General features: G+C 50.1%; 5 protein-coding genes across 5 annotated transcripts; 2 read left to right on the top strand and 3 right to left on the bottom strand.

Moving 5' to 3' along the window:
- Positions 1–5,220: 5,220 nt before the first annotated feature.
- Positions 5,221–15,132, top strand: LOC137824826 (uncharacterized). Its single transcript, XM_068630503.1, has 2 exons — positions 5,221–5,437; positions 14,819–15,132. Exons 1-2 carry the CDS (start codon positions 5,221–5,223, stop codon positions 15,130–15,132), a joined length of 531 nt encoding a protein of 176 aa, XP_068486604.1.
- Positions 15,133–49,541: 34,409 nt separating this feature from the next.
- LOC137824825 (uncharacterized) lies at positions 49,542–50,044 on the bottom strand. The gene is made up of 2 exons (XM_068630502.1): positions 49,724–50,044; positions 49,542–49,682 (listed from the first exon to the last, which is right to left on the bottom strand). Exons 1-2 carry the CDS (start codon positions 50,042–50,044, stop codon positions 49,542–49,544), a joined length of 462 nt encoding a protein of 153 aa, XP_068486603.1.
- A 1,285-nt stretch (positions 50,045–51,329) lies between these two features.
- On the bottom strand, positions 51,330–53,171 carry LOC137824824 (uncharacterized). Its single transcript, XM_068630501.1, has one exon. The coding sequence runs from the start codon at positions 53,169–53,171 to the stop codon at positions 51,330–51,332; it is 1,842 nt and encodes a 613-aa protein (XP_068486602.1).
- Positions 53,172–62,826: 9,655 nt separating this feature from the next.
- Positions 62,827–64,422, bottom strand: LOC137824823 (uncharacterized). Its single transcript, XM_068630500.1, has one exon. The coding sequence runs from the start codon at positions 64,420–64,422 to the stop codon at positions 62,827–62,829; it is 1,596 nt and encodes a 531-aa protein (XP_068486601.1).
- Positions 64,423–65,705: 1,283 nt separating this feature from the next.
- On the top strand, positions 65,706–66,899 carry LOC137824821 (uncharacterized). The gene is made up of 2 exons (XM_068630499.1): positions 65,706–66,236; positions 66,492–66,899. The coding sequence occupies exons 1-2, from the start codon at positions 65,706–65,708 to the stop codon at positions 66,897–66,899; spliced, it is 939 nt and encodes a 312-aa protein (XP_068486600.1).
- The last annotated feature ends 3,278 nt before the right edge of the window (positions 66,900–70,177 follow it).

Raw genomic sequence — 70,177 nt, 5'->3', positions numbered from 1 at the left:
GAGGTCAGTAGATCGGGAGGTCTTCTTGGGGAAAGTTGAAAAGGAGAGAGATGACACCATGGCCAAACTCGCCGAGGCCAAAGAGGAAAATGAGAAGATCGCCGCAAAGCTGGCCCAGGCGCAGGCGGAATCCAAGAGGGTTGCTGAAGACCTCCTTCAAGCTCGTGAAACAACTGAAGAACTCAAGAAGCGAGCTGAAGAATTAGAGCAGCAGACCGAGGGGCTCAAGAAGCAAACCGAAGAACTCGAGCTGAGCTCTGCCCAAATCCTTGCTGCTGGGTTTGACGCCGCCCTGGAGCAATTTGCGTGCCAATACCCTGATTTGGATCTCTCCATGGTGTCGCTGAACAATGAAGTGGTGGATGGGAAGATCGTTCCTTCTGAAGACTAGCAGCTTGCTGCTTCCCTCCATCACTTACTCATCTGTCTCTCTCTTACACAACTTACTTGTAATAATCTTTCCCCTTTTCTGTACATGTATTTTGAACTGATGCCACTATGTTATGACATTTCCTGCTTCTTTACATAATCTCTCTGTTAACTTTATTTTCCCTGTATAAATCTCTTAGACGAAATTGACTTAGCAACTCCGCGAGCGCAATTGTATACTAACTGCTTCGAACCATCGACTTTCGAGCGATAACATTCTAACAACTTGTAACCTTAAGGTAATGAACCTCAGCGCGAAATCACTTTCCAAATAACGAGCTTCAACCCAACTAACTGCTTAAGACATAGCTTACCTGATCTGCATTATCAAAACGGGCCTTGGCTTCTAGCCATCGCTTGAATTTCTCCTGGTCGCCAAAGAGTCTTGGCGATACCAGCTTCCTCTTACCTTCACAACTTGGCCATTGTTCCCTTATCCGGGGGTAGAGGTGCCTTTCGGATCCTTCTCTACCTTCCCTGACCTTTAGAACAGTAAGCCGGATAGCTAAGTGTTCTCTTCGAACCTACCTTAGGTATCCTTTAAACTTCTTCCACCCTCCACACCGTACCTGAACTCGCTCGAGACGAGAAGGATTTTATCTTGCCTGAACTCGCTCAGCGGCGAGAAGGTCTTTAACTCGCCTGAACTCGCTTAGCGGCGAGAAGGTCTTTAACTCGTGCCTTTACATTGCCCCAGGAGCTACATCTTCTCTCCCCTGGAAACACTGAGGACTTTTCACTGGTGCCTCTACATTGCCCCAGAGGTTACATCTTCTCTCCCCTGGAGGCACTGAGGACTTTTTGCTGGTGCCTCTACATTGCCCCAGAGGCTACATCTTCTCTCCTCTGGAAGCACTGAGGACTTTTTACTCTAACTCGCCTGCGCTTGCTCGACGGCGAGGAGGTCTTTATCTCTTTCTCGCCTTAGGACGCACGAGGGCGTTGAGGTCTTTAACTGGTGCCTCCGATCGCCTAAAGACGATGAGGACTTTAAACTTTAACTGATGCCGCCAATCGCCGAAAAACGATGGGGACTTAGAAACTTTTTTAGAAAGCATGCGACATAACTTCACAACTCGCCTTAAATCAAAACTCGCTGATCCTGCCTGTTGACCAGAACGTTGGAACTTGCCTCGTCAAACTTGGATCGACTTGTGCACCGCTTCAACCTCCGTCCTTCGTCACGATCCACCTCAAGAACTTGCAAAAGAACAGAGCGGCGCCGCTGCGACCGATCGCACTCCAACGCCCAAGTCAGTGACTGAAACACCAAATACTTCAAGAGCAAACACTCAAGAACTCTCAAGGAACCGTGCAATGTTCTCTCTCACAGTATGCTCAAGAACTCGCAAGCGTAAAGAATACAATCTGAACGTGCGTACCTCAGAAGTTCGTTGGGAAACCCTTTTATACCTGGTCACTTTCTCTCTCCTGGCAGTTACGCACCTGGACACGTGGCTCGCATCCAGTCGTACACGTGCCATCATCTGGAGCCTCCTTGACTTGGGCGCTGCTTCTAACTCTCCTTTGGCTAAGTTACTTATGCATGGTGCTGCCCAGTGCATAGCTAACTTGGGAGCGCGATCTCTACTAGAACTGGCGAGTTAGGGTGCCTTCGTACACCTTCCCTGTGGTCTCGCCGGCCGCCTTCATAATCTGCACCACCTTCATCTTCGGCGATGTGCTTGCTCCGGCGATCTCCAATCACTTGGTCGCCTGAGTTTACATCTGGCGACTTCATCTTTAACCCGGTGATCGCCGGTTCTGGTATGCTGGAGATCGGAGCACGCCAACTTAATAACTGGCGACTACACGAGTCCCCCGACTTCCTTCCCTTCTGCCAACTTGGCGTCTCGTCAACACGCCTATAGTGTAGCTCGATGCCACGTCATCACTTCCGACTACCAGGGCGGTACACAAGCCCCCCAGTCTTAAGCGAAGACTTGTCCAGCGAAAAGACTAAAAGAGTCACGTCAATACCGATTTACGTGGCACTGGCGCAGAATTTCAAGCGTTTGTACTTTCTGCTTCTCTGACGCTCCACCAAACACTCTTCCCATCGTTCGACACGTGGCTTCATCAACGGTTACCTTCAGTTAACGTTTGCGCTTCCCAAACCCATTTCGAAAAACCCTTAAACCCATTTCGCTCCACTGTTCCATCACTTTCTTCGTATTCTCAGACGCTCCAACTCTCTTCTGCAAAAAAGCTCTCAACGTTCCTCAACTTCCCGAATCACCAACTTCCTTCATCACTCTTCCGATCATAAAAAGGTACTTCCTTTCCTTCTTCTGCTGGTTTTTCCTGCATTTTAACCGATTCGCATCATCCTTTAACTGTCTGGTGCATACGTTGTGGGTTGTTTTCTCCATTTCCCCTTTCTCGTAACTTAGGGCTCCGTCAGCGTCACAACGAACCTACGTTCGTTCGTTTTTCACCCTTCTCTCATGATCGAGTCAGCCTCTGCGAACCCTGATCATTTTTCCTTTTCTTTTTCCTCTGCAGCTTCCGCAATGACTCGCTCAAAGATCACCCCAAATCCTCCTCCTTCATCACGAAACCCCTCCTCACAAGCACACGACCCACCGCGAGCACGTGGTGCTTCGTCTTCTCAGGCTGAGAGGCTTGCACCCTCTCGCCCCAACTTGGCTCAGGCCACTCCCCCTGTCGCCGGAGGAGCCTCTGTTCCCTCCCAGACTTCAAAAAACTGTACCCATGGGCCACCTCGACTTTGTTGAGGGAAACATCTTCTGTAAACTCTGTTGGGGCAGTTCTGCGATTGAAGAAAGGGGACGAGCCTCACCAATCATTCCATAAGGAGCACGACGAAAAGATGACGGTGCTACCCTGCCCTCCCGACATGCCGGTGTGCGTTGATGATAAGGGGAACACCGGCGGGTTGTTTTGCCTCATATACACCACCCTGTTCAAGAAGGTGAAACTTAGGTTTCCCTTCACCAGTTTTGAAAGGGAGCTTCTCACCGAGCTCGATATCGCCGCCGCCCAGCTCCATCCCAACAGCTGGGCGTTCGTACGGGCTTTCCAAATAATGTGCAACCACTTGGGGCTGCCAGCGTCAGTGGACGTTTTCTTATTCCTTTTTGAAGCCAAGCACCCAGGAGATCGCCTGTGGGTAAGCTTGAACGGGATTGCTGGGAGGTCGATCCTCTCTATCTTCCAGCAATCCTACAAAGACTGGAAGGGCAAGTTCGTCCAGGTGCGCCCCAATGACAAGGACGCTTCTTTGCTCGACGGTTTCCCCTTGTATTGGGTAAACAAGGGGAAAAAGAGTCCAAGAGTAGCTTCAGGAGGCCAAGAAGTCCTGATAGCATGGGTGCCTTGGACAGAGACGTCTACTTCTTCTGGAAGAGTGTGGCAGATGCCAACATCACCTTCCTCACCACCACGGTCATTTGCTTCGAGTTCTTCAAAGATCAACTCGAAATTCGCATAGGTTAGAACTTACCTCAATGTCTAAGTTTTATTTTCGATATCACATCTGTTAACTGTTTCTGGGCGTCTTGTGCGTTGTGCGCAAGACTTTGGTTTTATTTTCTGCACCTTTCATCTGCTTTGCTGCATACTGCCTTATGCATTTATTTTCTCTTTGAGCTAATCCATGCGTTTTTGCTTTATGCAGACCATATGTTGGGCCAGGGCAAGCTCGCTGAACTGAGGGCGCTCGCCCGAACCCACGGGTTGGCATCGGGTTCTCAAACCGTGCCAAGCTCTGTGGTGGAGATCGCCGCTGCTCAGGGCAGATCGCCACCCAAAGACCCAACTCCTCCCGATGTCCAACCCGCCAACCAACGTAAAAAGCTTGTCCTCAGGAAACCCAAGAGGAAAGCCCCCCAAGTAGTCCACGAGGAGGAAGAGGAAGACGACGAGGCAACTGAAGATGGCCTCGTCACGAAGAGGAAGAGGGTGGCACCTTCTTCACCACCTGCTCCACCCCCTCTTCCAACATCAACACCGCCGTCCACGCCTGCTCCACCTCCAACATTGCCTCCTCCGCCAGCTCCCGCCTCTCCAGTCCAAGCAATCCCTTTGGCATCTGCGCCACCTGCGGTTGAGGCCCCCGAGCCAAACTTCATGGAGGACCCCCCGAGCGCCTCCACGCCTTATGTATCAGCTGGAGGGGGTCCTCCTTCAAATGCCTCAACCGCAAACGTTGCTCCAATCGGGGATGAGGTTGCCCACAACTCTCCGATTCTGATTACTGAATCCCCGACGTCGCCACCACGCCAAGAAGCACCTGCTGAGCAACCAATTCAAGAAGGTGGCGGCGAAAACCAACAACGAGCCCACCCGGTGCCTCCACAAACAAACCTCTCTCTTGAGGTCACGAGGATGTGGGAGCCTTTCTCAGCGAAACTAAAGATGATGGCGGAGGATTTCCCCGCCATTATATCTAGAGCTGTGGAGAGCTCCACCAGGAAGCTCCAGGATGACCTCTTCACCCTTCGAACTGAGAATAGCACTATAAGGGTTGAGGCGGAGAAGTTATCCTTCAATCTGACACTCGCGGAGATTGAACACTCCCGAGTAGAAGATGCAATGAGCACCGAGCTCCGGGTGGCGCGCAAGGAGGCCACCGATCTCCGCCATAAGGTACAGCTCTTGGCTCAAGAGAAGATCGAGCTAGAGAGCAAGCTGGTGCCTTATCGCGTCAATGTGGCTGACCTGGAGGCCTTGATAAAAACTGACGCCGCCAAGGTGAAAAAACTGGAACAAAGGTCAGCCGATCGGGAGGTCTTCCTGGGCCAGGTGGAGAAGGAGAGGGACGACACCATGGCTAAGCTTGCTGAAGCCAACCAAGAAAAGGGGAAGATTGCTGCTGAACTGGGCCAGGTGCAGGCAGAATCCAAGAAGGTTGCTGAAGACCTTCTTCAAGCTCAGGAAACCATCGCAAAACTCAAGAAGCAAGCTGAGGAGCTAGAGCAGCAGAACGAGGGGCTGAAGAAACAAGCTGAAGAACTCAAGAAACAGATTGAAGAACTTAATCTGAGTTCTGCCCAAATTCTTGCTGCTGGATTCGAGGCCGCACGGGAACAGTTTGCCTGCTTGTTCCCCGATCTGGATCTTAGCATGGTGTCCCTTAACAACGAGATGGTGGATGGGAAGGTTGTCCCTGCTGCAGACTGATCAATTTCCTCCATCCACTACCTTTATGTTTTCTCCTTGCATACAATTGTAATAAACTTTATATTTTCCTGTACACGTGCCTTGAACTGACGTTTACTTTAATGACAAAATCTTTGTATTTCCTCTTGCAACTTCTTTGGCTGTTTTAACTTTCCTTGCGCGATTTGCTTCAAGAAATTAACTTAGCGATTTCGTAGGCACGATCTTATACTTAACTGCTTCGAACCACTTCGATTTCGAATAACAACCACTTTAACAACTTGTAATCTCAAGGCAATGAACCTTAGCGTAAAATCACTCTTCAAACAACGAACTTTAACTCAACTAATGGCTTAAGACATTGCTTTACCCGATCTGCTTCATCAAAACGGGTCTTTAACTTTCTCGCCACTGTTTGATCTTTTCCTGGTCGCCAAAGACTCTTGGCGATATCACCTTCTTTCTGGCTTCACAACTTGGCCATTGTTCCTTCATCTGGGGGTAGAGGCGCCTTTCGGATCCTTCTCCACCTCCTTGAGCTTCAGAACAAGAGACCGGGTGGCTAGGCGTTCTCTTCGAACCTACCTTAGCCATCCTCCAAACTTCTTCCACCCTTTACACCATACCTGAACTCGTTCGAGACGAGAAGGATTTTATCTTGCCTGAACTCGCTCATCAGCGAGAAGGTCTTTAACTCGCCTGAACTCGCTCATAGGCGAGAAGGTCTTTAACTTGCCTCTACGTTGCCCCGGGGGTTACATCTCCTCTACCCTCGGAAACACTGAGGACTTTTTGCTGGTGCCTCTACATTGCCCCAGGGGTTACATCTTCTCGCCCCTAGAAACACTGAGGACTTTTCACTGGTGCCTCTACATTGCCCCAGGGGTTACATCTTCTCGCCCCCAGAAACACCGAGGACTTTTCACTCTTCCTCGCCTGCACTCGCTCGACGGCGAGGAGGTCTTTATCTCGCTTCAGAACGCGCGTGGGCGTTGAGGTCTTTTAACTGGCGCCTCCGATCGCCGAAAGACGATGAGGACTTAAACTTTAACTGGTGCCTCCGATCGCCGAAAGACGATGAGGACTTAAAACCTTTTAGAAAGCATGCAATATATCTTTACTTGCCTTAAATCACATATAAGTGACAAGGTCTTTCTTCAAAACTTTCTGAAAACAACAATCATGCAATCTAAAACAACTTTGAGCTTCGAAAACTCTTCTTTATTGGGTGGCCTCGTTAAAAACCCTCCTTGGGGAAAAAAGAGTGCCCCCTTCAAACTGTTTTAACAGAGACATTGTAATATAATTTCGTGTTTGTCTTTACTTACAAAGCTTCTTAACTGTAATACAACTTGAGGTGCGTGGCGTTCCAAGTGCGAGGAATCCCCCCTCCTTCCAATGTCTCTAAGCGGTAGGCGCCGTTCCCGAGCGCCTCGGTTATTCTGAACGGTCCCGTCCACTTGGGCGACAGCTTATTCTCCATCTCGTACTGGTGGGCTTTCCTCATCACCAGGTTGCCTTCTCTGAACTGTGTCGGCATCACCTTCGAGTTATATCTTTGTTCAATCCTTCTCTTCACCGCCTCAGCTTTTAACCTCGCTTCTTCCCTGACTTCATCCAGTAGATCCAGGTTCAACCTTCTCTCCTCGTTCGAGTCTTCCTCTACGAAGTTCTGGAATCTCGGCGAGCTCTCCTGGATCTCCACTGGAATCATTGCGTCACATCCATAGACCAAGCTGAACGGGGTCTCATGGGTTCCTGACTGCTCGGTGGTGTGGTACGCCCAGACTATACGGGGTACCTCCTCAGCCCAGCTTCCTTTGGCTTTCTCTAACCTTCTCTTCAAACCTCTTAGCAACACCCGATTAGCTTCTACTTGGCCATTTGTCTGAGGGTGCTCGACGGATGCAAACACTTGTTGAATTCCCACCCCTTCACACAGCTTCTTCAACAGGTGACTTGCAAACTGAGTCCCATTGTCCGACACCAGGCGCTTGGGCACCCCAAACCGGCACACAATGTTCTTCCACACGAAACCTTCGATCTTGTGCGCGGTGATCTGGGCCACTGGTTCTGCTTCGATCCACTTGGTGAAATACTCAATCGCCACCACCAAGTACTTCATCTGCCTGATCGCCAGCGGGAACGGTCCCAGGATGTCGATTCCCCAAGTATGGAACGGCCAAGGGATGTAAATCGATTTCAACTCCTCGGGAGGCGCCTTGTGCCAATCGGCGTGCTGTTGGCACTGTTTGCAACACTGTGCATATCTCTTGCAATCTTCCCTCATCGTTGGCCAGTAGTAACCTGCACGGAGAGTCCTTGCGGCAAGAGCTCGACCCCCGACGTGGCTTCCGCATATCCCTTCGTGGAGCTCTGCCATAATTCTCGTGCATTTCTCGCCATGCACACATTCCAGGAGTGGGTGAGTGAACCCAAACCTGTATAGATCGCCATCAATCAATGTGTACTTGCTAGAATTTTTCTTTACCTTTCTAGCCTCTGTCGGGTCCAGCGGGAGAAGGCCATCTGCCAGGCACCGCTTGTACTGTGTTATCCAGGTGTCTGGCTCGTGGGTAGCGCAGACCTGCGTCATGTTCACCCTCTCTCCCCGACACGCTCTAATTCTCGGCGATCTCAACGTTTCTTGCGTCAAAGACCTGTGACTTCTTGCCGCTTTTTCCATCGACCTGCTTATCTGAAGAACTAGGTGATCTGCCACAAATGCTCTCGGCGTCTTCAGAGTTTCTTGAATCACCGTCCTCTGCCTACCCCCCTTTGCCTGAACTGGCGAGCTTGGCTAGCAAGTCAGCTCGGGCATTCTGCTCTCTGGGCACATGCACCACTTCAAAGGAGGCAAAGGAACTCTTCAATTCCTGCACATACTCCAGGTAAGCCGCCATTTGTGGATCTTTGGCCTGGAACTCGCCTGTTACTTGCCCCGTGACTAGCAGCGAGTCACTCTTAGCCATCAACACCCTCGCTCCCATCTCTTTTGCCAGCAAGATCCCGGCGATCAGCGCCTCATATTCTGCTTGATTGTTGTTGGCTTTGAAGGCAAACCTCAAAGATTGTTCGATCAGCACGCCGTTGGGTCCCTCCAAGATGACTCCAGCATTGCTACCCTGCTGGTTCGACGATCCATCCACCGAGAGTACCCAACGGAAATCGTCCCCTTCAACTCGTGTCGCCTCAGATGAGAGCTCGACCACGAAATCTGCAAAGATTTGCCCCTTAATCGGGCCTCGGGGCTCATACTTAATGTCAAACTCCGACAGTTCCACCGCCCACTTCACCATCCTCCCAGCAACGTCGGGCTTCTTCAGCACCTTCTGGATGGGCAAGTCAGTCATCACCAGTATCGTGAAGCTATGAAAATAGTGGCGCAACCTCCTCGCCGAAACACTACCGCCAGTGCAGCCTTCTCCAGGGCCTGATATCTCGTTTCTGGGCCCTGCAACACCTTACTAACAAAATAAATAGGCTTTTGAGCCTGATCTTGGTCCTGGGCGAGCACCGCACTTACCGTCCTCTCAGTTACAGCAAAATACAACCTGAGAGGGGTTCCCACCAGCGGTTTGCACAGAACCGGCGAGCTCGCCAAATACTCCTTGAGCTTGACGAAGGCTTCCTCACACTCCTTCGTCCAGGCAAACTTATTATTGCGCCTTAAGCACTGGAAGTAGGGATGTCCCTTCTCTCCGCTAGCTGACACGAAGCGAGACAGGGCGGCCATCCGACCTGTTAGTTGTTGTACTTCCTTCACGGTAGCTGGGCTCCTCATCGCCAAGATGGCGGCACACTTATCCGGGTTGGCCTCTATGCCTCTTTCAGTCAAGAGGAAACCCAAAAACTTTCCAGCCTCCACGCCAAAGATGCATTTCTCTGGATTCAGCTTCAACTTGAACTTGGCGATCGTGGTGAACAATTCCTCCAAGTCTGCAACGTGTTTGCTTTTTTTCTGGCGAGGTCACGACCATGTCATCGACGTACGCTTGCACGTTCCTTCCCAACATCGGTGCAAGTACTCGATCCATCAACCTCTGGTACGTGGCCCCCGCGTTCTTCAGCCCAAATGGCATCACCTTGTAGCAGTAGCACGATCTCTCGGTCATGAAGGCAGTCTTCTATTCATCCATGGGATGCATCTTGATCTGATTATACCCCGAGAAGGCATCCAGGAAGCTCAACAACTTACACCCTGTAGCACTATCCACCAGGGCGTCTATGCTTGGTAAAGGATATGAATCCTTTGGGCAAGCCTTGTTTAGATCAGTGAAATCGACGCACATGCGCCATTTCCCATTACTCTTCTTCACCAGCACGACATTTGCCAGCCATTCAGGGTACTGAACTTCCCTGATGTGGCCTGCAGCGAGGAGTTTCTGTGTTTCATCCCTAATCGCCTGCCTCCTCTCTTCGTTGAACTTTCTTCTTCTTTGTCGCACTGGTCTCACCAAGTTGTCCATCGCCAGATGATGGCACAAGAAGTCGGGATCGATCCCGGGCATGTCCGAAGCGGACCATGCAAAGGCATCCAGATGCCGTTCTATCACCTTAGCAATCTGGTCCTGGAGCTCCACCTCCAAAGATCTTCCCAGCTTGAAGATCTTTCCCCCGATCTCTCTCTCGAGCCACTGCTCGACTGGTTTTGGTCTAGTCTCTCTGGCGATCACCGCCCTGGTGATTCCCAGTTCTCTCGCTTCCTCAAGGCGATTCCTTGCCTCTTCTTCCTCCAGACCAGCGTTCCCCTCCCCCAGCTCAGCATCCACCATCTCCACGTCTCTTCCGGCGGTCTCCTTTATCACCGTCGGCCTGGGCTGCACACCGGGAGGCGGGGTGGTTGTTACGTAACTCACCGATCTTTTGTTTTTCAGTCTATTCTCATAGCACTTCTTCGCTTCTTTCTGATCGGATTTGATGGTGATCACCACCCCCTGCATAGATGGCAACTTCACCTTCATGTGCCGGGTCGACGGTATAGCGCCTGATCCGATCGGTCATCGGTAGTCGATGACGTCAGCAGCAGAGAACCACGTGGACCACTCGAAGGGTGACACGTGGACCGGGTGGCAGAGAGGTCGGGGGGACGATCGCCAAGAGAGGTGATCGGTGGTCAGTAACCAAGTTACCACCGACAGATCAGGCGGCAGAGAGGTCGGGGGACAGATCACCCAGAATGGTGATCGGTGGTCAGAAGCCAAGTGGCCACCAGCAGACCAGTTCCCAGACTCGCGCCTGGAGGCAGAGCGCGATAAGCAAATAAACACTGATTAGTCATCGGGTGTATTGTCATCGGGGTCTCGTGTTACACGCAGTTAAACTGGGACTGAGGTTCCCAGCGAGAGCGTTACGCATGGACCTCGCATGAGCACACCTCAGGGAATCATGCACGAGAGTGGCCTGAGGGAATTAGTAAGCCAATCAGTGATTGGTGATTCCCTCAACCCATTACGTGCGTGGCATCGTGAAGGGTAAGTCGCCTACGCAGAGAGCAACGTTTGGTGAGTGTGCCTAGACCAGCCGCACCCGACGTTTTCCTAGGAGTATGCGACTTGCCCAGATAAGAGAAACATCCTAAGTTACTCCGCAAGGGCGTAACTTAGGCACACAAGGAGAAGCGCTAGAGCCCTTCCAGTGAGTGACACGTGTGTGGTTAGATGTGAGTTGCAGGCCTCCACGTGTCATCATCTGAGAGGGGTGCGGTCCAGACAAAAGAGCACTCCGTACCACTGAAGGTACAGACAGGCGCAGCCAAGCGCAGAGACGCGCAAACATGCGCAGACTCTCACGCTCCCCACTGCTGATTCTGAAGGTACGCTTTCTCTGAAAAGCATAACAGGGTTCTGACACATCCCAAAAAAGCATAACAGAATTCTGTTATGCCCAGAAGCAGAAAAAGAAAGATAAAAGAGAGAATCAGGGGAGGGTGAAAGGGAAGAGAGACGAAAAACAGAGTGCAAGTTTTTCTCACACACGCATTACTAGTTTCCAGTTTCTGGTGGTTCTGTTGGACTAACATGATCGTCGGAGTGCAAACGGCCGCTAGAGGCGCCGTCTGTGTGTTTTGCAGGTCACGTTTGGAACAGCAAGAGAAGGTCCTGAGGGTGGTTCTACAGAAGACGCAGTCGCGTAGACAGGGTAGAGAGTGCTACAAAGCGATTCCTCCCCGTTCGAGTTGCCGGCAGGATCAGCGCCTATCCTGTTGAGCGTAGGTCTTCCCAACAGGATGTTGTATGCTGAAGGGGCGTTTACAACAAGGTATTTGATTTTCTCCGTTCTCGAACCCGCCTCATCTGTAAACGTAGTCCTCAATTCTATGTACCCCCTGACCTCCACCTAGTCACCAGCGAAACCATACAAACACCCTCCATAGGGCCTCAACTGGTCAAGGGGCAGCTCTAACTGCGTGAAAGTCGGCCAGAACATCACGTCTGCCGAGCTTCCTTGGTCCACTAGCACCCTGTGGACCTTTCTTCCTGCTGTGATCAATGAGATTACTATGGGATCTATGTCATGAGGCACAACGTCCCGAAGATCCTGCTTGCTGAATGTAATATCCACATCCGGCGAGTGGTCTTCAAACATATCCACCGTCATCACAGACCTCGCGTACCTCTTCCTCTGTGATGCGGTGCATCCACCCCCTGAGAAACCCCCTTCAATGGTGTGGATTTCCCCGTGCGTAGGCAGCTCGTGCTGCTGAGCTTCTCCACCTGCTGGTTGGGAGCTCGACGCGCCCCCCGTCCTTCTATCCAGCAAATAGTCATTTAGGAACCCGCTCTTAACCAGATCGTCGAGCTGGTATCCTAAAGCCAAGCACGAATCCACTGTATGGCCAAAGCCCTGGTGAAACTCACACCAGGCGTCTGGCTTTGGTCCCAGCACCTTGTCGCCCACCTTCTCTGGCGCTTTCAACCTAGCGGATATGTTGGGAATGGCGATCAGGTCTGCCAATCCCATGACAAACTTGTGCTTAGGCGGGCGATTGTATTCCCGGCGTGCAGGTTGCTGGCGACCTTGGCCCCTGCCCTTGTTCTTCCTTGGATCATAAGGATGGCGAGTCCTCTGATCCCTTCTGGCCGCCGCTGTCTCCAGAACCCTCTGTGGCTGGATCCTGGTCTGGGCGCGTGGCCTAGCGGGAGCCACGCTTCCCCTCTTCTCGGCGACTTCGCTCTCGTCGGCAATGTGGGCCACCGCAAGTCGCCTAACCTCAGCAAACGTGGCAGGATGAGCCCTGATCAGTGCCTCGCAGAATGGTCCCGGCAGCACGCCCTTCTTAAATGCATAGACCAGCATTTCTTCATCTTTAGCCGGCGATCTGACCATCTGCGCCCCAAAGCGATTCAAGTAGTCCCTGAGGGACTCTCCCTGATATTGCCTTATATCAAACAAATCATAAGACACCCTGGGCGGTGCCTTATTCACGATGTACTGCTCGACGAAAATCTTTGAAAACTGTTGGAAGTTGGTTATGTGACCGTTAGGCAGGCTCACGAACCATTCCAATGCCGTTCCCTGGAGTGTGCTCACGAACATCTTGCAGTATACGGCGTCTGATCTTTCTGACAGCATCATCTGCGTATGGAACGTGGTGAGATGAGCTTCAGGATCCTCCACGCCGGTGAAAACAGCCTTAACAGGTACCACACTCGCAGGAATAGGCGTGTCAGTAATCGCCTGAGCGAAAGGCATAGGAAAAACACGAGGCGGCGTTGATGGCGCGACCTCTTCAGCAATAGGACGCCCTTGCTGCTCCTGAAGAGCTTGACGCAGCTCTTCAGTCACTTTGCTAAGCTCATCATTCCTGGCCCGAGAGGCGGCCAGGTCCTCATGCATCCTCGCTTGTTCTATGCGCGAGGCTTCCACAGTTGCCTGCAACGAGCGCATAATCTCTACCATCTGCACCATGGTCATGGCGGCAGCGCCTTCAGCAGCAACGGGCGCAACTGGACTTGAACGGTTGCTTCTCATTTTTCTCATGAAAACTCAGCAAATCACAGAGAGTAATGAACAGCACTTCCTTCAGCGACGATCGACTCAGCGATCAGCCGGTCCAAACTGCGCGAAACTCTGCAAGAAAACTCAAGAACACAGCGAACCTCCACAGAAACCTGCAACTCCACCAGAAACCACCGCTTCTCCCACGGATAACGAAACGAGCCAAAGAACTCAAACTTCACCGGACAAATCTCGCGCAAACAGCAGAAAACTTCACTTCACCGAAAAACAATCCAAACGAACGGTGGAAAACGCGAAATCACCGAACAAATCTCAAATGAACCGCGAACAACGGTTGCACCAGCACACAACCACGCAGAAAACTACGAAAACCACCAAGAACTCACGCTGTGGATGGGAACAGGTTTTACACGGCCTCACGGTGGGCGCCTGATGATCCTGCCTGTTGACCAGAACGTTGGAACTTGCCTCGTCAAACTTGGATCGACTTGTGCACCGCTTCAACCTCCGTCCTTCGTCACGATCCACCTCAAGAACCTGCAAAAGAACAGAGCGGCGCCGCTGCGGCCGATCGCACTCCAACGCCCAAGTCAGTGATTGAACCACCAAATACTTTAAGAGCAAACACTCAAGAACTCTCAAGGAACCGTGCAATGTTCTCTCTCACAGTATGCTCAAGAACTCGCAAGCGTAAAGAATACAATCTGAACGTGCGTACCTCAGAAGTTCGTTGGGAAACCCTTTTATACCTGGTCACTTTCTCTCTCCTGGCAGTTATGCACCTGGACACGTGGCTCGCATCCAGTCGTACACGTGCCATCATCTGGAGCCTCCTTGACTTGGGCGTTGCTTCTGACTCTCCTTTGGCTAAGTTACTTATGCATGGTGCTGCCCAGTGCATAGCTAACTTGGGAGCGCGATCTCTACTAGAACTGGCGAGTTAGGGTGCCTTCGTACACCTTCCTGTGGTCTCGCCGGCCGCCTTCATAATCTGCACCACCTTCATCTTCGGCGATGTGCTTGCTCCGGCGATCTCCAATCACTTGGTCACCTGAGTTTACATCTGGCGACTTCATCTTTAACCCGGTGATCGCGGTTCTGGTATGCTGGAGATCGGAGCACGCCAACTTAATAACTGGCGACTACACGAGTCCCCCGACTTCCTTCCCTTCTGCCAACCTGGCGTCTCGTCAACACGCCTATACTGTAGCTCGATGCCACGTCATCACTTCCGACTACCAAGGCGGTACACTCGCCTTAAATCACATATAAGCGACAAGAACTTAGTGAAAGGTTGAGCAAGATCGGGATAAGGCCTCCCAGGAACTTAGTGAAACTGCTGCTGAGCTTGCTCGAGTTCGCAAGGAGAACAGCGGGCTTAAGGAGAAGGCCGAGGAGCTCGAGCTTGAAGTCACCCAGGTTCGTGAAGAGAACAGTGGGTTCAAGACGAAGATCGACGAGCTTCAGCTTGAGGCTGCCCAGGTTCTAACTTCCGGCTTTGGCGCTGCTTTGGAGCAGTTTGCTTGCAAATATCCGGACCTCGATCTTTCTGAGTTCTCAGTGTACAACAAGGTGGTGGACGGCAAGATCGTGCCCCCGATTGACTTATCTCCTTGAAAACTCTTATGCTTTACCTTGTTCTGTAATAATTTTCATTTTGTTCGAACTGTTCGATGCTCATGTGCACATATATGCATATATATATATATATAATCTTCTAATTTATCTGCTGCGCAATCAACTGGTTTAACTAACATAACTGGCGAAACTTACTCAACTGCATGAACTCAACAATACTTGAACTTAACCCTTCACATACCGCTTCTAACTCGAGTAAATTGCTAACCTCATAACAAACTTAGCGAGCTGTTAACTCAAAGTAAATTTGAGAACCTATCAACTCTTCGGCAATGGCATTCAATAAAACTTGTGAACTTAAGGTAACAAACCTTAACATAAAATCACTTACTAGGCAGCAGGTTTTAACTCAAACTAGTATTAAAATACAGTTTACCTGATCTGCCAAGTGAAGTGCCCCTTACTTCCGTCATTGCCTGGAACTCTTCTAGTCTGGCACTCGCCGTACAACCCCTTCGCTGTCTCAACCTTCACGCCATAGGGTTCTGGCGATGTTACCTTTCTTCTTTGTATAACTTGATCATTGTTCCCTCATCTGGGGTAAAGGCGCCTTTCGGATCCTTCTCTACCTCCCTGAGTTTTAGAACAATGATCTGGATAGCGAGGTGTTCTCTTCGAACCTACCTCAGTTATCCTTTATCTTCTGCCACCCTTCACGCCGTACCTGAACTCATTCAAGACGAGAAGGATTTTATCTATCTTCACACCGCCCGCAAGCGTGGAAGCTTTATCTGGTCTTACTGGGTCAATATTGATGTTTCATTTAAAGGGGAGAAGGCGTTTTCCATCGACCTTCCTTTCCCGCCGTTTAAGGTCACGAACACCCCTGACTTTCCAGTTTCATCTTGCCTGAACTCACTCTGAGGTGAGAAGGACTTTCTCTGGTGCCTCAACTTGCCCAGGGTGTACATCTCCTCCCCCGTGGATGCACTGAGGACTTTTAATCTTGCCTCGATCTGCTTATGCAAAGAAGCCTTTCAATCTGTTCTTGCCTTCACTCGCTCAAAGGCGAGGAGAACTTCTTCTCTTTCTCGCCTGCACTCGCTCAAGGGCGAGGAGGACTTCTTCTTTTTCCTCAAAATGCACGAGAGCGCTGAGGGCTTTTTACACTACTGATACCTCCTATTGCCGAAAGACGATGAGGTCTCTAAACTTTTAACTACTGCCACCGATCGTCGAAAAACGACGGGGACTTTAAAACTTTTAACTCATGAAGCATCAATATAACTTCGCTGTTGCCCTAGATCACGTACAAGTGATAAGGTATGTTTTCTAAAACTTTCGAAACAATAAGCATGCAAACTTAGAAGCTTTAAACTTTGAAAAACTCTTCTTTATTTGGTGGCCTCATTAAAAACCCTCCTTAGGGAAAAAAGAGTGCCCTCTTGAAGTTGTTTTAACAGAAACTATTTGTACCGTCCCGTATCCGGGCGTTGACTAAGTCAAGGTCAAAGTCAACACCAGGGGTCAAAGTCAACACAAGGCGTTGCCTAGGTAAAGAGACGCCAAGTGCCAGCGTCGTCAAGAAGAGGCGTCGCCTAGATGAAGGCGTCGGCCAACCACGGCGTCGCCAGATCAAACATTACTAAAGCAAGGCAATCACAGTGTGGTTCCCCGATACCCATGGGTAGGAAAGACCATGGAGGGAGCGACGCCGTGGGAAGGCCTCAGATCCCGATGATCCGGGGCAGTGATAAAGAGAAGGAAAGGGTGGCTTCAAGGCCATAGTGATAGCACCAATGAAGGGCAGCCTGACTCGTGAAGTACCCCTACCGCCTTAGAGACGCCTTTGGGGCAGATACGACTCGAGGGGGGGGTCACGACCAGGGCAGTTAGGTGCAGGGTACGAGGGAAAGGCAGATACGCCCTCAAAGTGAGTGACTAGATGATTGGGAGCATGAGTTGGCACCCAAAAAGTCACCCCTTGCGCAGTAGCACTCCCAAGCAGGAGGACTCACACGTAGAAACGTCCCCAGATGGGGTAACGGCGCTGTGAGGCCCTCCACGTGTACGACAGCCAGGTCAGAATAGAAACACCATTTAGTCAGGTACCAGGTAATTAAAGTCATTCAATATATTTTCTGTTTTGAGCGTTTAAGGTACTATAAAGGCTCCCAAGCGTTTCAACGTCTTAAATGCGCTACGTTTTCTAATTAGACGCGTTAATTAAGTGCGTTACGGTTTATGATTAAAAGCGCTTTAAGGCGCTTTAAATGCTTGGGCAGTTTAAATAGCGCTGAGAATGTTGGAAACGGGGTTGGAACTTTTGGCAAATTTCCCAGAAACTCTCTAGTTGCTTGCTCGATCCTTGAGGTTATGCACAAGGGACTAGGGAAAGATTTTTGCTATAAGGGAAAATATACACTAGACACAGTTTCCTTTTTTACCACCTTCAGAGTGCCATACGTGGTGCTCAGATACGGAGGTGCACAGTTTTGGTGTTTCTTGCTGGCTGACTTGAGCGTCGGAGTGCAAACGGCCGCTAGGGCGCCCTTTTGTCCTCTTTTTGCAGGAATCCACAGGTAACCAGTGGGAAGGAGTCCCTAGCTGACGGTTGAGGTCGCGCACGAAGACGTCCCAGTCAACCAGACGGAACATTTGGCGCCCACCGTGGGGCCGATATAAAACATCAGTCCCATCACAAGTTCAAAAAGATCTACCAAGTTACAGTAACGTTTGAGGAAGTTGGAAGAAACCGTGACGATGGCCCCCACCAGACGAAGTGCAGCACGCGCAGCCCCAGCAGAACTATCCATGCAACAGGTCCTGGAGATAATGCGGGGGCTGCAGGAGGATATGGCGGAGTCGAAGATGGAACAGGAACGCATGTAGGCAGATCTCGAAGCCTCGCATGAGAGGAATGAAGAGCTCCACCGCGTAAACGAGGAGTTGCGCCGGGGTCTGAGAAATAATCGGGGGCAACATGAGCATGACGGGATGGAGAACCACTCCCCGCCAAGGGAGTTTTCCACTCCCTTCTCGTAGGAGATTCTGGACGCAGTGATCCCGAACACGTTCGCGGGGCCCAAGGTGATCTTCACCGGGATGGAGGACCCCGAGACGCACCTCGCTGCATTTCACACACAGATGGTCCTGGTAGGCGGTTCTGACGCTGCTAAGTGCAAGCTCTTTATGAGCACCTTGACTGGGATGGCTAGGGACTGGTTCATCAGCCTCCCGGATGGTCATATCACATCTTTCCGACAACTGTCACGATTGTTCAGGGAGCAATACCTAGCAAACAAAGCCCCGCCGCCGGTCTCCTATGATTTGTTTGATGTGAAACAATATCAAGGGGAGACCCTCAAGGAATACATCAACCGCTTCGGGGCTCAGGTGGTCAAGGTTGGTACGACTGAGGAACCTATGATTGTATATGCGTTCGTGAAAGGCGTATGCCCCGGTCCTTTCGGAGAATCCATCATTCGCAACCGCCCTAGGACTTTTGCAGAACTGCGACGTCGTGCGGTAGAGCATATCGCTTCTGAGGGAGAGGTGTGCGTGAAGCGCACCAGCGTCGTACCCTCACGCCCGAAGGGACCGACACGAGCTCAACCCGCCAGGGTCAATGAAACCACGACGGGAAGGAAGAAGCCCGAGGGGAGACGCCCCTACGAGGCCAGAAAGCCCCAGCCCCGGGGTTCAACAGGGGGCGATCGCCCGGCCAGAGAAAGAACGAGGCCGGCGAGATATAATTTTGTGGTGGAATTGAAGGACCTGATCGCCGTGCCCAATATAGCTGAGAGATTGAGGCGACCAGCGAAGTCCGATAAGGTGTTGGGGCCTCGGAAAGACTCTTGGTGCGAGTTCCACGAGGCTTTCGGTCACCACATTGATAACTGCCTTTCGTTGGGATACCAGCTGGATGAGCTGGTGAGAACCGGGTTTTTGAAGGATTATGTCGCGGAGCCCCCAACGACCGCCACTTTGCCGCCACTAGTGGAAGAACAAGCACACGAGACGCCGGTTCTCGGCGAGGTCCATACCATAGCTGGAGGATTTTCCGGCAGAGGTCCCACCACCTCCCAGCGGAAGAAATACGCGAGGGGGGTTAACTCGATCGAAGAAAGACTCTCGGCTGCGCCGTGGGAGTCGGACATCGTATTCACGAGAGGGGACCTCAGAGACCTGGTGCCGCACGACAATGACCCCGTGGTCATCTCAGTTGTCACGGTGGGAAGAAAGGTGCACAGAGTACTTGTCGACCAGGGGAGTTCAGCAGACGTCATGTTCTGGTCGACATTCAATAAGTTGTGATTATCCCCCGACCTACTGAGGCCCTACACAGGGTGCTTGTATGGGTTTGCGGACAACCAGGTGGAAGTCCGAGGCTACCTGGAATTGAGGACTACGTTCACGGAAGGAGAGGCCTCGCATACCGAAAGTATCCGGTACTTGGTCGTGAACGCCAGCTCCGCTTACAACATCTTGTTGGGCAGGCCGGCGTTGAACCGGTTGAACGCAGTGGCCTCCACACGCCACATGAAGATGAAGCTTCCAGACCTCAGTGGCAAGGTGATAGTCATCAAGTCAGATCAGGAGGAAGCAAGAAAATGCTATGAGAACAGCCTGAAAACGAAGAGAGGCGTGTTCATGGTGTACGAACGACCGTTGTGTGCAGATACGACGATGATTGAGGCGACGCCCGCTGCGCCGACGCCCGCTGCGCCGACGCCTAGCGAGGCCGCGCCCGCGAGGGCGACGTCAGAAACAGATGCACACATGGAGGAAGGCCCTGACGACGCGGCGCCCGTGGATGAGGCGGCGCCCGTCGAGGATGACAGCAGGGAACCATCGGCGACCAACGCCGTAGAAAGGGAGATTGGCGGCAAGACATTCAAGTTAGGAAGTTTGCTGAGCCCGGAAGAACAGGAAGGGGTGGCGGAAGTGCTTTCGCGCCACCTGGATGCCTTCGCATGGTCCGCCTCGGACATGCCCGGTATCGACCCTGATTTCCTGTGTCACCACCTCAGCATGGACGCCACGGTCCGCCCCGTGCGCCAAAGAAGGAGAAAGTTCAATGAGGAGCGACAGCAGGTGGTGAAGGACGAAACGCAAAAGCTGTTGAGTGTTGGCCACATCAGGGAGATTCAATACCCTGAGTGGCTGGCCAATGTCGTCTTGGTGAAAAAGGCGAATGGAAAATGGAGGATGTGCGTGGACTTCACGGACTTGAATAAGGCGTGCCCAAAGGACTCGTACCCGCTGCCCAGCATCGACGCCTTGGTGGATAGTGCGTCCGGCAGCAAGGTGCTGAGTTTCCTGGACGCCTTCTCAGGGTACAACCAGATCAAGATGCACCCGATAGATGAGAATAAAACTGCATTCATGACCGAGACTTGCAGTTACTGCTATAAGGTGATGCCTTTTGGGCTGAAAAACGCGGGCGCCACATACCAAAGGTTAATGGACAAGGTCCTGGCGCGCATGCTCAGGAGGAATGTGTACGCCTATGTAGACGACATGGTGGTGGCGTCGCAGAATAGGGCACAGCACATGGTGGACCAGGAGGAGTTGTTCGTCACAATATCCAAGTACCGCCTCAAGTTAAACCCTGAGAAGTGTGTCTTCGGGGTAGAGGCCGGTAAGTTCTTGGGTTTTATGCTCACAGAGAGGGGGATAGAAGCGAACCCCGACAAATGCGCAGCGATCATCGCCATGCGAAGCCCGACGTCGGTGAAGGAAGTGCAGCAGCTGACGGGGCGAATGGCCGCACTCTCGAGGTTTGTCTCGGCCGGGGGAGAGAAGGGGCACCCATATTTCCAGTGCCTCAAGAGAAATAGTCGTTTCTCATGGACTGACGAATGCGAAGCGGCTTTCGTTAAGTTGAAGGAATACCTGGCGACGCCACCGGTCCTCTGCAAACCGGTAACAGGCGTGCCCCTCCGGCTGTACTTCGCAGTAACGGAGCGCGCTATCAGCTCAGTGCTGGTCCAGGAACAGGACCAGATTCAAAAACCCATCTATTTTGTAAGCAAGGCCTTACAAGGCGCAGAAACCAGATACCAGGCGTTGGAGAAGGCAGCGCTGGCGGTGGTATTTTCAGCCAGGAGGCTCCATCATTACTTCCACAGCTTTACGGTGGTAGTGATGACAAACCTCCCTATACAGAAGGTGCTGCAAAAGCCTGACGTGGCTGGGAGAATGGTACGCTGGGCGGTGGAACTGTCAGAATTCGACATCCAATATGAGCCTCGAGGATCCATCAAAGGGCAAGTATATGCAGATTTTGTAGCAGAACTCTCGCCCGGAGGGGAACAGGAGGTGGAGGTGGGCTCGCAGTGGTTGCTCTCGGTTGATGGCTCTTCCAACCAGCAAGGGAGTGGTGCGGGAATAGTCTTGGAGGGACCCAACGGCGTGCTGATTGAGCAGGCCCTGCGCTTCGCCTTCAAGGCAAGTAACAATCAGGCAGAATATGAAGCCCTGATAGCAAGAATGCTCCTGGCCAAGGAGATGGGCGCGCAGAACCTCCTGGTGAAAAGCGATTCCCAGCTTATTACGGGGCAGGTGTCGGGTGAGTTCCAGGCGAAGGACCCACAGATGGCGGCGTATTTAAGATACGTCCAGCTATTGAAGGGAGCATTTAACGCTATTGAGTTGATACATGTCCCAAGGGAGCAGAATGCCAGAGCCGACCTGCTTGCCAAGCTGGCCAGCTCAGGCAAGGGGGGTAGGCAGAGGACAGTGATCCAGGAGACACTCAAAGCTCCGCGTAAGTTCGTGGAAGATAACAGGGTGAATGTCCTCCAGATCTGTACATCAAGAGAGAGTCCAAGGAATCATCGTTCTCTAAACCAAGATACGCTGAAGACGCCCCGCATCAGCACATACGCGGACACGCCTGAAGAAGAAAGGCAAATGCAGGTATGTGTCCTAACTGAGGGAGACACCTGGATGACGCCATACAAACGGTATTTGGCGGATGGGACTCTCTCAGTGGAGCCGGAAGAGGGTAAGAAGGTCAAAAGAAATGCCGCAAGATATACTCTGGTGGATGGGGTGTTGTTCAGACACGGGTTCGCACACCCTATCATAACGTGTGTAAGTGGCGACGAGTGTACCAGGATAATGGCGGAGCTCCACGAAGGCATTTGCGGGAGCCACGTAGGGGGAAGGTCTTTAGCCTCCAAGGTGATACGCGCAGGCTTCTTCTGGCCAACAGTAAAAGAAGATTGCGCGCGACACACCCAGCGCTGCAGGCAATGCCAAAAGCACGCCGACTGGCACAAGGCGCCGCCAGAAGAATTGCGATCCATATACAGCCCGTGGCCTTTCCATACATGGGGAATCGACATCCTGGGCCCGTTCCCACTGGAAATCAGGCAGATGAAGTATTTGATCGTTGCCATCGAATACTTCACCAAATGGATAGAGGCAGAGCCCGTGGCACAGATCACCGCGCACAAGGTCCAGCATTTTGTGTGGAAGAACATTGCCGCTTTGGCGTACCTAGGCGGCTGATATCCGATAACGGAACCCAATTCGCCAGTCAGCAGTTGAGAAACCTATGTGCTGAAGTAGGCATCAAGCAGGTGTTCGCATCAGTTGAACACCCCCAGACTAATGGGCAGGTAGAATCGGCAAACAGAGTTTTGCTGAGAGGGCTAAAGAGAAGGCTGGAAGAGGCCAAAGGAGCATGGGCGGAGGAGGTGCCAAGGATCGTGTGGGCATACCACACCACGCCCCAATCTTCCACCATGGAGACGCCTTTCAGCTTGGTGTATGGGTCGGACGCGATGATCCCAGTTGAGATTCACGAAAGCTTGCCACGTTTCCAAACCTTTGTGGCGGAAGAATCCAACGAAGAAAGGCGGGTGAACCTAGACCTACTGGACGAAGCCAGGGAGGAAGCCAGAATAAAGGTCGAAGCAGTGAAGAGAAGAGTAGAGCGACAATATATCTCTAAGGTAAAGCCGCGGCAGTTTCAGATTGGCGACCTGGTTATGAGGAAGGCTCATCCGTACGAGCTGGAGAATAAGCTGTCTCCCAAGTGGACCCTAAATGATTAAAAGCGCTTTAAGGCGCTTTAAATGCTTGGGCAGTTTAAATAGCGCTGAGAATGTTGGAAACGGGGTTGGAACTTTTGGCAAATTTCCCAGAAACTCTCTAGTTGCTTGCTCGATCCTTGAGGTTATGCACAAGGGACTAGGGAAAGATTTTTGCTAGAAGGGAAAATATACACTAGACACAGTTTCCTTTTTTACCACCTTCAGAGTGCCATACGCGGTGCTTAGATACGGAGGTGCACAGTTTTGGTGTTTCTTGCTGGCTGACTTGAGCGTCGGAGTGCAAACGGCCGCTAGGGCGCCCTTTTGTCCTCTTTTTGCAGGAATCCACAGGTAACCAGTGGGAAGGAGTCTCTAGCTGACGGTTGAGGTCGCGCACAAAGACGTCCCAGTCAACCGGACGGAACACTATTCAAATCTCTTCATATTTGTCTTTACTTACAAGGCTTTAACTGTAATACAACTTGAGACTCCTCACACTCCTTTGTCCAAACAAACCTGTTGTTCCTTTTCAAACATTGGAAGTATGGGTGGCCCTTCTCTCCGCTTGCCGATACGAATCGGGACAGGGCGGCTATCCGCCCCGTGAGTTGCTGCACCTCCTTCACATTGGCGGGGCTCCTCATTGCCAAAATGGTGGCGCACTTCTCGGGGTTAGCCTCAATTCCCCTCTCTGACAGGAGAAACCCCAGAAATTTCCATGCTCTACACCAAAAACGCACTTTTCAGGATTCAGTTTTAGCTTGTACCTTGCTATTGTGATGAACAACTCTTCCAAGTCTGCGCCGTGCTTGTCTTTCTCTAGGGATGTCACGACCATGTCGTCGACGTATGCCTGCACATTCCTTCCGAGCATGGGTGCGAGCACCTTGTCCATCAGCCTTTGGTATGTGGCCCCTGCATTTTTCAACCCGAAGGGTATTACCCTGTAGCAATAACACGACCTTTCCGTCATGAAGGCGGTCTTCGCTTCGTCCATGGGGTGCATTTTGATTTGGTTGTACCCCGAGAAGGCATCCAGAAAAATGAGCAGCTTGCACCCTGATGCACTGTCTACCAGGGCGTCTATGCTTGGCAAAGGGTAAGAGTCCTTCGGGCAAGCCTTGTTCAGGTCTGTAAAGTCAACGCACATCCGCCATTTTCCACTGCTCTTCTTGACCAGGACAACATTAGCGAGCCATTCTGGATATTGGATTTCCCTGATGTGGCCTGCTGCAAGGAGTTTCTATGTCTCTTCTTTGATCGCCTGTCTCTTCTCCTCATTGAACTTTCTTCTTCTTTGGCGGATGGGCCTGACTTGGTGGTCCATTGCGAAACGATGGCACAAGGTAAAAAATAGATGAGTATGCCCCAAAGCAGAAGCAGAACATACAAGTATATACATACAGAAATAACATAAGCAAATAGCACATGGATGAATGATCAAGACCAGAACAGAACGAACAGAATGCCAAAGACAGAATGGTAGAAATACTAAGACAGTTTCAACACAAAATGAGAGTCTTGGTGTTAGGGTAAGGGCTAACCTATGTACATTTCAAGCTGGTCCTCGAAGAATTCGAAGGAGATTATTGGAGCAGTGGGAAAGGTGATGTTGGCAGAAGCCACACTTTTCCAGGAAAGACAAAGGTCTTTGTCTAAATCCCCCATGTTGTCAGGACTTCTTGCCCTCCTGAAGTTGTCCCTGGAATCCTTTTTCCCCTTGTTTACCCAATACAAGGGGACGCCATCAAGCAACGAAGGGTCTTGGTCGTTCTGGCACACCTTGACGAACTTCCCCTTCCAGTCTTTGTAGGATTGCTGGAAGATGGAGAGGATTGACCTCCCAGCAATTCCATTCAAGCTGACCCAGAGGCGATCTCCAGGATTCTTTGCCTCAAATAGAAAAAGGAAGACATCAACCGAAACTGGCAGCCCCAAGTGCGCGCAAAGGATTTGAAACGCCCTCACGAATGCCCAGCTGTTGGGATGGAGCTGGGCAGGGGCGATGTCGAGCTCGGTCAACAGCTCCCTCTCGAAACGAGTGAAAGGAAACCTAAGTTTCACTTTCTTGAACAGCGTGGCGTAGACGAAGCAGAACAACTCGTCGTTGTTCCCCTTATCGTCCTCACAAATTGGTTCTCCAGGGAGGCAAGGTAGCACCGTCACGTTGTCATCGTGCTCCTTGTGAAATGAAAGGTTGGGTCGATCCCCTTTCTTCAGACGAAGCACCCCCACCTAAGTATTTATCGATGAGGTTTCGTTCAGTAGAGTTGAGGTGGCCCAAGGGTAGAGCTCTTGGTAGTCCCGTGGAGGAAGGGAAACTCCCCCGGCTTGTGGTGGAGTTGCTTGGGTAAGGTCGGCACGAGAAGAGGCAGGCCTCTCAGCCTGTGTGGAAGGAGCACCAGAGGCACGTGGGGGGTTGCGTGTTGCTGGAGGGTTTGTCCCAGGGATAACCCTACGAGTTTTGGGAGGAGGGTTTCGCGATGAGGAAGGAGGATTAGCGGTGGACTTTGTGTGAGCCAACGCAGGAACTGCAAAGGAAAGAAAAGGGAAGAAATGAGGATAGCAAGAGAATGACTCGATTGAGGACGAAGAAGAGAGAACGAACGAGTGAGAGTTCCCTAGGGTAGACGTTATCAGGAATGAAACTCTAAGTTACGAGAAAAAGAGAAACAACCCACAACGTATGCTCCAGACAGTTAATGGATGATGCAAACCGATTAAAATGCAACAAATATTAGTAGAAGGAGTAAAAGAGTTACCTTTTGATGATCGGGTAAATGTTGAAGGAAGTTGAAGATTGTGGGAGACGAAAGGTTTCGTAGTTTGCAGAGAGAACGTTTAGAATGCTTGAAGATGAAGGAAGATAATGAAACAGTGAATAGTGCGAAGGGTTTAAGGGTTTCGAACGTTGTAGGAAGCGCAAACGACAATTAAAAACAACCGTTGACAAAGCCACGTGTCGTTTGATTAAAAAGGGGTTGGTGAGGCGTCAGAAAGGCAAAGGAGTACGAACGTACGGAAGCCCGTACAAGGGCCACATAGATCGACGATGATTTGAATTCTTAGTCTTTTCGCTGGTCAAGTCTCAGCTTAAGACTTGGGGGCTTGTGTACCGATCAGGTCATCGGGTGTGATGACGTGGCAGCAAGCGACAATATAGGCGTGTTGAATGGGACACCTGGCCGACAGAAGGGAAGTAAATCAGGAAGTCAGTACAATCGCCGATCGCTGAAGTGGCGTTCTCCGATCTTTGATGTGCGTAACCGGCGGTCACCAGAGTTGCGTCACAGTCGCCGTATGTGAGTATTAGGAGATCAGGTGGTTGGAGATCGCCGGGGAATGACAGGAGATCAGGTGGTTTACACACCGCCGAAAGGGGCACATCGCGGAACGATCAGGAAAGCTTATTTAAGGTTTCCAAGAGGTACAAGTATGGAAGACGAGTGATATGTTTGTCACGTAGCAGCGGAGGATGAGGTTATCAGATGATCACACCCTAGCCAGAGGTCGGGTCGAGGGAACAGTTTCCCAGAACATGCATGGTGTGCAGGCGAAGCAGATCGTGATGGCGGCATGCGAGACCACAGAGATGGTGCACGTGGTGGCACCCGGTACTAGCACTTAAAGGGTCGCGCTCCAAGGAAAGCCGTGCACTGAGTTACTCCCTGTGTGGATAACTTAGTCGAATGGCGAGAAGAGTAGAGATGACGCTCAAGTTGTGGAAGCCCCAGATGACGACACGTGTAGGGTTGCATGCTACCTATTACTCCAATCCAGATGATGACACGTGTAGGGTTGGGTGCAATAGAGAAAATGACGCTCAAGCTATCCTAGCTCAGATGGTGACGCGTGTACAGCTGGATGTGAGCCACGCGTCCAGAGGTGTAACCGTCACGAGAGAGAAAAGGCGCAGGTATATAAGGAACACTTAACAGATTTATGAGGTACGTTTTTCAGAACGCATTTCATACACTGAGATTCACTACGCACGGTTCCTTGAGTTGAGATATTCTCTCTGAGTTTTTGGTGATTCCTCTACTAACTTAAGCGTCGGAGCGCGATCGGCCGCAGTGGCGCCACTTTGTTTTCTTCAGGTTCTTGCGAGGAATCAAGGCATGAAGAGCAAAAGCTAACATGGTGCGAAGCTGATCCAGAGGGAAGATCTTTGACGTGGCAAGACTCTTGCACTCAAGTCAAGCGGCAGGATCATTTACCATTCTGTTTTAGGCTTTATTTTTGAGTTTCATTGCTGTTTTTCTTTTTGTTACACCAAGTGTTTGTGAAAAGGATTATGGCAGTCATTGTTCATATGAGTTTGGCTGCTCTTTTGGAATGGCATGCTCCTTCCTTGAGCTGACCTTAAGCTTCCTTTCACTTGTTGTTATATCTTGTGGTATGTCTTTTAATTTTTTTATTTTTTTTTAATCATTTCAAGTTTTGTCTTAGTCATGTTATTCCATAATTGTCATCACTTCTTGTAGTACTTTTATTGCTTTGTTTGTTTCTTGCTTTGGTTTACTTTCTGTTTCTGAGTTTATTGCTTGATCCTTTGTGCCTTTTCATTTTTAGATTTGAGTTCATGCTTGAATTCTAGACCTATACAAGTTCCTATACACAATTTCCATTATGTCTTTGTTAGTTCATCATACTGTTTTTCATTCCTAAATAGGTTACTCTGTTTTCTTACAAATGTGCTACTGTTTTCAATTTACTGCAATTAATTGGCTCACTGGAAATTTGTGAAAATTTGGATTTACATTCTTCAAAGTGTTACAAAAGCATAGCAAAAAGAAGTACTCAAAAATTCCAAGTACACAAAAAATGATAAATAAAATACGAAAAGTATACAATTCTGCCAAAAAAAATACGGTAATTTGGCAGCGATTTTGCAAAATTTATTTCTCTCAATTGGCTTACTGTTTTTAACTCATTCCAGTGCCATTATTGAGTTGAGACATTGAAGTTTCTGTGGTTAATTTTTCACATTCCAGTTCGCTTCCAATCATTCCAGTTAAATCTGTAAACATAGCACAGTTTGCATACAACATTTTTTCTTGTAGTTCTGTTTTTGTTTCTTAAATCTACTCTAGTACTTTTCTCTAGGCCTCTTTTGGTGTGCCTTCTTTCTTCATTGAGTTCTTTATTTTCTTGCTTGTCTTTCATTCATTAATCTTTGAGTTTGTCTTACATATAGTATTCCTTTTGCAATTACCTTTCTTTGCTTATACCTTTGCTTGTTTGTCATTCTTTCTTCTTTGGTTTTGTGGTGAAGTACTTTCAAGATTGTGTGCTTTTGCTTTGGCATTTTTCACTTGAGGATTACTAAGGCCTTAAGATAAGCTCGGTGCAGAGAGCATTCTTTCTTTGAGAGTGAATTTCAGTGACCATTTCACTTCGGTTTTGGTTCCCATTTCTTTTGGCTAACTTTGTTTCCTAACCTTTGTTTGCTGTTTTGTGTTTGCTGTTTCTCTTTGATAAAATGGCTCCATATTCTAGTGAGGAATCTTGCAAGCAGAATTCACCTTCTAAAGCTTCTCTTCGTGGTGAATTACAAGAAGCTCAACACCATATTAGAAGAGTGGAGGAAAGGTTGCAAAAAATGGACATGCAACAAGCTGGACCTTCTCATGCTCACCATGCAGCGCACCATTCACATAGATATTCATCTAGGGGTTCATCCAATGCTTTTGGCCGTGAAGAAGTACGAAGAAGAAGGGAGCCAACTCATTCCTTTCATGGCTATGATCCTAAAGGGAGAGACCACCATGACAATGGATATTACCGAGAGGCTAAAGCTAGACTTCCTTTGGTCAAGCTTCCAAGCTTCAATGGAGATAGTGATCCTAACATCTATCTAGATTGGGAGGCCAAGTGTGAGCAGATTTTTGACCTACATGGGGTCCAAGATGAGCATAAGTATAAGTTAGCTACTTTAGAATTTTGTGATTATGCCATGCAATGGTGGCATGGACTTGTAAAGGACATTATGTTTCACAAGGGTCCTCCCGTGGACTCTTGGAACTCTCTTAAGTTTCAAATGCGCGCTAGATTTGTACCGCCCCACTTTAAGAAAGACCTTATGTTGAAACTCCAACGGTTTCAACAAGGCACGCTAAGTGTGGACGCTTATTATAAAGAATTAGAAACGCTTTTATGTAAGTTAGAAATACGTGAGGACGACGAAGCTTTGATTGCTAGGTTTGTTAGTGGGCTAAGGAAGGAAATCCAAGATATTGTGGAATTACAAGAGTATTCATCATTTGGGTCTTTAATTCATCTAGCAATGAAGGTGGAAGCCCAACTTGCTAAGAAAAACTCTTTTAAAAACTCCCCAAATGATGGTTACTACTCCAAATCTTGGACAAACAAAAAGTCTTTTTCAAAATTTGTGTACCGCCCTGGTAGTCGGAAGTGATGACGTGGCATCCAGCTACAGTATAGGCGTGTTGACAAGGCGCCAGGTTGGCAGAAGGGAAGGAAGTCGGGGGGCTCGTGAAGTTGCCAGTTATTAAGTTGGCATGTTCCGATCTCCAGCATACCAGAATCGGCGATCACCGGGTTAAAGATGAAGTCGCCAGATGTAAACTCAGGCGACCAAGTGATTGGAGATCGCCAGGGCAAGCACATCGCCAGAGATGAAGGTGGTGCAGATTATGAAGGCGGCCGGCGAGACCACAGGGAAGGTGTACGAAGGCATCCTAACTCGCTAAGTTCTAATAGAGATCGCGCTCCCAAGTTAGCTATGCACTGGGCAGTACCATGCATAAGTAACTTAGCCAAAAGAGAGTCAGAAGCAGCGCCCAAGTCAAGGAGGGTCCAGATGATGGCACGTGTACGACTGGATGCGAGCCACGTGTCCAGCTGCGTAACTGCCAGGAGAGAGAAAGTGGCCAGGTATTTAAGGGTTTCCCAACGAACTTTCGAGGTACGCACGTTCAGATTACACTCTTTACGCTTGCGAGTTCTTGAGCATACTGTGAGAGAGAACATTGCACGGTTCCTTGAGAGTTCTTGAGAGTTCTTGAGTGTTATTGCTCTTAGTATTTGGTGGTTCAGTCACTGACTTGGGCGTTGGAGTGCGATCGGCCGCAGCGGCGCTGCTCTGTTCTTTTGCAGGTTCTTGAGGTGGATCGCGACGAAGGACGGAGGTAGAAGCGGTGCACACGTCGATCCATTGACGAGGCAAGTTCCAAGGTTCAGGTCAACAGGCAGGATCATCAGGCGCCCACCGTGGGGCCGTGTAAAACCTGTTCCCATCCACAGCGTGAGTTCTTGGAGGTTTTCGTAGTTTTCTGCGTGGTTGTGTGCTGGTGCAACCACTGTTCGCTGTCAGTTTGAGATTTGTTCGGTGATTTTGCGTTTTCCACCGTTCGTTCGGGTTGTTGTTCGGTGAAGTGAGGTTTTCTGCTGTTTACGCGAGATTTGTTCGGTGAAGTTTGAGTTCTTTGGTTCGTTTGGTTTTTCGTGGGAGAAGCGGTGGTTTCTGGTGGAGTTGCAGGTTTCTTTGGAGGTTTCGCGGTGTTCTTGAGTTTTTGCGAAGTTTTGCGAGGTTCTGACCGATTGATCGCTGAATCAATCGTAGCTGAAGTAAGTGTTGTTCGCTGCATTCTGTGATTCGCTAAGTTTCATGAGAAAAATGAGAAGCAATCGTTCAAGTCCAGTTGCGCCCGTCGCTGCTGAAGGCGCCGCCGCCATGACCATGGCGCAGATGGCAGATATTATGCGCTCGTTGCAGGCGACTGTGGAAGCCTCGCGCATAGAACAGGCGAGAATGCATGAGGACCTGGCCGCCTCTCGCGCCAGGAATGATGAGCTTAGCAAGGTGACTGAGGAGCTGCGTCAAGCTCTTCAGGAGTAGCAAGGGCGTCCTGTAGCTGAAGAGGTCGCGCCGTCGACACCGCCTCGTGTGTTCCCTATGCCTTTCGTTCAGGCGATTACTGACACGCCTATTCCTACGAGTGTGGTACCTGTTAAGGCCGTTTTTACCGGCGTGGAGGATCCAGAGGCTCATCTCACCACGTTCCATACGCAGATGATGTTGTCAGGGGGATCAGACGCCGTGTATTGCAAGATGTTCGTGAGCACGCTCCAGGGAACGGCGCTGGAATGGTTTGTGAGCCTGCCTAACGGTCACATTACCAATTTCCAACAGTTCTCGAAGATTTTCGTCGAGCAGTACATCGTGAATAAGGCACCGCCCAGGGTGTCTTACGACCTGTTTGATATAAGGCAGTACCAGGGAGAGTCCCTCAGGGACTACTTGACTCGCTTTGGGGCGCAAATGGTCAGATCGCCGGCTAAAGATGAGGAAATGCTGGTATATGCATTTAAGAAGGGTGTGCTGCCAGGACCATTCTGCGAGGCGCTGATCAGGGCTCACCCCGCCACGTTTGCTGAGGTTAGGCGACTTGCGGTGGCCCACATCGCCGATGAGAGTGAAGTCGCCGAGAAGAGAGGAAGCGTGGCTCCCGCCAGGCACGCGCCCATACCAGAATCCAGCCACAGAGGGTGCTGGAGACAGCGGCGGCCAGAAGGGATCAGAGGAATCGCCATCCTTATGATCCAAGGAAGAACAAGGGCAGAAGCCAAGGGCGCCAGCAACCAGCACGCCGGGAATACAATCGCCCGCCTAAGCACAAGTTTGTCATGGGATTGGCGGACCTGATCGCCATTCCCAATATATCTGCTAGGTTGAAAGCGCCAGAGAAGGTGGGCGACAAGGTGCTGGGACCAAAGCCAGATGCCTGGTGTGAGTTTCACCAAGGCTTTGGCCACACCATGGATTCGTGTTTAGCTTTAGGATACCAGCTCGACGATCTGGTAAAGAGCGGGTTCCTAAATGACTATTTGCTGGATAGAAGGACGGGGGGCGCGTCGAGCTCCCAACCAGTAGGTGCTGAGGCTCAGCAGCACGAGATGCCTACGCACGGAGAAATCCACACCATTGCAGGGGGTTTCTCAGGAGGTGGATGCACCGCATCACAGAGGAAGAGGTACGCGAGGTCTGTGATGACGGTGGATATGTTTGAAGACCACTCGCCGGAAGTGGATATTACATTCACCAAGCAAGATCTCAGGGATGTTGTGCCTCATGACAACGATCCCATAGTAATTTCGTTGATAACAGCAGGAAGAAAGGTCCACAGGGTACTGGTGGACCAAGGAAGCTCGGCAGACGTGATGTTCTGGCCGACTTTCACGCAGTTGGAGCTGCCCCTTGACCAGCTGAGGCCCTATGGAGGGTGTTTGTATGGTTTCGCTGGTGACCAGGTGGAGGTCAGGGGGTACATAGAGTTAAGGACTACGTTTACAGATGAGGCGGGTTCGAGAACGGAGAAAATCAAATACCTTGTTGTAAACGCTCCTTCAGCCTACAACATCCTGTTGGGAAAGCCCATGCTCAATCGGATAGGCGCTATACCGTCGACTCGGCACATGAAGGTGAAGTTGCCGTCTATGGAGGGGGTGGTGATCACCATCAAATCCGATCAGAAGGAAGCAAAGAAGTGCTATGAGAATAGCCTGAAAAACAAAAGATCGGTGAGTTACGTAACAACCACCCCGCCTCCCGGTGTGAAGCCCAGATCGACGGTGATAGAAGAGACCGCCGGAAGAGACGTGGAGATGGTGGATGCTGACCTGGGGGAGGGGAACGCTGGTCTGGAGGAAGAAGAGGCAAGGAATCGCTCTGAGGAAGCGAGAGAGCTAGGAATCGCCAGGGCGGTGATCGCCAGAGAGACCAGACCCAAACCCGTCGAGCAGTGGCTCGAGAGAGAGATCGGGGGAAAAATCTTCAAGCTGGGAAGATCCTTGGAGGTTGAGCTCCAGGACCAGATCGCCAAGGTGATTGAACGGCATCTAGATGCGTTTGCATGGTCCGCTTCGGACATGCCCGGGATCGATCTCGACTTCTCGTGCCATCATCTGGCGATGGACAACTTGGTGAGACCAGTACGACAAAGAAGAAGAAAATTCAACGAAGAGAGGAGGCAGGCGATTACGGACGAGACACAGAAACTCCTCGCTGCAGGCCACATCAGGGAAGTTCAGTACCCTGAATGGCTGGCCAATGTCGTACTGGTGAAGAAGAGTAATGGGAAATTGCGCATGTGCGTCGATTTCACCGATCTGAACAAGGCTTGCCCAAAGGATTCATATCCTTTACCAAGCATAGACGCCCTGGTGGATAGTGCTGCGGGGTGTAAGTTATTGAGCTTCCTGGATGCCTTCTCGGGGTATAATCAGATCAAGATGCATCCCATGGATGAAGAGAAGACTGCATTCATGACTGAGAGGTCGTGCTATTGCTACAAGGTGATGCCGTTTGGGCTGAAGAACGCGGGGGCCACGTACCAGAGGTTGATGGATCGAGTACTTGCACCGATGCTGGGAAGGAATTTGCAAGCGTACGTCGATGACATGGTCGTGACCTCGCCAGAGAAAAGCAAGCACGTTGCGGACTTGGAGGAGTTGTTCACGACGATCGCCAAGTTCAGATTGAAGCTGAATCCAGAGAAATGCATTTTTGGCGTGGAGGCTGGAAAGTTTTTGGGTTTCCTCTTAACTGAAAGAGGAATAGAGGCCAACTCGGACAAGTGTGCCGCTATCTTGGCGATGAGAAGCCCGACCACTGTGAAAGAGGTACAACAGTTAACAGGTCGGATGGCTGCCCTGTCTCGCTTCGTGTCAGCTAGCGGAGAGAAGGGATATCCCTATTTTCAGTGCCTAAGGAGGAATAACAAGTTTGCTTGGACGAAGGAGTGCGAGGAAGCCTTCGTCAAGCTGAAGGAATATCTGGCGAGCCCGCCGGTTTTGTGTAAACCACTGGTGGGAACCCCTCTCAGGTTGTATTTTGCTGTAACTGAGAGGGCGGTGAGTGCGGTACTCGCCCAGGATCAAGATCAGGCTCAGAAGCCTATTTATTTTGTTAGTAAAGTGTTGCAGGGCCCCGAAACGAGATATCAGGCCCTGGAAAAGGCTGCGCTGGCTGTGGTATTTTCGGCGAGAAGGTTGCGCCACTATTTCCATAGCTTCACCATACTGGTGATGACTGACCTACCCATCCAGAAGGTCTTAAAGAAGCCTGGCGTTGCTGGGAGGATGGTAAAGTGGGCAGTAGAGCTGTCAGAGTTTGATATTAAGTATGAACCCCGAGGCCCGATCAAGGGGCAAATCTTAGCAGATTTCGTGGTCGAGCTCTCATCCGAAGCGACACGAGTTGAGGGGGACGACTTCCGTTGGGTACTCTCGGTGGATGGATCGTCAAACCAACAGGGTAGCGGTGCTGGAGTCATTTTGGAAGGACCCAACGGTGTGCTGATCGAACAATCTTTGAGGTTTGCCTTCAAAGCCAGCAACAATCAAGCAGAATATGAGGCGCTGATCGCCGGGATTTTGCTGGCCAAAGAGATGGGAGCCAGGGTGTTGATGGCTAAGAGTGACTCGCTGCTAGTCACAGGACAAGTAACAGGCGAGTTCCAGGCTAAAGATCCACAAATGACTGCTTACTTGGAGTATGTGCGGGAATTGAAGAGTTCCTTTGCCTCCTTTGAAGTGGTGCATGTGCCCAGAGAGCAGAATGCCCGAGCTGACTTGCTGGCCAAGCTCGCCAGTTCAGGCAAAGGGGGTAGGCAGAGGACGGTGATTCAAGAAACTCTGAAGACGCCGAGGGCATTTGTAGCAGATCACCTGGTTCTTCAGATAAGCAGGTCGACGGAAAAAGCGGCAAGAAGTCACAAGTCTTTAACGCAAGAAACGTTGAGATCGCCGAGAATTAGAGCGTGTCGGGGAGAGAGGGTGAACATGACACAGGTCTGCGCTACCCATGAGCCAGACACCTGGATAACACAGTACAAGCGGTGCCTGGCAGATGGCCTTCTCCCGCTGGATCCGGCAGAGGCTAGGAAGGTAAAGAAAAATTCTAGCAAGTACACATTGATTGATGGTGATCTGTACAGGTTTGGGTTCACTCACCCACTCCTGGAATGCGTACATGGCGAGAAGTGCACGAGAATCATGGCAGAGCTCCACGAAGGTATATGCGGAAGCCACGTCGGGGGTCGAGCTCTGACCGCAAGGACTCTCCGTGCAGGGTACTACTGGGCATCGATGAGAGAAGACTGCAAGAAGTATGCCCAATGTTGCAAACAATGCCAACAGCACGCCGATTGGCACAAGGCGCCTCCCGAGGAGTTGAGGTCGATTTACAGCCATTGGCCGTTCCACACTTGGGGAATCGACATCCTGGGACCATTCCCGCTGGCGATCAGGCAGATGAAGTACTTGGTGGTGGCGATTGAGTATTTCACCAAGTGGATCGAAGCAGAACCAGTGCCCCAGATCACCGCACACAAGATTGAAGGTTTCGTGTGGAAGAACATTGTGTGCCGGTTTGGAGTGCCCAAGCGCCTGGTTTCGGACAATGGGACTCAGTTTGCAAGCCACCTGTTGAAGAACCTGTGCGAAGGGGTGGGAATTCAACAAGTGTTTGCATCCGTCGAGCACCCTCAGACAAATGGCCAGGTAGAGTCAGCTAATCGGGTGTTGCTAAGAGGTTTGAAGAGAAGGCTAGAGAAAGCCAAAGGAAGCTGGGCTGAGGAGGTACCCCGTATAGTGTGGGCGTACCACACCACTGAGCAGTCAGGAACCCATGAGACCTCGTTCAGCTTGGTCTATGGATGCGACGCAATGATTCCAGTGGAGATCCAGGAGAGCTCGCCGAGATTCCAGAACTTCGTAGAGGAAGACTCGAATAAAGAGAAAAGGTTGAACCTGGATCTACTGGATGAGGTCAGGGAAGAGGCGAGATTGAAGGCTGAAGCAGTGAAGAGAAGGATTGAACGAAGATACAACTCAAAGGTGATGCCAAGACAGTTTAGAGAAGGCGACCTGGTGATGAGGAAAGCCCACCAGTACGAGATGGAGAATAAACTGTCGCCCAAGTGGACGGGACCGTTCAGAATAACCGAGGCGCTCGGGAACGGCGCCTACCGATTAGAGACATTGGAAGGAGGGGCGATTCCTCGCACTTGGAACGCCACGCACCTCAAGTTATATTACAGTTGAAAACTTTGTAAGTAAAGATAAACACGAAGTTACATTACAATGTTTCTGTTAAAACAGTTTAAAGGGGGCACTCTTTTTTCCCTAAGGAGGGTTTTTAACGAGGCCACCCAATAAAGAAGAAGTTTTCAAAAAGTTCAAGTTGTTTCAGATTGCATGCCTGTTGTTTTTAGAAAGTTTTGAAGAAAGACCTTGTCGCTTGTACGTGACTTAAGGCAAGTTAAAGATATATTGCATGCTTTATAAAAGGTTTTAAGTCCTCATCGTCTTTCGGCGATCGGAGGCACTAGTTAAAAGTTAAAGTCCTCATCGTCTTTCGGCGATCGGAGGCACCAGTTAAAAGACCTCAACGCCCACACGCGTTCTGAGGCGAGATAAAGACCTCCTCGCCGTCGAGCGAGTGCAGGCGAGGAAGAGTGAAAAGTCCTCAGTGTTTCTGGGGGCGAGAAGATGTAACCCCTGGGGCAATGTAGAGGCACCAGTGAAAAGTCCTCAGTGTTTCTGGGGGCGAGAAGATGTAACCTATGGGGCAATGTAGAGGCACCAGTGAAAAGTCCTCAGTGTTTCTGGGGGCGAGAAGATGTAACCCCTGGGGCAATGTAGAGGCACCAGTGAAAAGTCCTCAGTGTTTCTGGGGGCGAGAAGATGTAACCCCTGGGGCAATGTAGAGGCACCAGTGAAAAGTCCTCAGTGTTTCTGGGGGCGAGAAGATGTAACCCCTGGGGCAATGTAGAGGCACCAGTGAAAAGTCCTCAGTGTTTCTGGGGGCGAGAAGATGTAACCCCTGGGCCAATGTAGAGGCACCAGTGAAAAGTCCTCAGTGTTTCTGGGGGCAGGAGATGTAACCCCTGGGGCAATGTAGAGGCACGATTTAAAGACCTTCTCGCCTATGAGCGAGTTCAGGCGAGTTAAAAGACCTTCTCACCTATGAGCGAGTTCAGGCAAGAGAAAATCCTTCTCGTCTCGAACGAGTTCAGGTATGGTGTAAAGGGTGGAAGAAGTTTGGAGGATGGCTAAGGTAGGTTCGAGGAGAACGCCTAGCCACCCGGTCTCTTGTTCTGAAGCTCAAGGAGGTAGAGAAGTATCCGAAAGGCGCCTCTACCCCCAGATGAAGGAACAATGGCCAAGGTATGAAGCCAGAAAGAAGCTGATATCGCCAAGAGTCTTTGGCGACCAGAAAAAGTTCAAACAGTGGCGGGAAGGTTAAAAACCCGTTTTGATGAAGCAGATCGGGTGAAGCGATGTTTTAAGTCAGTGGTTAAGTATAAGATCGTGCCTACGAAATCGCTAAGTCATTTCTTTGAAGCCAACTACGCAAGGAAAGTTAAAGCAGACAAAGGAGTTGCAGGAAGAAATACAAAGGCAATTTCATTAAGTAAATATCAGTTCGGGGTACATAAACAGGAAAAGAAAAAAGTTCATTACAAAATACAAAGAGAAAGCATAAAGGTGGTGGATGGAGGAAATTGATCAGTCTTCAGCGGGAACCACCTTCCCATCCACCACCTCGTTGTTGAGGGACACCATGCTGAGATCCAGATCAGGGAATAAGCAGGCGAACTGTTCCCGTGCAGCTTCGAATCCAGCAGCCAGAATTTGGGCAGAACTCAGATTAAGCTCTTCAATCTGTTTCTTGAGTTCTTCAGTTTGTTCCTTCAGCCCCTTGTTCTGCTGCTCCAGCTCTTCAACTTGCTTCTTGAGTTTTTCGTTGGTTTCTTGAGCCTAGAGAAGGTCTTCAGCAACCTTCTTAGATTCTGCTTGCACCTGGCCCAATTCAGCAGCGATCTTCCCCTTTTCTTTGTTGGCTTCGGCAAGCTCAGCCATGGCGTCGTCCCTCGCCTTCTCCACCTTTCCAAGGAAGACCTCCCGGTCGGCTGACCTTTGCTCCAGTTTCTTCACCTTGGCGGTGTCAGTTTTTATGAGAGCCTCCAGGTCAGCCACCTTGACGCGATAAGGCACGATCTTGCTCTCCAGCTCGATTTTTTCTTGAGCCAAGAGTTGTACCTTATGGCGGAGGTCGGTAGCTTCCTTGCGCGCCAACCGGAGCTCAGTGCTCATCGCATCTTCTACTCGGGAGTGTTCAATCTCCGCGAGTGTCAGATTCAAGGACAACTTCTCCACCTCAACCCTCATAGTGTTATTCTCAGTTCGAAGGTTGAAGAGGTCGTCCTGGAGCTTCCTGGTGGAGCTCTCCACAGCTCTAGAGATAATGGTAGGGAAGTCTTCTGCCATCATCTTCAGTTTAGCAGAGAAAGGCTCCCACATCCTCTTAACCTCAATGGAGAGACCTGCCTGTGGAGGCGCCGGTTGGGCCTGTTGTTGGCTCTCGCCGCCACCTTCTTGAATTGGTGCTTCTTGGCGTGGTGGCGACGTCGGAGATTCAGTAATCAGAATGGGAGAGTTATGGGCAACCTCATCCCCGGTTGGAGCAACGTCTACCTCATCCCCGACTGGAGCAACGTCTGCGGCTGAGGCATTTGAAGGAGGACCCCCTCCAGCTGTTGCACAAGGCGTGGAGGCGCTCGGGGGGTCCTCCATGAAGTTTGGCTCGGGGGCCTCAACCGCAGGTGGCGCAGATGCCAATGGAATGGCTTGGACTGGTGAAGTAGGAGTTGGTGGAGGTGGCAATGATGGAGGAGGAGCAGGCGTAGACGGCGGTGTTGATGTTGGAAGAGGGGGTGGAGCAGGTGGAGAAGAAGGTGCCACCCTCTTCCTCTTCGTGACAAGGCCATCTTCGGTTTCCTCGTCGTCTTCCTCTTCCTCCTCATGGACTACTTGGGGAGTTTTCCTCTTGGGTCTCCTGAGGACAAGTTTTTTCCGTTGGTTGGCGGGTTGTGCCTCAGAGGAAGTTGGGCCCCTGGGTGGCGATCTGCCTTGAGCTGCGGCGATCTCCACCACAGAGTTTGGCACGGTTTGGGAACCCGATGCCAACCCGTGGGTTCGGGCGAGCGCCCTCAGTTCAGCGAGCTTGCCCTGGCCCAACATATTATCTGCATAGAGCAAAAATGCATGGGTTAGTTCATAGAGAAAATAAATGCATAAGGCAATATGCAGCAAAGCAGATAAAGGGTGCAGAAAAATAAAACCAAAGTCTTGCGCACAACGCACAAGATGCCCAGAAACAGTTAACAGAAGTAATATTAGAACAAGAACTTAAACGTTCTAACCTATTCGAATTTCGAGTTGGTCCTCGAAGAACTCGAAGCAGATAAGTGTGGTGGTGAGGAAGGTGATGTTGGCGTCCGCCACACTCTTCCAGAAGAAACAGAGATCTCTGTCCAAAGCGCCCATGCTATCAGGACTTCTGGGTCTCCTGAAGCAGCTTTTGGACTCTTTGTTCCCCTTGTTTACCCAGTACAAGGGTAAACCGTCGAGCAAGGAAGCGTCCTTGTCGTTGGGGCGTATCTGGACGAACTTGCCCTTCCAGTCTTTATAGGATTGCTGGAAGATGGAGAGGATCGACCTCCCAGCAATCCCGTTCAAGCTAACCCACAGGCGATCTCCTGGGTGCTTGGCTTAAAAAAGGAATAAGAAAACATCCACAGATGCTGGCAACCCCAGGTGGTCGCACATGACTTGGAATGCCCGCACAAACGCCCAACTGTTGGGATGAAGCTCGGCGGCGGCGATGTTGAGCTCGGTGAGAAGCTCCCTCTCAAAGCGAGTGAAGGGAAACCTGAGTTTCACCTTCTTGAACAAGGTTGTGTAGACAAAACAGAAGGGTCCACCGGTGTTTGCCTCGTCGTCGGCACAAACTGGCAAGCCAGGGGGGCAAGGTAGCACTGTCATCTTCTCGTCGTGCTCCTTGTGGAATGATTGGTGAGGCTCATCCCCCTTCGTCAATCGCAGAACTGCCCCAGCAGTGCTCACAGAAGATGTTTCCCCCAACAGGGTCGAGTTGGCCCAAGGATATAGTTTTTTGAAGTCTGGTGGGGGGACGAAGGCTCCTCCGGTGATAGGCGGAGTCGCCTTGGCCAGGTTGGGGCGGGAAGGTGCAGGCCTCTCAGCTTGAGAAGACGAAGCGCCACGTACTCGCGGTGGGTCGTGTGCTTGTGAAGAGGGGTTTCGTGATGAAGGAGGAGGATTTGGGGTGATCTTTGAGCGAGTCATTGCGCAAGCTGCAGGGGAAAAGAAAAGGAAAAACGATAAGGGTTTGCAGAGGCTGACTCGTTCATGAGAAAAGGCTGAAAAACGAACGAACGTAGGTTCGTTGTGACGCTGACAGAGCCCTAAGTTACGAGAAAGGGGAAATGGAGAAAACAACCCACAACGTATGCACCAGGCAGTTAAAGGATGATGCGAATCGGTTAAAATGCAGGAAAAATCAGCAGAAGGAGGAAAGGAAGTACCTTTTTATGATCGGAGGAGCGATGAAGGAAGTGTTGATTCGCGAAGTTGAAGAACGTTGAGAGTTTTTTTGCAGAAGAAAGCTGGAGCGTTTGAGAATACGAAGAAAGTGATGGAACAGTGGAGCGAAAAGGGGTTTAAGGGTTTTTCGAAATGGGTTTGGGAAGCGCAAACGTTAACTGAAGGCAACCGTTGATGAAGCCACGTGTCGAACGATAGGGAATGTTTGGTGGAGCGTCAGAGGAGCAGAAAGTGCAACCGCTTGGAATTTTGTGCCAGTGCCACGTAGATGACGTGACTCTTTTAGTCTTTTCGCTGGACAAGTCTTCGCTTAAGACTGGGGGGCTTGTGTACCGCCCTGGTAGTCGGAAGTGATGACGTGGCATCCAGCTACAGTATAGGCGTGTTGATAAGGCGCCAGGTTGGCAGAAGGGAAGGAAGTCGGGGGGCTCGTGAAGTCGCCAGTTATTAAGTTGGTGTGTTCCGATCTCCAGCATACCAGAACCGGCGATCACCGGGTTAAAGATGAAGTCGCCAGATATAAACTCAGGCGACCAAGTGATTGGAGATCGCCAGGGCAAGCACATCGCCAGAGATGAAGGTGGTGCAGATTATGAAGGCGGCCGGCGAGACCACAGGGAAGGTGTACGAAGGCATCCTAACTCGCCAAGTTCTAATAGAGATCGCGCTCCCAAGTTAGCTATGCACTGGGCAGTACCATGCATAAGTAACTTAGCCAAAAGAGAGTCAGAAGCAGCGCCCAAGTCAAGGAGGCTCCAGATGATGGCACGTGTACGACTGGATGCGAGCCACGTGTCCAACTGCGTAACTGCCAGGAGAGAGAAAGTGGCCAGGTATTTAAGGGTTTCCCAACGAACTTTCGAGGTACGCACGTTCAGATTACACTCTTTACGCTTGCGAGTTCTTGAGCATACTGTGAGGGAGAACATTGCACGGTTCCTTGAGAGTTCTTGAGAGTTCTTGAGTGTTATTGCTCTTAGTATTTGGTGGTTCAGTCACTGACTTGGGCGTTGGAGTGCGATCGGCTGCAGCGGCGCCGCTCTGTTCTTTTGCAGGTTCTTGAGGTGGATCGCGACGAAGGACGGAGGTAGAAGCGGTGCACACGTCGATCCATTGACGAGGCAAGTTCCAAGGTTCAGGTCAACAGGCAGGATCAATTTCCTTCCCAAGATTCTTCTTTCAAACCCAAGGAATCTAAGCCATCTACTTTTAGGCCTAAATCCCCAACAAAAACGTCGAATAAAAAATGCTTTAAATGTTTAGGATATGGTCACATAGCTGCAAATTGCCCTTCTAAACGAAATATGTATATGCATGATGGCATTGTAGTTAGTGAGCATGATTCCGACTCACCTAGGCATTCTTCACCTTCTAAACCATCCAGTGAAAATGAGAGTGTAAGTCCTTCTGAAGGTGACTTGTTGATGATAAGGCGTATGTTGGGAACAATTCCAAAATCTTTGGACGATACTCAAAGAGAAAACATTTTTCATACCCGATGTCTTATCAACAACAAGTTATGTTCCTTGATCATTGATGGAGGAAGTTGCACTAACGTGGCTAGTACAAGAGTAGTAGAGAAGTTAGCCTTACCCACTATCTCTCATACCAAGCCTTATAAATTACAATAGGAAATAATGGTTAACAAACAAGTCCTCATTAACTTTACAATAGGAAAGTATAAGGATGAGGTTTTATGTGATGTTGTGCCCATGGAAGCAACTCATCTTCTTTTAGGAAGGCCTTGGCAATATGATAGACATGTTTTACATGATGGCCTATCCAATACTATGTCTTTTTCCTTCCAAGGGCGCAAGGTTGTCTTAAAACCTCTCTCTCCCAAAGAAGTTCATGAGGACCACATCAAAATGAAAACTAAAAGAGAAAATGAGAAAGCAAAAGAAGTAAGTACTTTACCGAGTCAAACCATTTTCTCCACTAAATCCATCATGTTGACTCGTGCTATGCCTCAAATGGACCCTCCAAGGTCTTCTTCTTCTTTATCTTTTTCATTACCTAAGGTTCCTATTGCAACACCAAATTGGTTAAAACGTGTTAGGGATGATTTTTTACCTCCTAATGGGTTTCACCATTTAAGAGGTCTTTTTCCAACAGATATTGCTCCTGCCAGTTGACTGGGATCGTCTTCGCGCGTGGCTTAACCTTGCGAGCTAGGGCACCTTCGTCTTGTTCCGCCTGTGAGTACCTGAAAGAAGTGAACAAAGGGGCGCCCTCGTGGCCGTTTGCACTCCGACGATCAAGTAAGCTAACGAGAAACACCAAAGTGACTGAAAAACTGTATGACTAAAGCTGTGTTGCCCTAATTGCCTTGTGCTCACTGTGGGGTGCTGCAAAGACAACTAGGGTTTGTGCTCTGTGTGACTATGAGAATTAGGTTAAAACTCGTGTAACTGTAAAAGCGTACCTTACTAGGGCTCTTCGTGCCCTTTATATAGGTGAAACCTAGGGTTTACCTCTGCGTTGCTGCTATTATCTAGGGTTCCTTGGAGAAGGTCCTTGCGTCGCTATCCTTAGGATCTTAGCGTATCTGGCCCATGGATTTCCCTTATTTGGAGTGCAATGAATAACCTTGCGACCACTTGGGCTCTCCCAATCACTGGTTACTTGCTATGGGTATGTCTACCTTTCTCTCGTACCATGCACGTGGTTTAACCCTGGTCGTGGCCCTCTCATGGGTCGTATCTATACCAGGGTTTCCCAGCAGTGGTCGTAGGTACTTTACGAGCCAGGTTTACCCCCTGCTGGCACTAGATCTCATGGCCTTGGAGCCACCTTTCTTTACCTTGTTACTGTTCTGGACTGTCGAGGCTATGCCTCATCTTGGCGAGGTCTCTCTTAAGTGACATCCCCTTGGGCGACGTCTCGATTGGGCGACGTCTCTCTACGTATTGACTTTGACTTTGACACTTTACCAACCCCCTTCCGCTAACTGACACGTGGACTCATCAACGGCCAACATTCCCTGTCGCTTGCGCTTCTTGTAACGTTCGAAATTATTAAAATTCTCGCGCCACTCCACAGTTCCATTATCTTCTTCTTCATTTCCAAACTCTCGAAACGCCCTGCCGAACGCTTCGACTTCTTCGATCACCCTTTTACTGCACGCTCTTTCAATCATAAAAAATGTAACCTTTTTATTATTCCTACTAATACTTGCCGCATTTCAATCGGCTTGCATCATTCATTAACTGTCTGGAGCATACGTTGTGGGTTGTTCGTTCTCTGTTTTGCCCTTTCCTGCGTTTAGGTTTTCATTCCTTTCCCTTTCTGCGAACCCCCCTATTCGTGCCTTTCCCTTCTCTGTCTTTCAATCGAGTCACTCTATTTATCGATCCACCGCCTTTCCCCTTTTCACCTTCTTTTCATCTTCTTTGTAGTTCGCTGATGGCTCGTACAGGGGTCACATCAAACCCTCCTGCTTCCTCCCGAAACCCTCCTTCAAAGCCACACAGGCAACCTTCATCAGGAAATCCCTCTACATCTCGTAACCTACCCAGGGACCCTACCATCCCTTCGAGCCGGGCTCAGAGACTTGTGCCCTCTCGACTCAATCAAACGCCACTAGCCCCTCCACAAACCAGCGCCACCGCATGCCCCCCTCTGGACTACAAATTGTTGTACCCTTGGGCTCCCCTCGCGCTGCTAAACGAGACGCCCTCAATCAACACTGAGGCCGACGTTCTCCGTTTGAGAGATGCAACCCATGTTACCTTTCATAAGGAGCACGATGATAAGGTGATCATCCGTCCTTGTCCCCCTGGGGAGCCTGCCTGTACTGACAGTAATGGTAACAACGCCCACCCTTTCTGCTTTATCTATGCAACCATGTTTAAGAAGGTTAAGCTTAGATTTCCCCTTACTCACTTCGAGAGGGAGCTTCTAACCGAACTTGATATTGCCCCCGCTCAGCTGCATCCCAACGGCTGGGCGTTTGCCAGGGCATACCAAATCATCTGCGCGCACCTAGGCCACCCAGCCTCCGTGGATGTATTCTTGTTTCTGTTTGAGGCTAAAAACCCAGGGGATCGCCTATGCGTGAGCCTTAGCAGGATTGCTGGGAGATCCATTCTTTCAATCTTCCAGCAATCTTACAAGGACTGGAAGGGCAAGTTTGTTCGTGTGTGTTGCAACGACCAGGACCCTACCCTTCTTGATGGGTTTCCCTTGTACTGGGTAGACAAGGGGAAGAAAGAATCCAAAGATAACTTTCGGAAGGCGAGGAGCCCAGAGAAGATGGGGCGCTTGACAAAGATCTGTGCAACTTCTGGAAAGAGGTCGCCTCTTCCAATACCACCTTGACCACCTCTTCAATTATCAAGTTTGAGTTTAACGAAAGCCAGCTAGATTTTTACATAGGTCTGTCCTCTTTTCTTCTTCGAACTTTTCTTCCCGCGTCGGGTCCACTTTATCTTTTTTCGAACTCATTGCATTGCCTGTACTTATTCTGGGTCGTTTGATCCTTGTATCAATAATTGACTGCACTTGAAACACTGGTCTTCCTGTGCAGATACGTTGTTGGGGAAAGATCATATGACCAGGCTACGCTCCATAGTCAAGCGTCATAAACTCGCGGCGGGCTCTCAAACCGTCCCAAATTCTATCGTCGAAGCTGCTGTCGCCCGAGGCGAGTCCCCTCCCGTGGGCTCGACCTCCCTTGCTATTCTTCCTCCTTTCGAAAGGAAAAAACTGCCCCCAAAACGGGCCAAGAGGAAAATTCCCACAATGGTTTCGGATGAGGAGGAAGATGAGAGTACTGGGGACGGGCTCGTCTGCAAAAGGAACAGGGCGACTACCACTGATCTGCCAGCGATCGAGAGCACGGGCCCAAACTACGTAGAGGATCCCCTTAGCGCCTCTACGCCCTTCGAGAGTGCTTGAGATGCTCTCCCATCGAACACCTCAGCTGCTGGGGATGCTCAAAAGCAAGTTGTGGATGCTCAATCTCCTCCCCCCTTTGTAATGGAGCCAAATGTCTCACCACCATGCCCCGACGTTCCCCTTGCCATCCAAGCTCATGAGGGTGGTGGTGAGAATCAACCCTCAACGCCTCCTCCAATCCCTGCTCTCCCAGCTCCCGTTGAAGAAGCCTTGAAGGCCCACGCCGCTCATCTTAGCGCCATGACTACTGAGTGCGTGGAGAAACGCCTTCACAAGATGATGGGGGAGGCTCTAAGGGACTCCTTAAGCTAATATGAGTTCGAAGCTAGTACCGCGAAGGCCCAAGTCCAAAAACTTAAGTGTGATATTACGATGCGGGGACTGGAGTTTTCGCGAATAGAGAACGCTACGAGGGACGAGCTGCGCAGCGAACGTAAGAGTAGCACTGAGTTATGCAAAAAGCTCAATGACAAACTCTTAGAGGCCGTCGAACTCGAGAGCAGGCTCGTGCCCCAGCGGGAGAAGATAGCTGACCAGGAGGAGGCCCTTAAGGCTAAGGAGGTCTACGTGGCTAAGCTCGAGGCCAAATCAATCGAGAGGGAGGACCTCCTGGGTAAAGTTGAAGCCGACAGGGATCAAAAGGTCAGGGAGCTGGGTGAGAAAGAAAAAGAGTTGAACGAGTTTGTGGCCAAGCTAGCTGGGGCGCTCGAAGAGAATGAAAAACTGAAGAAACAGATCGAAGAGATGGACCTTAACGCCGCGAACGTTCTGACTTCGGGGTTTGGTGCGGCCCTGGAACAATTTGCTTGCGTCTACCCTGACCTGGATCTTTCCCAGTTCTCGATCTGCCACGAAGTGATAGATGGAAAAATTGTACCCTCAGATTGACATTCCCACTCACCGCCCTGGTTGAAACATATATCTGGTTGTAACTCTGAAAACTTGCATATTCAATTCCTATTTGTGTGTAACGAGTTTATCTGTAATGGTTTTCTTTCATTCGAACTGCTTTGACATATATCTAGTTGAAATATTCTGGAAACTTGTGTGTTTGCCCTTATTAGGTAGTAGGCTTGGGCCAGTCTTATTATCTGAAACATTGTTTGCCTGAACTGTAAAGTGTTATGCGTGTTTCCGTGTTGCCACTCACAAGCCTGGCTCACTTAGTTTCCTCGTCTGGGGGTAGAGCTGCCTTTCGAATCCTTCTCTTCTCCCCTTGCATGCACTGAGAGACTTGCAATCTTGCCTTAATTCGCTCTCGCAAAGAGGTCTTGTATCTGTTCTGGCCTGCACCCGTTCTAGGCGAGGAGGACCTTTAATCTCTTCTCACCTGTTATCACTTACGGCGAGTAGGTTTTTTTAATCCTTTCTCGCCTATACTCGTAACGGCGAGTAGGGCTTTTTTAATCTTTTCTCGCCTGCACTCGTTCGAGCCGAGGAGGTCTTTTTAATCTTTTCTTGCCTGAACTCACTCGAGGGTGAGGAGGACTTTCTCTGGTGCCTCAACTTGCTCAGGGGCTACCTTTTCCCTGGAGGCACTAAGGACATTCAATCTCATCTCGCCTGAACTCACTCGAGGGTGAGGAGGAATTTCAAACTTTGCCTCAATTTGCTTACGCAAAGTAGTCTTGCAATCTGTTCTAAACATCAGATGCTGGAGCTAGCTGTTCCTACTTGAGGAGGGGGCGCCCCGAAGAAATCCCTTAACCCCTAATCAAGGGCTAGGCATCCAGATTTAACTTATATCTATCATCTGATACCGGGGCTTGCTATTCCTACTTGAGGAGGGGACGTCCCGAAGGAATCCCTTAACCCCTACTCAAGGACTAGGCGCCCGGATTTTAACTCACACTGACCTAGTAGTACCTTATCTTAATCTCTTCTCGCCTACACTCGCTCCTGGCGAGGAGGACTTTTAATCTCTTCTCGCCTGCACTCGCTCACGGCGAGGAGGTCTATTCAATGTCTTCTCGCCTACGCTCGCTCACGGCGAGGAGGACTAGAAACGTCATACTTGTGCCTCCGATCGCCACATGGCGATGAGGACTTAAAACATTGTGCTTTAAAACCTTGTATTGAATGCATGCAATCTGAATTTGTCTTAAATTAAACAAAGAAGATAAAGTCTCTTTCCAAATGCTTAAAAAACGATGAGCATGCAAACTTAACAACTGCGAAACTTTAATAACTTTTTGAAACTGTACCGTCCCGTACCCGGGCGTTGACAAAGTCAAAGTCAAAGTCAGCGTCGAGGTCAAAGTCAACATAAGGCGTCGCCTAGATGAGGCGACGCCGAGTGCAAGCGTCGCCAAGAGGAAGCGTCGCCAAGATAAGACGTCGCCTAGAGCAGGCGTCGCCATGGTAAAATGTCGCAAAAGCAAGGCAATCAGAGTGTTGCTCCCCGATACCCATGGGTAGGAAAGACCATGGAGGGAGCGACGCCGTGGGAAGGCCTCAAACCCCGATAACCCGGGGTAGCAGTAAAGAGAAGAGAAAGGTGGCTTCAAGGCCATAGTAATAGCGCCAGTGGAGAGCAATCTGACTATGGCTTCAAGGCCATAGTAATAGCGTCAGAATAGAAACGTCAATTTGTCAAGTTCAAGGTAATTAAAGCTATTTAATAAACTTTACGTTTCGAGCGTTTAAGGTACTATAAATGCTCCCAAGCGGTTTAAACGTCATAAAGGCGCTGAACGTTTTATAATTAAATGCGCTTTAAGACGCTTTAAATGCTAGAGTAGTTTAAATAGCGCCTTGAATGTTGGAAACGGGGTTCAAACTTTTGGCAGACTTTCCTAGAACACGCTCTAGTTGCTTGCTCGAGTCTAGGGGCTACGCACAAGGGACTAGGGAGAGAGGTTGTTTGCCAAAACGAGAAAATAGACACTATACACAGTTTCTTTTGACCACCTTCAGAGTGCCATTCACGGTGCTCCGATACGGAGGTGTAGAGTTTTGGTGTTTCTTGCCAGCTGACTTGACCGTCGGAGTGCAAACGGCCGCTAGGGCGCCCTTTTGTCCTTCTTTGCTGGAATCCACAGGTAACTAGTGGGAAGGTGTCCCTAGCTGACGTGTGAGGTTGCGCACAAAGACGTCCCAGGTCAACCGGCCGGAACAGAAACCTTCTTTATTGGGTGACCTCGTTAAAAAACCCTCTTCAGGGAAAAAGAGTGCCCCCTTGAAAAACTGTTTTATTGCTACTTACAATGTTTTAACTGTAATAAAACTTGAGATGGGTGGCGTTCCAAGTGCGAGGAATCGCCCCTCCTTCCAGTGTCTCTAGGTGGTAAGCGCCGTTTCCGAGTGCTTCGGTTATTCTGAACGGTCCCGTCCACTTGGGCGATAGCTTGTTCTACATCTCGTACTGGTGGGCCTTCCTCATCACCAGGTCGCAATCTCTGAATCGCCTTGATTTCATCCTGGAGTTGTACTTGCATCGAACTCTTCTTTTTACTGCTTCGGCCTTTACCCTTGCCTCCTCCCTGACCTCGTCCAGCAAATACAAATTCATTCTCCTTTCGGCGTTCGAGTCTTCTGCCACAAAGTTCTGGAACCTTCGCGAGCTTTCCTGGATTTCGACTGGGATCATCGCATCGCACCCATATACCAAGCTAAACGGGGTTTCGTGGGTTCCCGATTGCTCGGTGGTATGATATGCCCATACTATGCGGGGGACTTCCTCAGCCCAAGACCCCTTGGCTTTCTCCAACCTCCTCTTCAATCCTCTCAGCAACACTCGATTGGCCGACTCCACTTGCCCATTCGTCTGTGGGTACTCCACAGAGGCAAACACCTGTTGCGTCCCAATATCCTCGCACAACTTCTTCAATAGGTGACTTGCAAACTGGGTCCCATTATCTGATACCAAATGCTTGGGCACACCAAAACGACACACAATGTTCTTCCATACGAAACTCTGAATCTTGTGTGCGGTGATCTGGGCTACTGGTTCCGCTTCGATCCATTTCGTGAAGTACTCGATCGCTACAACCAAGTACTTCATTTTCCTGATCGCCAACGGGAAGGGTCCCAGAATATCGATTCCCCACGTATGAAACGGCCAGGTGTCTAGGCAAGCAGGTCAGCTCGGGCATTCTGCTCCCTCAGTACGTGCACCACTTCGAACAAGGCAAAAGACCTTCTTAACTCCTGTACATATTCTAGGTAAGTCGCCATCTGTGGATCCTTGGCTTGGAATTCGCCGATCACCTGTCCGGTGATCAGCAAAGAGTCGCTTTTGGCATCAGTACCTTCGCCCCCATTTCCTTTGCCAATAGGATACCGACAATCAATGCTTCATATTCCGCCTGATTATTGCTGGCTTTGAAGGCGAACCTCAGGGATTGTTCTATTAACACGCCGTTGGGTCCCTCCAGAATGACTCCAGCCCCACTACCTAGCTGGTTGGATGATCCATCAACCGAGAGTACCCGACGATCATCACTTCCGACAATATGTGTCGTTTCAGCGGATAGCTCGACCACAAAGTCGGCGAAGATTTGCCCCTTGATCGGTCCTCGGGGTTCATACCTGACGTCGAACTCTGACAATTCCACCGCCCATTTTACCATCCTCCCAGCTACATCGGTTTCTTTAGAACCTTCTGGATGGGCAAGTCAGTCATCACCCATACTGCGAAGCTCTGGAAGTAATGTCGTAGCCTTCTTGCCGAAAACACGACCGCTAGCGCCGCTTTCTGTAAGGCTTGGTATCTCACTTCCGGACCTTGTAACACCTTACTGACAAAATAGATAGGTTTCTGAATTTGTTCTTGTTCTTGGACGAGCACCGCACTCAACGCCCTTTCGGTGACGACGAAGTATAACTTGAGGGGCGTTCCCACTTGGGGTTTGCACAAAACCGGCGGGCTCGCTAAGTATTCCTTGAGTTTTACGAAAGCCTCTTCACACTCTCTCGTCCAGACAAACCTGTTATTCCTCTTTAAACACTGGAAATACGGGTGGCCCCCCTCCCCACTGGCAGATACGAATCGTGACAGAGCGGCCATCCGACCTGTAAGATGTTGTACCTCCTTGACAGTGGCAAGGCTTCTCATTGCTAGGATGGCGGCACACTTATCAGGATTCACTTCGATTCCTCTTTCGGTTAAGAGGAAACCCAAAAACTTTCCCGCTTCTACGCCGAAAATGCACTTCTCCGGGTTTAGCTTCAGCCTGTACTTGGCTATTGTAACGAATAGCTCTTCTAGATCGGCAACGTGCCGATTCTTCTTCGGGGACGTCACGACCATGTCGTCGACATAAGCTTGCACGTTCCTCCCTAGCATAGGCGCGAGCACTTTATCCATCAGCCTCTGATACGTGGCTCCCGCGTTCTTCAACCCAAAAGGCATCACCCTGTAACAATAGCACAACCTTTCCGTCATGAAGGCAGTTTTTTCCTCATCCATGGGGTGCATCTTGATCTGGTTGTACCCCGAGAAGGCACCCAGGAAGCTTAACAGCTTGCACCCTGCTGCACTGTCTACCAGGGCATCTATACTGGGCAAAGGGTAGGAATCCTTTGGACACGCCTTGTTCAGATCTGTGAAATAGATGCACATTCGCCATCTTCCGTTGCTCTTCCTCACCAACACAACATTAGCGAGCCACTCCGGATACTGTACTTCCTTGATGTGGCCTGCGGCGAGGAGTTTCTGTGTTTCCTCTTTGATCGCCTGCCTCCTTTCTTCGTTGAACTTCCTCCTTCTTTGACGGACTGGCTTGACTTGGGGGTCCATTTCCAAACGATGGGACAAAAGGTCGGGATCAATTCCCGGCATATCTGAGGCGGACCATGCAAACGCATTCAGATGTCTACTTATCACCTTGGCAATCTGGTCCCGCGTTTCGTCATCTAGGTTTTTCCCAGCTTGAATGCCTTCCCGCCAATCTCCTTCTCGAGCCAATCCTTGACCGGCTGGGGCCTCCTTTCATTGGCGATGACCGCCCTTGCGATTCCTGACTCCCTGGTGGCCTCCGGGCGATCGCCTTCTTCCTCTATCCGGGCGACGCTCGCAATATTTGGCATCTCCACATCCCCTTCAGCGATTACTTGAAGTGTAGTGCCTACTCGCCGGTTCTCCTGTCTGGGGCCTGCACCAGGGGGTGGCGTTGTGCTTACATGGCACACTGATCGCCTATTTCTGAGGCTGTTTTCATAGCACTTTTTTGCCTCCTTTTGATCAGAGCAGATGGTGATAACCACCCCTTCCATCGAAGGGAGCTTGACCTTCATATGCCTAGTGGAGGGTACAGCTCCTATCCTGTTGAGTGTTGGCCTCCCTAACAAGATTTTGTACGCTGAGGGGGCATTCACGACCAGGTACCTGATCTTCTCTATTCGCGAAACCACCCCATCTGTGAATGTCGTTCTTAACTCAATGTATCCCCTGACCTCCACTTGGTCACCAGCAAAGCCATATAGGCAGCCCCCATACGGCCTCAGATGGTCTGGGGACAACTGTAACTTCTCGAAAGTTGGCCAGAACATCACATCTGCCGAGCTCCCTTGATCGACCAATGCTCGATGAACCATCCTTCCCGCCATGACGAGCGAGATCACAATGGGGTCGTTGTCGTGGGGCACAACGTCCCTGAGATCTTCTTTGGTGAACGTGATGTCCACATCGGGCGAATGATCCTCAAAAGCCTCTACTGACATTATGGACCTAGCATACTTCTTGCATTGTGACGCAGTACACCCACCGCCCGAGAACCCACCCGCTATGGTGTGGACCTCGCCGTGGATGGGCACCTCGTGCTGTTGTCCCTCGCCACTCGTCAGTTGCGAAACTGACGATTCTCCTATCTGCTTCTCCACCAAGTAGTCCTTCAGGAAGCCAATCCTTACGAGTTCATCCAATTGGTGACCCAGCGCCAAACAATTGTTAATATGATGCCCAAATGCTTCGTGGAATTTGCACCATGATTCCTTGTGGGGTCCTAGCACCTTGTCAGACTTCACCGGTGGCCTCAACCTGCCGGCTATGTTGGGCACCGCGATCAGATCTTTGAGTTCCATCACTAAGTTGTGCCTCGGTGGCCTGTTTTCTTCTCTCCTTTCCTCTGCTCGACCCCTAGGCTGGGTCGTCCTAGGCTCGTAGGCGCGCTTTCTGTCTAAGTGTTTTCTCTCTGTGGCGGCTTGGTGAACCCTAACAGGTTGCGTACGTATCAGTGCCTTGGGCCGCGCGGGTGCAGCGGTCGTGCACTTCTCGTACGCCTCACCTTCCGAGGCAATGTGCTCTACCGCTCGTCGTCTTATTTCAGCGAAAGTTTTGGGGCGGCTGCAGTTAAGCGTTTTACTAAAAGATCCGGGACGTACCCCCTTCCTGGATGCGTACACAATCATGGGTTCCTCCGTGGTGCCCACTTTCACCACTTGTGCCCCGAAACGGCTTATGTATTCCTTTAGGGTTTCGCCTTGGAACTGCTTGACGTCGTAAAGGTCGTATGAGACTGGGGCGGGAGTTCTATTGGCTAGATACTGCTCTCTGAATAGTTGTGAGAGTTGGGCGAAGGACGTGACAAGGGCCTCTGGGAGGCTGATGAACCAATCCATAGCCATTCCCGTCAAGGTGCTCATGAAAAGCTTGCATCTCACGGTGTCTGAACTGCCTACCAGCAACATCTGTGTGTGGAACGCCGTGAGGTGTGCCTCAGGATTAGGGGTGGCAAAGCGGGCCAGCCCGCCCCGCATTGGCCCACCCCGCAAAATTATTGCGGGCTAGAATTTCCGACCCGCCCCGCATAAGACCTGGCCTGCGAGTTTGCGGGCCAGCCCGCATTCTTTTTTTTAATTTTTTTTTTTTTTACATTTTGTTCTTAAAAAATTGTCAAATTAAACTTATATATTTGTTACTATCAAACCTAATTTTTTTTTTCTTCCTTTTCAAACATAGTCAAACATCAAAACATTAAACATTAAGATAAATATCAAATATCACTATTCTTCCACTTTCAAAATATTAAAAATATCTAATTCTAAAACATTAAACATAAACAAACATTAATTCAAAAACATTAAATATTACAAAGTTGATCCGATCGGTCATCGGTAGTCGATGACGTCAGCAGCAGAGAACCACGTGGACCACTCGCAGGGTGACACGTGGACCAGGTGGCAGAGGGGTCAGGGAGACGATCGCCAAGAGCAGTGATCGGTGGTCAGTAACCAAGCGACCACCAACAGATCAGGCGGCAGAGAGGTCGGGGGACAGATCATCCAGAATGGTGATCGGTGGTCAGTAGCCAAGTGGCCACCAACAGACCAGTTCTCAGACTAGCGCCTGAAGGCAGAGCGCGAGAAGCGAATAAACACTGATCAGTCATCGGGTGTATTGTCATCGGGGTCTCGTGTTACACGCAGTTAAACTGGGACTGAGGTTCCCAGCGAGAGCGTTACGCATGGATCTCGCATGAGCACACCTCAGGGAATCATGCACCAGAGTGGCCTGAGGGAACTAGTAAACCAGTCAGCGATTGGTGATTCCCTCAACCCATTACGTGCGTGACATCATGAAGGGTAAGCTGTATACGCAGAGAGCAACGTTTGGTGAGTGGGCCTAGACCAGCCGCACCCGACGTTCTCCTAAGAGTATGCGACTTACCCAGATGAGAGAAATATCCTAAGTTACTCCGCAAGGGCGTAACTTAGGCACACAAAGAGAAGCGCTAGAGCCCTTCCAGTAAGTGACACGTGTGTGGTTAGATGTGAGTTGCAGGCCTCCACGTGTCACCATCTGAGAGGAGTGCGGTCCAAACAAAAGTGCACTCCGTACCATTAAGGGTACAGACAGGCGCAGCCCAGCGCAGAGACGCGCGGACACGCACAGACACCCACGCTCTCTGATTCTGCAGGTACACTGTCTCTGAAAAGTATAACAGGGTTCTGACACATGCCAGAAAAGCATAACAGAATTCTGTTATGCCCAGAAAACAGAGGGAGAGAGATAAAGAGAAGGAATCAGGGAGAGAAGGGAGAGGAGGGGGAGACGAAAAACAGAGAGCAAGAGTTTTTCACACACACTACTAGTTTTCTCATTTGGTGGTTCTGTGGACTAACTTGATCGTCGGAGTGCAAACGACCGCTAGAGGCGCCGTCTGTGTGTTTTGCAGGTCACGTTTGGAGATCCAAGACAAGGTTCTGAGGGTGATTCTGTAGAAAACGCAGTCGCGTAGACGGGACAGAGTGTGCTACAGAGCGATTCCTCCACGTTCGAGTTGTCGGCAGGATCAAAAGTGGACTTTAAGCCTAACTCAACCCCATAAAACCGGCTCATAGGGTTGAGGTTTGCACCCACTTATATACAATGAAAGGCTCTAATCTCTAGTCGATGTGGGATCTCCAACACACCCGCTTCACGCCGAGACTGCCAACTGCGTGGGACTATATATTTTGGGTGGTCCGATAGCGGCCCGATAGCGGGTGGCACGATAGGCCCAACACAAACACTCGCTAGGATAGGCTCGAAGTGGCTCTGATACCATATTACGAAGTGGACTTTAAGCCTAACTCAACCCCATAAAACCGGCTCATAAGGTTGAGGTTTGCACCCACTTATATACAATGAATGGCTTTAATCTCTAGTCGATGTGGGATCTCCAACACACCCCCCTCACGCCGAGACTGCCAACTCGTGCGTGGGACTGTATATTATGGGTGGTCCGATAGCGGCCCGATAGCGGGTAGCCTGATAAGCCCAACAAATACTCGCTAGGATAGGCTCAAAATGGCTCTGATACCATATTACGAAGTGGACTTTAAGCCTAACTCAACCCCATAAAACCGGCTCATAGGGTTGAGGTTTGCACCCACTTATATACAATGAAAGGCTCTAATCTCTAGTCGATGTGGGATCTCCAACAGGTTTTCCAAACAACTTTTCATGAGGAGTGATGTTATCAAGTAATGGAGTAGGAATAGCATTTATTAAGAAAACAACATGATTTACAGCAAATTCCCAAAAAATAGGATTAAACATAAACATTATTGACATTCTTCCATTTCAATAACATTGGATACCGCCTTAGAAAAACTTTCATCCATTTTTTTTTCTTGCGGGCCACGGGCTAATGCGGGTTAGCGGGTTGAAAAGGTCAGCCCGCCCCGCGTTTTTTACCAGCGGGCTGCGGGTCGGCCCGCACGGCCCGCCCTGCTTCGCCATCCCTACTCAGGATCCTCCACCCCCGTGAAGGTTGCTTTGGGTCCCGTGAACGTATTAGGAATCGCTGTCTCCAGAATTGCCTGCGAAAAAGGTGTTGTGAATTCCCTGGGTGGGGATGCAGTCTCAGGCTCGTCCCTGCCACGCCATCCATGGCGTAAATCCTCATTGGCGCGGTGGAGCTCGTCGTTTCTTACTTGAGAGGCTGCCAGATCCGCCTGCATGCGCTCCTGCTCCACCTTTGAGGCTGCCATCGCGTCATGCAGCCCTTGCACCATACCCATGAGTTGTTGCAGGGTCATCTCTTCACTCCTGGCGCGTGCTGGTCGGGTGGTCATGGCTCTCTGGAGATCCTCTCAACTTATCTGGGTTTCGAAAACTGGAACTGAAAACTTGTGTGGTGGAACCGATGTTTATATCCACACGACGATGGGTGCCAGATGTTCCTGCCGGTTGACCGGGATCGTCTTCGCGCGTGGCTTAACCTTGCGAGCTAGGGCACCTTCGTCTTGTTCCGCCTATGAGTACCTGAAAGAAGTGAACAAAGGGGCGCCCTCGCGGCCGTTTGCACTCCGACGATCAAGTCAGCTAACGAGAAACACTAAAGTGACTGAAAACTGTATGACTAAAGTTGTGTTGCCCTAATTGCCTTGTGCTCACTGTGGGGTGCTACGAAGACAACTAGGGTTTGTGCTCTGTGTGACTATGAGAATTAGGTTAAAACTCGTGTAACTGTAAAAGCGTACCTTACTAGGGCTCTTCGTGCCCTTTATATAGGTGAAAACTAGGGTTTACCTTTGCGTTGCTGCTATTATCTAGGGTTCCTTGGAGAAGGTCCTTGCGCCGCTATCCTTAGGATCTTAGCGTATCTGGCCCATGGACTTCCCTTATCTGGTGTGCAATGAATAACCTTGCGACCACTTGGGCTCTAACTTAAGCGCTGTATTTCTCGCGCCATCATACTATTTGGGCGCCAACTCATGCGCCCCAATCACTGGTTACTTGCTCTGGGTATGTCTACCTTTCTCTCGTACCATGCACGTGGTTTAACCCTGGTCGTGGCCCTCTCATGGGTCGTATCTACCCCCTGCTGGCACTAGAACTCATGGCCTTGGAGCCACCTTTCTTTACCTTGTTACTGTTCTGGACTGTCGAGGCTATACCTCATCTTGGCGAGGTCTCTCTTAAGCGACATCCCCTTGGGCGACGTCTCCATTGGGCGACGTCTCTCTACGTATTGACTTTGACTTTGACTTTGACCACCCCGGGACGGTACAGATATCATCATTCCCAAACACATTTTTCCAACTTGGTCAGTTTTTCAAACCTCCTTTTCTGCTATCCCACCATTTCCTAAAGCTAAGTCATGTTTATCTTTGTCTTCAACTTTTACTTGTACACATAAACTGACTTTGTTACGTGCAGGGTTTCAGAATTCGAGGTCGAATTCTCTCCAACTCGGGGAGTATGATGGATATCCAATAGGAGAGGATTTTATTAATGAAGGAAGAGGATTTTCACCTACACATTTGAAGTTCTTCCTTCTAGTCTTCTCACAAATTAAAAGAAGTCAAAGAGAAGATAAAGCTAAAGATAAAGAAGTCTACAAACTCTCAAATAACAGGCTTCATTTTGAATATCTCTCTTTAAGTAGAAAATATATAGAATAGCCTTTAGGAAGGTGCTTAGAGAGAAACATAAGAAACCTCTTTTGTAAAAGCATCCTTAGTAGTAGTTTAGAAATAGTAGAAGCTTAGGGGGGTGTGAACTTAGTAAGGGATGCTAGGGGGAGTGTAGATATGAGTTAGGAGGTGCCAAACTAGGAAGGAAAGTCACACTTCCTTCATGCACTAGTTGGCGCCGAAATTATATGTCATTTAGGGGCACATTTGCATTTGATTAGCTTTGCATTTCAGCACCTTATAGGCTATAAATAAAGGTGCTTAGCTTCTACAAATCAGATTTGGAATTTGAAGTAAGAAAACTCTACTCAATTGGAGAGAGAAATTGGAAGAGCTTTGGTGCCTTCATCAAGTCTTATCTTGGGTGTCAATGGTGAACCTCAAGTGGCGGCAACACACTAATCTTGGAGTATCCACACTCTAAGTGGCGTGATCACTCACCTATTCTTCCATCTCCAAAAGTTTTCTATTCTCATTCTTTGTTTCTTCTTCATGTTCATGTTCTAGCTTACTTGTTCTTCAATTCTGTTCGGTGCCTTTGCTGTATTTTCAATTCTGTTTGGTATTTTTCCTTTCATTGGATGAGTTCAATTGTTGTTTCTTCAATTCTTGTGGTTGTGATTCAATTTGACAATACATGGACTTCCGTGTGAGCTTTGGTTCGGTGCAAAGTCTTGGTGAGTTCTTGAAGTAGAACCTTGATCCAATTCTAACTAAAGTGCCAATTCATGACCAACTCAAGTTGTTCCTAAGAATGTCAAAGAATCATGTATTCTTGCTATTGCATTCACATCACAGGGCTTCTCAATGAAGTGGTCCCTCTTCGCACAAAGATCGCTGATCTTGAGGCGGTTGCAGAAACCTCTAAGGCATATCGGAAGAAACTCGAGGACCAATGTGTGGACCGGGAGCAGAAGCTGGGGAAGACGGAGGTCGCTCTTGCGAACAAAACTGATGAGTGTTCCTAATTAACCACTAAGAATGCCTCCCTCCTAGCCAAAGTCCAAGAGTTGACCTCTGCCCTGGCCTCCAAGGACCAAAAGATGACCGCTCAAGCTGCCAACTTCAAAGTTGCGGAGGAGAAGCTGATAGGGGAGGCTGCCACCGGTTTCGCTGATGGGTTCGCAGAGGCCCTTGTTCAAGCTGCCTGTGCAAACCCCGGCATCGACGTCTCTGGGTGCAGCCCCTTCAATGAAGTGGTCGACGGCAAGCTTGTGCCTTTGGAGGCCTCCGAGGAATAACCTTCTTCTTGTTTCAACAAAAACATCTGATGTGTACATAGTTACCTTTTGTTTAACTTGTAATCGTTATGAACCTTGACTCATAATTATAACTTTTGATTTACTTTAATGCCTACTTAAACTTTTATCTTCACATTCTTGTCCGCTTCCACCTTCTCTTGCACTTTTATCTGTTTCTGCTTCCTTTTCTATATCAAAGGCCCAACTGGTACTTGCCTTCAATGTATTTCTTGGTTGTTTCGCTTTTACTCTTTAGGTAACGCGTGTCTCTCCCTCTTATTCTTTCTTCTTAAGGCGTGAGGCACACCCTTTAATGACTCATGCTTCTGCGCTTTTTCTTCTTAATCTTCGAATTTCCTTTTCCCTCTGAACTTGTGAAATCTTCAACCTGCTTCCTACTTACCTTTCTGGGGCCCAAGGCTGATGGAGATCAAGCTCAAGTGGACATGGAGGCCAATCATCAAGAGCAAGAAGAGGTTGAGGCTCAAGTGGAGGACGCCCATGGAGGTCAAAGCCCACCTCAAAGGCTTACAAGAAGCATGTTCAAAGCTTTAGGAGCTAATGGACGTTTATTTTCTCTTTTTGTAATTTCTTTGTGTGAAGGTGCTTAAGAGGGAAACATTAGAAACCTCTTCTGTTAAAGCATCTTTAGGTCCTTAGTTAGGAGTATTAGGGGGGGTACGTTAGTAGATAGGTGTAGGAGTAATTAGGGAGGTGCCAAAGTGAGAGAGAAGGTCACACCTTCTTCATGACCATAGTTGGCGCCACTTTCATTAGCTTTTGGGGGGAATTTTGAATTTAATTTGCCTTGCATTTTAGCACCTCTAGGCTATAAATTAAGGTGCTGCCCTTGTACATTTCATATTTGAATTTTGATTAGAGAAACTATACTCAATTTTTGAGAGAGCATTGGAGAGCTTGGTCCCTTCTTCACTAGTCTTATCTTGATGGTTCAATGGTTACCTCAAGTGGCGGCTTGCACATTTATCTTGGAGTATCCATCCTCCTAGTGGCGTGATCATCCAACCATTCCTCCATCTTCATGAGCTTTCTCTTCTCCTTCCTTCCTTTTCTTTTAATTGTTCATGTCTTAGCTTGTTTCTCTTGAATTTCTGTTCGGCAGTTTCAATTCTTATGAGTTTTGGTTCGGTTCTTTTGCTTCCTTGCTGTTCTATGTTGTTTCTTCTTCATTTTTAGTCTTTATGTTCGGTTCAATTCTGTTCTATTCCATTTTGTTCGGTGCTTTTGTTTTCCCTTCCATTTTAATCGGTTCAATTTGACAATAATTGGAACTTCCATATGAGTTTGGGTTTTGGTACTAGTTTTGGTGAGTTCTTGTTCATAGAACCTTGATCCAATTCTATGATAAAGTGCCTATCTAATATCCAACTCAAGATGATTCCTAAGAATGTCAAGAATCATTGTAAGTGTGCTAGTGGAAGGCAGTACTGACCTTCTCATCGATTTAGGATGAAAAGGGGAGTCTCTTCTTCTTTGGCCTCGACATCGCTCAAGGGCGAGGAGGACTTATCTGTTCTTCTGTGGCCTCGACATCGCTCGAAGGCGCGGAGGACTTATCCTACCTGTGCTGGGTGTCTACGCTCGAGGAGAGACCTGCTCTGGGTGTCCTTAGCGTGTCTAAATACTTTGGGACAAAAGTCGTGCTCTGGTGCCCACGCCCATGGGGAGGTCTAAACAATAGTATCGTATCGTCCATGGAGTGTCTAAAACACCAGGGTAACTCAACCCTTATCTTTTTACGTTTAGTGCCCACGACTGAGGAGAGGCCTGCTACCGCAACACCGTATTGTCCTCAGGGTATTTGAAAACACCAAGGTGTAACGTTCTAAACATCAGACGCTGGGGCTAGCTGTTCATACTTGAGGAGGGGCCGTCCCGAAGGAACCCCTTAACCCCTGATCAAGGACTAGGCACCCAGATTTTAGCTTGCATCTATCGCCTGATACCGGGGCCAGCTATTCATACCTGAGAAGGGCGCGTCCCGAAGGAATCCCTTAACCCCTACTCAAGGACTAAGCGCCCGGGATTTTAACTTATGTCTAACATCTGACACCGGGGCCAGCTGTTTATGCCTGAGGAGGGGGCGTCCCGAAGGAATCCCTTGGCCCCTGCTCAAGGACTAGGCTTCCGGATTTTAATTCATACTGATATCTGGTAATGGGGCTAGTTGTTCATACTTGAGGAGGGGGTGTCGCGAAGGAATCCCTTAACCCCTGATCAAGGACTAGGCTCCCGGATTTTAAATTATACTAGACATACCTGTTATCTTGCTCTGAACTTGACTTCTTCTCGATTATTTGGTGGCGACGCCTTGTGCTGGCGACGCCTTGTTCTAGTAACACCTTATCTTGGCGACGCCTCATCTTGGCGACGCCTCATCTTGGCGACGACTCATCTTGGCAACGCCTTGTCTTGGCGACGACTCATCTTGGCGACAACTCATCTTGGCGACGCCTTGTCTTGGCGACGACTCATCTTGGCGACGACTCATCTTGGCGACGACTCATCTTGGCGACGCCTTGTCTTGGCGACGACTCATCTTGGCGACGCCTTATCTTGGTGGCGCCTCAAGTTTTCGTCTTTGTTTCTTTAACCTTTGATCTTACATTCGAATGAGAGAAAAACTAGAGCAAAAATATTTTAACTTTTCTTTTCTTTATTTGGGTGACCTCGTTAAAAAACCCCCGGGAGGGAAAAAGAGTGTCCCCTTTACAAACTTCAACTGGAATAACATCAACTGAAATAAAACTTTAAATTTTCCGCATTCCAGCTACGTGGGATGGGGCTCCCTTCTAAAGTCTCTAGCTTATACGAACCATTCCCTTTGGCTTTGGTTATTCTGAACGGTCCAGTCCACTTGGGAGACAACTTGTTTTCTAATTCGTAGGAGTGAGCCTTCCTCATGACCAGATCACCAATCTGGAATTGTCGCAGCTTCACTTTGGAGCTGTACTGACGCTCCACTCTTCTCTTCACGGCCTCGGCCTTAATTTTCACTTCTTCCCTAGCCTCCTCTATCAGGTCCAGGTTCACCCTCCTTTCTTCGTTGGATTCTTCCGCCACGAAACCCAGGAAACGGGGCGAGTTTTCGTGGATCAATACTGGGATCATGGCGTCCGATCCATACACTAAGCTGAAGGGTGTCTCCATGGTGGAGGATTGAGGTGTGGTGTGGCAAGCCCATACGATCCTTGGTACTTCATCTTCCCACGCCCCTTTCGCCTTCTCTAGTCTGCGTTTCAAACCCTTCAACAAAACTCTGTTTGCTGACTCGACCTGCCCATTTGTCTGGGGGTGTTCGACTGATGCGAACACCTGCTTGATTCCTATTTCTGTACATAGCTTCCCCAACTGTTGGCTTGCGAACTGGGTGCCATTGTCTGAAATGAGACGCCTTGGTACTCCGAAACGACACACAATGCTCTTCCAAACAAAGTGTTGTACCCTGTGGGCGGTGATCTGTGCCACTGGTTCGGCTTTTATCCACTTGGTGAAGTACTCGATGGCAACGATCAAATACTTCATCTGCCTTATCGCCAATGGGAATGGACCTACGATGTCAATTCCCCAAGAATGGAAAGGCCAGGGCTGTATATGGATCTCAATTCCTCTGGCGGCGCCTTGTGCCAATCAGCGTGCCTCTGGCACTGCTTGCAATGCTGGGTGTATCGTACGCAATCCTCTTCTTGCCCTCCTCTGGCTTTGCTGGGAGGATTCCATTTGCTAGGTATCGCCTGTAAGGGGTCATCCAAGTGTCGCCTTCCTCCAAAGTGCATACCTGTACACCCCTTTCTGCCACGAAGTCGGCATAGACTTGCCCTTTGATGGACCCCCTGGGCTCATATTGGATATCGAACTCTGACAACTCGACCGCCCATCGAACCATCCTCCCTGCCACATCTGGCTTCTGAAGTACCTTTTGGATATGGAGGTTTGTCATTACTACCACTGTGAAGCTGTGGAAATAGTGGCGGAGCCTCCGTGCTGAGAATACTACCGCTAGCGCCGCTTTCTCTAGTGACTGGTACCTCAATTCTGGGCCTTGTAAGGCCTTGCTCACGAAGTAGATGGGCTTCTGCACCTGGTCTTGTTCCTGGAAAAGTATAGAATTGATGGCCCACTCAGTCACCGCAAAGTACAAGCGGAGGGGGACGCCTACTTGTGGCTTGCAAAGCACAGGTGGCCTCGCCAAGTACTCCTTCAACTTGAGAAACGCTGCTTCACATTCGTCTGTCCATGCGAAACGGCTATTCCTTTTGAGGCACTGGAAGTAAGGGTGGCCCTTTTCTCCTCCAGCTGATACGAATCTTGATAATGCTGCCATTCGCCTCGTTAGTTGTTGAACTTCTTTCACGAGACTCATTCATGTGGTCCTCTTCTATAGGCGTCGCCCTATCGGATGCATCGGGCATCGCCTCCTCTGACTCTTCTTCCATGGGCGAGGACTCTCCGTATACTCCTTCCTTTGGCGAGGCGTCACCGTATCTTCCTTCTGTGCGTGCATCTTCTATAGGTGTCGCCCTCGCAGGTGTGGCCTCGACAGGCGTGGACTCCACGGGCGTCGCCTCTTCCAATGGTTCTAACTCCATTTGCGAATCTGAAACGGGTGGTCGTTCAATCACCATGACCACGCCTCTCTTTATCTTCAGGCTATTTTCATAGCACTTTCGGGCTTCTTCTTGATCCGACTTGATCATAATTACCTTACCACTAAGATCTGGTAGCTTCATCTTCATGTGGCGCGTGGAGGACAGCGCCCTCAATCTGTTCAGAGCAGGTCTGCCTAACAAAATGTTGTAGGCGGAGTTGGCGTTAACCACCAAGTACCGGATGTTCTCGGTGCGTGATGCTGCTCCATCAGTGAACGTTGTCCTCAGCTCCAAGTAGCCTCGTACCTCTACTGGATTATCTGCAAACCCATACAAGCATCCAGTATAGGATCCCAAAAGATCGGGGGACAACTGTAGCTTGTTGAAAGTTGACCAAAACATGACATCTGCGGAACTCCTTTGGTCGACGAGAACCCTATGCACCTTCCTTCCTACCGTGACTACTGAAATGACCACTGGGTCATTTTCGTGTGGGACCACATCCCGCAGGTCAGCCCTTGTGAAAACGAGATATGACTCCCATGGGACGTCTGGAAATTCCTCTGCAACCGTACTCACTGACCTCACATATTTCTTCCGTTGAGAGGCAGTGGGCCCTCCTCCAGAAAAGCCGCTAGAGATGGTGTGCACTTCTCTGTGAGTTGGGACTTCATGCGCTTGACCTTCCTCTGGCGTCGTCGAGACTGTGGTCGTAGTGGACCCAGTGAGATAATCTTTCAAGAAACCATTCTTCACAAGCTCGTCCAACTGATAGCCCAGCGCCAAGCAGTTATTAATATGGTGCCCAAACGCCTCGTGGAATTTGCACCATGATTCCTTGGGAGGCCCTAGTATTTTGTCACACTTCACCGGTGGCCTCAACCTGTCAGCTATGTTGGGCACAACGATGAGGTCTTTGAGTTCCACCACAAAGTTGTGCCTTAGTGGTCTATTTCCCTCTCTCCTTCCTTCGGCTCGACCCCTTGGCTGGGCCCTCCTTGTCTCGTAAGTGCACTTCCTGTCTGAGTTCTTTTTCTCTGTGGTGGCTTCGTGGACCCTAGCAGGTTGTGTGCGTATCTGCGCCCTTGGCCGCACAAGTGCAACAACTGTGCACTTCTCGTATGCCTCGCCCTCCGAGGCAATGTGCTCTACTGCCCGACGCCTCACTTCAGCAAAAGTTTTGGGGCGGCTGCGGTTGAGCGATTTGCTAAAAGATCCAGGACACACTCCCTTCCTAAATGCGTACACGATCATGGGCTCGTCTGTGGTACCCACCTTCACAACCTGTGCCCCGAAGCAGCTTATGTACTCCTTCAGTGTTTCCCCTTGGTATTGCTTTACGTCGAAAAGGTCATACGAAACTGGGGCTGGGGCCCTATTGGCTAAATACTACTCTCTGAATAGTTGTGAGAGCTATGCGAAAGACGTAATGTGACCCTCTGGGAGGCTGATGAACCAGTCCATGGCCATCCCAGTCAAAGTGCTCATAAAGAGCTTGCATCTCACGGCATCAGAACAGCCAACTAGCATCATCTGTGTGTGGAAGGCAGTGAGGTACGCCTCAGGATCCTCCATCCCCGTGAAGGTTACCTTGGGCCCTGTGAACGTGTTGGGGATTGTTGCCTCTAAGATTGCTTGTGAGAACAGCGTTGTGAATTCTCTAGGTGGGGAGGCAGCCTCAGGCTTGTCTACGTCGCGCCATCCACGGCGCAACTCCTCGTTGGCTCGGTGGAGCTCATCGTTTCTCGCCTGAGAAGCTGCAAGATCCGCCTGTATACGCTCTTGCTCCACTCTCGACGCTGCCATTGCTTCCTGCAGCCCTTGCATCATGCCCATGAGTTGTTGCATGGTCATATCTTTACTCCTAGTGCGTGCAGGTCTAGTGGTCATGGCTTTCTGAAAACCCTCTTAACTTGCCTAGGTCTTGAGAACTGGAACTGGAAAACTTGTGTGGTGGGACTGATGTTTTATATTGGCCCCACGGTGGGCGCCAAATGTTCCCGCCGGTTGACCGGGATCGTCTTTGCGCGTGGCTTGTCCCTGCGAGCTAGGGCACCTTCGTCTTGCTCCGTCTATGAGTACCTGAAAGAAGTGAACAAAGGGGCGCCCTCGCGGCCGTTTGCACTCCGACGATCAAGTCAGCTAACGAGAAACATCAAAAGGCTGATCTTCGCGACGTCGTTCCCCATGATAACGACCCGGTGGTGATTTCGATTGTAACCGCGGGGAGGAAAGTACACCGAGTGCTTGTAGACCAGGGCAGCTCGGCAAATGTGATGTTCTGGCCTACGTTTAATAAGTTGCAGCTGTCTCCTGACCAGCTTAGTCCATACAAGGGGTGTTTGTATGGTTTTGCGGGAGATCAAGTGGAGGTGCGTGGTTATTTGGAGTTGAGGACGACCTTTACAGATGGCTCAGCATCTCGCACATAAAATATAAGATACTTAGTGGTAAACGCCCACTCGAAGTAAAACATCTTGTTAGGAAGGCCGCCTCTGAATTGGCTGAGGGGGGTGTCGTCTACACGCCATATGAAGATGAAGCTGCCCGATCTAAGTAGGAAGGTGATCGTGATCAAGTCCGATCAGCAAGAAGCCAAAAGGTGCTATGAGAATAGCCTCAAAACAAAGAGGGGTGTGTTCATGGTGGTGGAGCGCCCACACATGGAGGAGGCGCCCATGGAGGAGGACTGTGTAGGCATGCGCCGTGCAGAGAACGCTCGGGAGAGGCGACCTGAGCCAGCTGAGAACGTTGTGGAGAGGCAAATTGGAGGTAAGACGTTTAAGTTGGCTGAATCGTTAGACCAAGAGGAACAAAACCAAGTGGCAGAGGTGATATCGAGACATTTGGACGCCTTCGCATGGTCCGCCTCGGACATGCTAGGTATTGACCCGAATTTTCTATGCCACTGCCTCACCATGGACCCCAAAGTCCGACCTGTGCGCCAGAGAAGAAGAAAGTTTAATGAAGAAAGGCGGTTGGTCATACAGGAAGAGATGAGGAAGTTGTTGAGTGCCGGCCACATCAGGGAGATTCAATATCCTAAGTGGTTGGCCAATGTGGTCTTGGTGAAGAAGGCCAATGGGAAGTGGAGGATGTGCGTAGACTTCACTGACCTCAACAAGGCGTGCGCAAAGGATTCGTACCCTTTGCCAAGCATCGACGCGTTGGTGGACAACGCCTCGGGTTGTAGGATGCTCAGTTTCCTGGACGCGTTCTCAAGGTATAATCAGATCAATATGCACCCCCGCAACGAGTGCAAAACGGCGTTCATGACCGAGACATCCTGCTACTCTTACACCGTGATGCCGTTCTGCCTGAAGAACGCAGGCGCCACCTATCAGAGGTTGATGGATAAGGTCCTTGCGCCCATGTCGGGAAGAAACATGCAGGCCTATGTGGATGACATGGTAGTGACCTCGCAGGAGAGGGGACAACAAATAGTTCATTTGGAAGATCTATTCGCTACAATAGCCAAGTATCGTTTGAGGCTGAACCCCGAAAAGTGTGTATTTGGGGTCGAGGCGGGTAAATTCTTGGGGTTCCTACTCACCGAGCGTGGGATAGAGGCGAACCTAGACAAGTGTGTGGCGATCCTCGCCATGAGGAGCCTCGCCTCGGTGAAAGAAGTACAACAGCTGACAGGGCAGATGGCGGCCCTGTCCAGATTCGTATCCGTTGGAGGAGATAAGGGCCACCCCTACTTCCAGTGTTTAACAAGAAACAGTTAGTCTGTGTGGACCAAGGAGTGTGAGGCGGCGTTCCTCAAGTTAAAGGAATACCTGGCCGCTCCCCCGTGTTGTGCAAGCAACAGATGGACGTGCCCCTCCGGTTGTATTTTGTTGTGATCGAGCGGGCAATCAGCTCAATCCTCGTTCAGAAGCAGGACCAGACGCAAAAGCCAATATACTTCATGAGCAAGGTGTTACAAGGGCCAGAGGCGAGGTCTTAAGTCTTAGAGAAGGCAGCACTGACCGTGGTGTTCTCGGCCAGGAGGCTCCGTCACTACTTCCAGAGCTTCACGGTGGTAGTGATGACGAACCTCCCTATCCGAAAAGTGTTGCAGAAGCCAGACGTGGCGGGGAGGATGGTACACTGGGCGGTGGAGCTATCGGAGTTCGATGTCTAGTATGAGCCCCGAGGCCCCATCAAAGGCTAAGTCTACGCGGATTTCGTGGTGGAGCTCTCCCTAGGGAGTGCACAACAAGAAGAGGAGGTTAGTTTCAAGTGTGTACTCTCAGTTGATGGGTCCTCAAATCAGCAGGGAAGTGGAGCCGGTGTGATCTTGGAGGGGCCAAATGGGTTGTTGATTGAACAGGCCCTGAGGTTCGCCTTCAAATCCAGTAACAACCAGGCGGAGTACGAGGCCCTAATAGCGGAATGCTCTTGGCCAAGGAGATGGGAGCACGAAGCTTGCTAGCAAAGAGCGATTCCCAGTTAGTTATGCGTCAAGTAACCGGGGAGTACCAAGCTAAAGATCCACAAATGGCTGCATACTTGGGCTATGTTCAAGTCTTGAAGGGGGCGTTCGCGGTGTTCGAGCTGGTACACGTCCCAAGGGAGTAGAATGGCCGTGCTGACCTGCTTGCCAAGCTGGCCAGCTCGGGTAAGGGGGGAAGACAGAGGACGGTAATACAGGAAACCCTCAAAACACCACGAACGTTTGTTTGAGATAAAATGGTAAGCGTTTTTCAGATTAGGGCGTTTAGGGGAAGGGCGAGGAGTCATCGGTCGTTGACTCAGGACACGCTGAAGACGCCCAATGTAAGTGTTTATCCAGTCTCATTTGGAGGGCAGGATCCTATGCAGGTATGCGTGCTGGAGGAGGGGGACACGTGGATGACGCCCTATAGGCGCTACCTTGCCAATGGGTACTCCCAGTAGAGCCCGAGGAGGGCAAGAAGGTAAAGAGAAACTCCGCAAGGTACACCCTCGTTGACGGAGCACTATTCAGGCATGGGTTCACACACCCGATCTTGACGTGTGTGAGCAGAGATCAGTGTACGAGGATAATGGCTCAGCTCCACGAGGGAATTTGTGGGAGCCATGTTGGTGGTAGGTCTTTAGCGTCGAAGGTTGTACGCGCAGGGTATTACTGGCTGACAGTAAGAGAAGATTACGTGAGGTACGCCCAACGGTGCAAGCAGTGCCAACAGCACGCCGACTGGCACAAGGAGCCACCAGAAGAGTTGAGGTCCATCTATAGTCCGTGGCCCTTCCATAGGTGGGGAATCGACATTCTGGGACCATTCCCGTTGGCAATAAGACAGATTAAGTATTTGATAGTGGCCATCAAATACTTCTCGAAGTGGATTGAAGCCGAGCCGGTAATGCAGATCACGGCTCACGAGATGCCCGTTCTCGGTGAGGTTCACACCATTGCTGGGGGTTTTTCCGGCGGAGGACCCACGCCTCCCAGCGAAAGAAATACGCGAGGGGGGTCAACTCGATCGAAGAAAGGATCTCGGGTGAGCCATGGGAATCTGACCTCGTATTCACGAGAGGGGATCTTCGAGACGTGGTGCCACATGACAATGACCCCGTGGTCATTTCGGTTGTCACGGCTGGAAGAAAGGTGCACAGAGTTCTTGTCGACCAGGGAAGTTCAGCAGACGTCATGTTCTGGTCTACATTCAACAAGTTACGGTTGTCTCCCGACCTTCTGAGGCCCTACACAGGGTGCCTGTATGGGTTCGCGGATAACCAGGTGGAAGCCCGAGGCTACCTGGAGTTGAGGACTACGTTCACGGATGGAGAAGCCTCGCGTACCGAAAGCATCCGGTACTTGGTCGTGAACGCCAACTCCGCTTACAACATTTTGTTGGGCAGACCGGCGTTGAACAGGCTGAACGCAGTAGCCTCCACGCGCCATATGAAGATGAAGCTGTCGGACCTCAGCGGTAAGGTGATAGTTATCAAGTCGGATCAGGAGGAGGCACGAAAGTGTTATGAAAACAGCGTGAAAACGAAGAAAAGCGTGTTTATGGTGTTTGAGCATCCGCCGAGTGAGGACACATCGATGGTTGAGGCGACGCCCCCCGGGACAACGCCTGACGAGGCCATACCCGTGAGAGCGACGCCCGAGGTAGATACACTCATGGAGGAGGGACCTGACGGTACGGTGCCCGTAGAAGAGGCGGCGCCCCTTCAGGATAATAGCAGGGATCAACAGGCGGCTAACGCCGTGGAGAGGGAGATTGGCGACAAAACGTTCAAGTTAGGGCGTTTGCTGAGCCAAGAAGAGCAGGAAGGGGTGGCAGAGGTGATTTCACGCCACTTGGATGCCTTCGCATGGTCTGCCTCGGATATGCCCGGCATCGACCCGGATATTCTATGTCATCACCTCAGCATGGACGCCACGGTCCGCCCCGTGCGCCAAAGAAGGAGAAAGTTTAACGAAGAGAGGCAGTTGGTGGTAAAGGATGAAACACAGAAGCTGTTGAGTGCTGGCCACATCAGGGAGATTCAATACCCTGAGTGGCTAGCCAACGTTGTCTTGGTGAAGAAGGCGAATGGGAAGTGGAGGATGTGCGTGGACTTCACGGACTTAAATAAGGCGTGCCCGAAGGACTCGTACCCACTACCCAGCATTGACGCGTTGGTGGATACTGCATCCGGCTGCAAGGTGCTAAGCTTCCTGGACGCATTCTCGGGTTACAACCAGATCAAAATGCACCCGAGAGATGAGAGCAAAACTGCATTCATGACAGTGACTTGTAGTTACTGTTATAAGGTGATGCCTTTTGGGATGAAAAACGCGGGCGCCACCTACCAAAGGCTAATGGACAAGGTCCTAGCGCCCATGCTAGGGAGGAATGTTTACGCCTACGTGGATGACATGGTAGTGGCGTCGCAGGATAGGGCACAACACATGGCGGACCTGGAGGAGTTGTTCGTCACTATATCCAAGTATCGCCTCAAACTAAACCCTTAGAAGTGTGTCTTCGGGGTAGAGGCCGGTAAGTTCTTGGGTTTCATGCTCACAGAGAGGGGGATAGAGGCGAACCCC

The sequence above is a fragment of the Phaseolus vulgaris genome, chromosome 8 (genome assembly GCF_000499845.2).
Source record: "Phaseolus vulgaris cultivar G19833 chromosome 8, P. vulgaris v2.0, whole genome shotgun sequence".
NCBI classification, from domain to species: domain Eukaryota; kingdom Viridiplantae; phylum Streptophyta; class Magnoliopsida; order Fabales; family Fabaceae; genus Phaseolus; species Phaseolus vulgaris.
Note: the sequence above shows the minus strand (reverse complement) of the source record. Positions and strands in the feature narration are given on the sequence as shown.

Bases quoted from the DNA above. Each gene is read 5' to 3' on its own strand.
- LOC137824826 (XM_068630503.1), top strand. From the start codon at position 5,221: ATGGCTAAGCTTGCTGAAGCCAACCAAGAAAAGGGGAAGATTGCTGCT. The intron at 5,438-14,818 runs GTTCTGCCCAAA...AGGTTGAGCAAG, and splicing joins GATTGAAGAACTTAATCTGA to ATCGGGATAAGGCCTCCCAG.
- LOC137824825 (XM_068630502.1), bottom strand. From the start codon at position 50,044: ATGGTAAAATGGGCGGTGGAATTGTCAGAGTTCGACGTCAGGTATGAA. The intron at 49,683-49,723 runs GTACTGATGCCA...ATCACCGGACAG, and splicing joins CAAAGGAAATGGGGGCGAAG to GTGATCGGCGAATTCCAAGC.
- LOC137824824 (XM_068630501.1), bottom strand. From the start codon at position 53,171: ATGCGGGGCGGGCTGGCCCGCTTTGCCACCCCTAATCCTGAGGCACAC.
- LOC137824823 (XM_068630500.1), bottom strand. From the start codon at position 64,422: ATGATCGTGTACGCATTTAGGAAGGGAGTGTGTCCTGGATCTTTTAGC.
- LOC137824821 (XM_068630499.1), top strand. From the start codon at position 65,706: ATGAAGCTGCCCGATCTAAGTAGGAAGGTGATCGTGATCAAGTCCGAT. The intron at 66,237-66,491 runs GTGAAGAAGGCC...TTCTGCCTGAAG, and splicing joins GGTTGGCCAATGTGGTCTTG to AACGCAGGCGCCACCTATCA.